At 33.2% G+C, this 71,049-nt stretch overlaps 7 protein-coding genes across 9 annotated transcripts; 5 read left to right on the plus strand and 2 right to left on the minus strand.

Annotated features, from left to right (window-relative positions):
* Window positions 1-643: 643 nt before the first annotated feature.
* On the plus strand, window positions 644-3,250 carry LOC140177217 (uncharacterized). The gene is made up of 7 exons (XM_072210264.1): window positions 644-1,061; window positions 1,526-1,635; window positions 1,774-1,892; window positions 1,977-2,042; window positions 2,118-2,288; window positions 2,385-2,481; window positions 2,582-3,250. The coding sequence occupies exons 1-7, from the start codon at window positions 644-646 to the stop codon at window positions 3,248-3,250; spliced, it is 1,650 nt and encodes a 549-aa protein (XP_072066365.1).
* A 13,041-nt stretch (window positions 3,251-16,291) lies between these two features.
* On the plus strand, window positions 16,292-19,069 carry LOC112750067 (UPF0481 protein At3g47200). The gene is made up of 3 exons (XM_025798593.3): window positions 16,292-16,518; window positions 16,604-16,987; window positions 17,753-19,069. Exons 1-3 carry the CDS (start codon window positions 16,504-16,506, stop codon window positions 18,869-18,871), a joined length of 1,518 nt encoding a protein of 505 aa, XP_025654378.1. The 5' UTR covers window positions 16,292-16,503; the 3' UTR covers window positions 18,872-19,069.
* A 2,075-nt stretch (window positions 19,070-21,144) lies between these two features.
* Window positions 21,145-23,136, minus strand: LOC112750073 (uncharacterized). 2 transcript variants are annotated; one of them, XM_025798614.2, is made up of 3 exons: window positions 22,872-23,136; window positions 22,203-22,514; window positions 21,145-21,374 (listed from the first exon to the last, which is right to left on the minus strand). In XM_025798614.2, the coding sequence occupies exons 1-3, from the start codon at window positions 23,068-23,070 to the stop codon at window positions 21,334-21,336; spliced, it is 552 nt and encodes a 183-aa protein (XP_025654399.1). In that variant the 5' UTR covers window positions 23,071-23,136; the 3' UTR covers window positions 21,145-21,333. The 2 variants fall into 2 exon arrangements, with proteins under 2 accessions (XP_025654399.1, XP_025654391.1); XM_025798606.2 differs by lacking the exon at window positions 21,145-21,374 and having other exon boundaries at window positions 22,059-22,514; window positions 22,872-23,135.
* A 4,573-nt stretch (window positions 23,137-27,709) lies between these two features.
* LOC112750094 (small ribosomal subunit protein bTHXc) lies at window positions 27,710-28,653 on the plus strand. Its single transcript, XM_025798638.2, has 3 exons — window positions 27,710-28,042; window positions 28,157-28,221; window positions 28,387-28,653. Exons 1-3 carry the CDS (start codon window positions 27,847-27,849, stop codon window positions 28,519-28,521), a joined length of 396 nt encoding a protein of 131 aa, XP_025654423.1. The 5' UTR covers window positions 27,710-27,846; the 3' UTR covers window positions 28,522-28,653.
* A 1,169-nt stretch (window positions 28,654-29,822) lies between these two features.
* On the minus strand, window positions 29,823-31,313 carry LOC112750088 (uncharacterized protein At4g19900). The gene is made up of 2 exons (XM_072219762.1): window positions 30,575-31,313; window positions 29,823-30,430 (listed from the first exon to the last, which is right to left on the minus strand). Exons 1-2 carry the CDS (start codon window positions 31,233-31,235, stop codon window positions 29,982-29,984), a joined length of 1,110 nt encoding a protein of 369 aa, XP_072075863.1. The 5' UTR covers window positions 31,236-31,313; the 3' UTR covers window positions 29,823-29,981.
* A 20,231-nt stretch (window positions 31,314-51,544) lies between these two features.
* Window positions 51,545-54,523, plus strand: LOC112750098 (uncharacterized). Of its 2 annotated transcripts, XM_025798647.1 has the most exons (7): window positions 51,569-51,774; window positions 51,880-51,930; window positions 52,078-52,129; window positions 52,375-52,462; window positions 53,112-53,170; window positions 53,369-53,414; window positions 54,065-54,523. In XM_025798647.1, the coding sequence occupies exons 1-7, from the start codon at window positions 51,649-51,651 to the stop codon at window positions 54,162-54,164; spliced, it is 522 nt and encodes a 173-aa protein (XP_025654432.1). In that variant the 5' UTR covers window positions 51,569-51,648; the 3' UTR covers window positions 54,165-54,523. The 2 variants fall into 2 exon arrangements, with proteins under 2 accessions (XP_025654441.1, XP_025654432.1); XM_025798656.2 differs by lacking the exon at window positions 52,375-52,462 and having other exon boundaries at window positions 51,545-51,774.
* A 7,754-nt stretch (window positions 54,524-62,277) lies between these two features.
* On the plus strand, window positions 62,278-64,588 carry LOC112750109 (uncharacterized). Its single transcript, XM_025798668.3, has 4 exons — window positions 62,278-62,759; window positions 63,235-63,304; window positions 63,414-63,574; window positions 63,908-64,588. The coding sequence occupies exons 1-4, from the start codon at window positions 62,535-62,537 to the stop codon at window positions 64,412-64,414; spliced, it is 963 nt and encodes a 320-aa protein (XP_025654453.1). The 5' UTR covers window positions 62,278-62,534; the 3' UTR covers window positions 64,415-64,588.
* Window positions 64,589-71,049: the final 6,461 nt, after the last annotated feature.

Consider the following 71,049-nt stretch of genomic DNA (forward strand, 5'->3'; position numbering starts at 1 on the left):
AGTAATAAGGATAGAGATCCTTGACCACCAAACCTTGCCAAGACCTTTTTATCATTTGAATTTCATTACTATTTACTTTTCTTGTTTCTTAATCTAAAACCCCAAAAACACACTTTTTCATAACCAATTATAAGCACACTTTCCTGTAATTCCTTGAGAGACGATCTGAGATTTAAATACTTCGGTTATCAATTCTATTAGGGGTTTGTTACTTGTGACAACCAAACTTTTACATGAAAGGATTCTTTGTTGTTTTAGAAGTTATACTTTCAACGAGAACTTATTTGTAAAATTCTAGACCACGCAAGGAATCCATTCATCAACTTCACGATGGAAGCAAAAGACGCGAAAGGGTTCCATTATTAGACTCAAAATACCTGTCAAGAAAAATGGAAAGCCTATACTGGCAAAGACTCTCCGATACTTTCCTCTGATACCATGACTGCAACAGTTATTCATGTGTAGCAAAACATCCTCAAACATGTTATGACATAAAGAGGCTGGAAATAATGATGGATTCTTGAGGCATCCCTGGGACGCTGAAGCGTGGAAAGAATTTGATGCAAAGCATCCAGATTTTTCTAACGATCCGTGGAGTGTTCGTTTAGCTTTAGCTAGCGATGGATTTAATCCTTTTGAAAATATGAGTACGAAGTATTTTATCTGGCCTGTGATTCTTATTCCATACAATCTTCCGCCATGGCTTTGCATGAAACAGACTTCTTTCACACTATCTATGATTATTCCCGGTCCTAAAATGCTTGGTAATGATATAGATATTTATTTGGAGCCATTAATGGATGAGTTGAAGCAACTGTGGGATGGCATTGAAACTTATGATGCTAACAAGGGGAACACTTTCAAGATGCGTGCGGCGCTAATGTGGACTATTAGTGATTTTCTGGGGTTGGGAAATTTATCTGGGTGGATTACATACAGTGGGTTAGTGTGTCCTACATGTAACGTGGACGCTAAGGCTCAACGATTGACATTCAGTCGAAAATGGTGTTACATGGGACATCACCACTTCTTGAATCAGGGCCATAAATATAGACTAGACCGTAATAGATTTTGACGGACAAGTTGAAAGTAGAGGTCCACCGAAGAGGTTATCTGCAACAGATGTCCTGAGGTAACAGTCTAACATCCAAGTTTCATTTGGGAAGAACTCAACTGTGACAGCAAAAAAAAAGACGCATTGGTGAAGATGCAGATTAGGATGACTCACATTGAAAAAAGAAGAGTGTGTTCTTTGAACTCCCGTACTGGGAGGATCAAATGTTGCGTCATAACCTTGATGTGATGCACATAGAAAAAAATATTTGTTACAATGTGGTATTCACTATCATAAACGATAGCGCCAAATCAAAAGACAATTTAAAAGCTCACAAATATTTACAAAGCATGAGCATAAGGCTTGAAATGTGGCCGGACGATGGTGGTAGATATCCTCCTGCAATATTCACAATGTCGAATCCATAAAAGAATGTATTCCTGAAGACTATACAGAACGTGGTCTTTCCAGATGGTTACTCTAGCAATATTGCTCGTTGTGTAGACTTGCGACAGTGCAAGTTGTCTGAGTTGAAAAGTCACAATTGTCACATTCTGATGGAACAATTACTTCCGATTTTGGTAAAGAATGCATTGCCTAGTCTAGTGTAGTCTGTGATTGCGAATTTGTCATCATTTTTCTGAGAAATCTGTGGGAAAGCTGTAAATCCTTCACAACTTGGTGACCTTCAAAATCATATTGTGCAAACTCTGTGTCAGATGGAAATGATTTTCCCACCATCCTTTTTCACTGTCATGGTTCACCTTACGGTGCATCTCGTCGATGAACTAAAACTTGAAGACACGGTATATTCTCGGTGGATGTATCCAATAGAAAGGTTAGATTGCTAATGAATACCTGTTATACATTCAATTGATTTCATAACATATATACTGAACATTGTGTCCTATTTCTATAAAAGGTATCTAGGTCGATTGAAGCAATATGTGCGTAATAGAGCACTAGCAGAAGGCTCAATTACGGAGGGGTATTTATCTGAGAAAATTTTGACATTCTGTTCTAGATATTTGGATAATGTTGAGAGTAGAATCAACTGACCCAGGCGCGTTGATGATCAACCTATTGATGTTACACACAATTCAGGGAAAACTATATTCCCAGAAATTGGAAAGGCGTCAGGGGCGGTTTCACGTTTTAGACTCACTCCAACGGAGAAAGATCAGGCACATCGTCACGTGCTAGTGAATTGCGAGGCCGTCGTTCCATTTCTTGAGTAAGTATGCTCATGTATTTTTTAACCACGAGCATAAATCATTCCACACACTCATACGTTGGACTAATTTGCTGTTATATCATAAAGTAAATATAGGGCAGAAACGAAGCGAAGATTACGGACTCAAATAAGGTTGCAATCTAAGATAGACCGTATTGTACGTGTAGAATTTCCTTGTTGGTTCAAGGATGAGGTTCATAGAAATTTAACCTGACTAATGTCTTTTTAGTATAGAATTTAAACTTCATGAAATCCAATGTTTTATATCAACGGTGGATGTTATTTGGTGCCAGATTCAAATGGACAGTACTATACATTCAAAAGAAATGAAGTTGCTGGCATGCGGTCCCATGCTTCAAGCAAGACGTTTCGGGGCGTACAACATCAATGGCTACAAGTTTAGAACTATCACAAATAAAGATGGACTGAAAATACAAAATAGTGGAGTTTATGTCTCATCTAATACTAGAAGTTATGCAAGCATGCGTGACAATGGAGTGGCGGTTGGTAGTATCCCATATTATGAAAAAATTATGGATATAATTGAATTAAACTACAGCTGCCATTTCACAGTGGTGTTGTTCAAATGTATCTGGGCTGACACAACTACGAGCAGAGGCATCAAACAAGACCATATGGGCCTTACCAGCATTAATTTCACTCGTCTGATACACATCGATGATCGAGAAGAGGATGAACCGTACATATTGGCATCAGAAGCTCATCTCGTATACTATGTAGATGATGAAGTAGATAAAGAATGGAGTATAGTGATTCATGTAAAACCACAAGACTTGTATGACATGGGAGGAGAGAATGATGAAGTTGAAGCTGCTTTTTCTCCACAACCAGGGTTATCCATGTCAGCGGCAAGTGACATCGGTGATTTACAGTTGACACGGGATGATGATTTAGAAGACCCAATAGATGATGCTTCCGAGAATTTCGATGATGTGGCTTAGTGGAAATATGGAAAACATGAACATCATTTATAGAGAATGTGTGTGTGTTTAATAAGTTTAATAGTGTTTATGATGTATGTAGTTTGCTTGTTACATTACAATCTGTGTTTTCGTATTTGAAATAAGTTTTCATTTCTTGTTGGTTTTCATGAATACCACCAGTTTCTCATTTCTTCCAACGTTTGTTGATAGCAAGACACACTTTTGAAGTAATTATTGTTGTGATCATCATTGTTGTTGTTCTTAATATCCTTGAATTACCGTATTGTTATCATTGACCAATATAGTCAACATAAAATGGTGGTATAACAGGAGAAATCAATACGGAGGATTTCTCTTCATGCTGTGCGGCCACAACATTCGCTAACAAAATGGCTATGGTCTCTCTATTCTATTCACTTGAACATGCAATTACTGTTGTCAGAGACATATGGTTTTGTAAGTTGAATGTTAGGTCTTGGTTGGAGGCTACATCAGGATGATCTTGTTCTAATGAATACTTGGAAACAGTGAACGAAGCTACTGTGCAGGTTTGTTCATTAGGCATACCATTAAAAACTTAAGTTAAACTATATTTGAATGATAATTTTAAGTTGATATAAGCTTAAAACAAATAATCAACAATAGTTGATACATTCATATTAAAATATGTAGGAACTTCATGCATGGGGATCAATGTACGAAGAGAAATTTGTGTATGTTTTTGTGACATTTGTAGTTGGTAGGACCTCCGAAGACATACTTGTTGAATTAAAGGTTAGAAATAAATTTCTAACATAGGAAGTGAATGACACAGACACGGTATGATTTACAAAAAAGACCATGAACTGGTTAATTTTATTATGATGCAGACGCGCTTTAGAAACACGCATGTTGTTGAGTTGGATATTGCTTCAAAAGAGGAACTAAAGTATATAGAACGTTCTATTACAGAACTTCTTTCCAAGAAATCCGTCCAAACTACCAACAAAGGAGATGGTAAATGTTAATTTTGTTTTGTTTAGGTTTAAAGAGTGCTTACCATTTTAACGTATTTTTTTAATTACTAGCTAATGACCTGGGAATTATCATTTTCTTTTAAGTAGACTTAAGTTGTTGTTTGCATGTTCATATTTTCAGTGTCAGCTGAATATTCAGGCGAAATAGTTGATGACACTCTAGATGGGGCAGACACTGATTCAGAAGATGATTTAGAAGCTATCTCCTCCGGTGGATATGACACCTCTAGGCATGTTGAGCTCAATAAGGTTCCGGAAGAAGGTAATGAGACTTTATACACCCAACATAGAGAAGATGACGTACATGCTACAAAAAGGGGTTTCGATCTGAACAAAAAGCCATGGTTTGGAGATGACTTATCAAATCCTTTATCACGTGACTACAGTAGATTCGTGACAGAATTTTTCTGGCCAGGTGAATACGATGTTAAAGAGAAATTTAGACTCAATACTTGTTTAATTTGTCTATTTCAAGAATTTTGATTGTTAAGTTCTGTTGAACTTTGTTTTCACTTTATGAATTCAGAGTTTGGCTTATTATTTTTTCCAGTTTATGCTTGAATACAAAATCAAAATGCGCTGATAGTACACAAGAGAAGCCCAATCGTAAATTTGTGCACATTATTATGTCGTAAATATTTTTTAACTCATGAATTATTTTTTACGTAATACAAAATATAAATTGTATCTAACACATTTACTTACCGTGTTTGAAACATGCTTTTCAAAAAAAATATTAGCGAGAACTTGAGTAGACTTAACAAGGCAATTTTTAAACAAAAAATTTCAAGTTAAAAATATATTGCAGTGGTTAGGAGAAAACCACTACAAAAAGCTCATCAAACATTTTTGCCCAGTCGATATTTTGCGGCGGTTAAAGCAAAATCGCTGCAAAATGTTACGCTTTTAGTAGCCTCTTTTAAATCTGTCGCGCTAACTGCTGCCAGATTCTATTTAGCAGCAGTTTCTAAAAACCGCTGCTATCTTCCGATTTTCTTGTAGTGTAATTACTGACTACATGATTAAATGCAAAACATGATGTTGAGAAAGTAGATCAGTAAGATTTTGAGCGCCTTAAATTCTAAAGGGGTTTTGGCACAATGAGTTGAACAACAAAAAAATATGTTCTTACTTAACAAAAAAATGAAAAAATTGAGAGAATTATAAAGAAAAAAGAGTGAACTAATAACATTTGAGAAAAAGAAGAATAGATACATACTGCTCTTGACTTTGTATAGTATCTATAAATTGTAAAAGGAGTAATGCTGCTCTAATAGAATCAGTACCTTGCTAAATTTATCACTAACATTGTAACTAGCTCCAAGTTAGACATTGATTATCTTGTTGTATTATTTTTTTTATTAATTTTTTTCTCATTTTTCATAGTCTGATTAAATTTTTAAATTGATCCATATGATTCTCGACTTTTATTATTTTAATCTTAATTTTAAAATTTACTATACAGGTCTTTGAGATTTAGCTTTGGACACTATATTAGTCCTTAAATTCTTTTTAGCGTTGAATAAGCAAATAGAGTGCTGAAATGACACTAATTTAATATACTAGACACAGTACTAAGCAATGTCATTCTGTTTTGGCGCCTAAACAAGGCAAAAACAAGAAGATGAAAAAAATTTATATGATATACAAATTATTTTATCTCTTATTATTCTCCAAAATGGACTTGTTTTTACCTTGTTTAAGTGCCAAAATGAAATGATGTCATTTAACCCTATACAGGGTCTAGAGCTGAATCTCGAAGACCAGTATAATGAATTTTGAAAAAAATAAGGCTAAAATAAAAAAATTAGATCTAGATTTTCTCTATTATAAAAGGAGAGTTCTATGATAGCATTAGTTTTGGTGATTAAAAGTGGCATAAGTTTGACCTACAAATAAAATATTGATATACGATAAAAAAATTAAATTTAAAACCAAAATAATTCTCTTTCTCATAATTTCTTATGGTTACTTTTATCAAAATAATTTCTTATAACTATTTTTATAATTATATAAAAAATTTCATAAAAATAACAAAAATAATTTTTTTAATTATATTTAAAATAATTATTTTATTATTAATTTTATTTTTAAAAAATAATTTTTTATAATTATTTTTACTGAAATAATTTTTTTATAATTATTTTTATTTTTTAATTATTTATTATTTATTATTTTTTTAATAATTTCTAAAAATAACACCAAAATTATTTTTATTTTTACCAAAATAATAACAAAAACAATTAAAAAATAATTTTGGTATTATTTTTAGAAATTATTAAAAATAATAATAATAAAAAATAATTAAAAATATAAAAAATTATAAAAAATTTATTTTAGTAAAAGTAATTATAAAAATAATTATAAGAAATTATTTTTTATAATTATAAAAAATTATTTTGATAAAAGTAATCATAAAAAATTTAAGAGAAAATTATTTCAGTTTTAGATTTAATTTTTTTATTATGCGTCAGTATTTTATTTATAGGTTAAACTTATGTAAAAAATCAATAAAATTAATGCCATTATAAATATTTTACTTGTAGGTCAAATTTATCTCATCTCTATAAAATCCGTGTATAAATCTTGACAAACATAAGGGAGATCATATAAATATACAATATTAAAGAAAAGGAATGATAGACAAACCTATACTATCCTGTAAAGAAATTTCAAATAGAAAAACAAGAGTCTTCAAACTCTAAACAAAGCCTTACCTAAGATACCTCACACATGGAATTTGAAAAGCCACAACAACACAATACAGAAGACAAAGATCATAAATGACACAGGGCAGCTAGAATTGTTCGTAGCTTTCGGTAGCAAAGGATCACGGGCATAACTATCTGATGTTTGGAGTCTAGAATAATCAATCCCTGCATCCAATGGCCAAGAAACAAGTTCACGATGACGACTATCGGATGTTGGGTGGCTAGAATCGTTCCTTGGATTCTCTAGAGGCTCAGAACTGCGAATAAAATTACTATAGGTGGTTGTGTGCCTAGAACCTGTTTCATCAGAATTTGGCAGTTGAGTAGTACTATGGACAAAGCCATTAGATGTTAACAATCTAGAATTCATAGCAGAACTCAATGGTGGAGCATAGCGGCGAACACCACGATTAGATGCAAAACTTGGTTCCGAGGCAACAGATTTATTATAGGATGATGTTGAGTGCCAAGAACCCCTCTCAAAACCGTGGACGGCAAGATTATTAGACGCAAAATCTGATGATGTTGAGTGCCAATAAGAACCCATACTACGGCGAAAAGGATCACGTGTCAAACGGTTAGAATTCCGGATAGGAGTTGATGTGGGGTCATAATTATGGACAGCACGATTAGATGCAAAACTCCATACCGAGTCAGCAGAGCTATCGGATGTTAAGCGGCTATAACCAGAACCCGTCTCAGAAATACTAGAAAGTGGAGGTGTACGGACAACAGGAGTGGATGTGAAGCGGCGGTTAGAATCAACTGCCGGGGAAAAATTCCGGACGGCACGGTTAGATGCAAAGCTTGATCCCGAGGCAGCAGTTGCGTAGGAGGATTTTGAGCTCCTGGAACTTGATGGCTTAGTAGTAGTAGTATTGCGGACATAGCGGCTCGGAGAATAACCGCAGTAGGCACGATTGGATGCGAAACTACTCGCTTCTGATGCAGCAGATGAGCGCCGCGTTGAACTCATCAAAGTAACTAGCCTTGTTAGTATTATTGGATCGATGATCGATTAAGAAAGGGAATGGGAGTTGCATGCCTTTTTTTATGCAGGTGGAACAAGGATTCTGTGGTCAATGGTTATTAGAAATAGTGGGTGGATGGCTGAATGCGGACATCTTAGCTAACCTCTAAATTCTTTATGCCACTTGCAATCCGACTTTTAGAAGAGAAATATTAGGTGAATTAAAATTTATTGTTTTTTTTGTTATTACTTAATCTTTAATTTAATTTTTTTATTCGAATAATTTAATAACATATTTTATCTTATATTTTCAAACATTAATAATTAATTGATAGTCAAAAACATAAATTCTAATAGCTCTTTAATATTATTATGTGCAACCGAAAAAGTATTGAATACCAACATTATATGCCTAAATTTACTGACAATGTTCATAATTTACATTTTGAAAAAAATTTAAAATAGTCTTTGACAATTATCTCAAAAACAATGAAATCTTTGACAAAAAAAATATTAATCCGTTCTCTGAATTTTACTTTTATGGGATTGATTAGTCCCTATGCAAAAAAAAGTCAATGTTATTTTTTTTGTAAGGGACTAATCAATCCCAAAAAAAATATCAAGAGTCGGGTTGGATATTTTTTTTAGAGGACTCTCGTTATCCTTTCAAGATAATTGTTAGGAACTAGGTGGATTATTCACTCTTACATTTTATAAAAAACATTTGAAATAGCTAATTTTAAAACATTTATAACTATACTAAAAAGAACTTCCAAAATTTATTTAGGCATTTTATTTTTAATGTGTTGGTTGAAATTGGTTGTTATATTATTAGTTTTATAGTGTGATTGTAAAAGAAATTATCGTATTTATGAACTGAAATAGTAGTTGTTTATTATTATTAGTACGAGCATACTTTCTCTTCTTTCTAATTACATATATTCTCTTCTGCTGTTACTCCTTAATTAATAATCAAATGAAACAGCCAACTTCATCATGCGAAAACATATAAAATAATGTTGTTTGTAATTCATTTTTACTCTGAAATCTCAGTTTTTTTATATTATTATTGGATTTAATGGTTCTCTTATCATTTTCATTTTCAACTCATGAAATCTTCGGTTAAAATATACTCCAAAGGGTTGCATGGAATTTTCGGCTGCATGTCAAAGTCTTCGATCTCTGATCCTTCAGTATTTCCCGATTTCAAACGCGGACAGCTCATATTATGCTTATTTTAATTTTCTCCAATCGTGATAACCTCTAATTTGCTCTTGTTTTGTGTATTAGAATAACCAATTAGGTTCAAAGGTCAACTTTTGTTTTTTGAGATTAAATTATATTTTATTAGTATTTCTTTCGTAATTACCTTACTAAATATAAATTTTTTTAAATTATATCGATTTTATTTTGATAATATAAATTATGACACAAAAAATTTACAAAATTAAATTACTTTTATAAAAAAATCACAACGAACAAAAATTTTTATCTACTAAAAAAACCAAAATTTATGTATATAAAAACAAAATAATAGGCTTTTTAATTATTATTTTCGTATGAAAGGATTTAATTTTTTATTAATGATTAATTTTAATATTTGGTGTCTAAAATTTGAAAGAATTTAGTTATTTAATTTTTTATATTTGATTAAGTATTAAGTTTATTATACAAATAAAAATAATTAATTTTTATACATGTTATTTAAAAATAATATTTTTTCACTCTATATATAAAAATATAATTAGATATTAGTATAAAAAAATTAGGGTAAAAAACCATAATAAGCCAACTGGCTCAAAAAATTACGTAAATACGCCAAAGCAAAAATCGTTTCAGCAATAAGCCAGATCGTATTTTTATATAATTCGAACCAGGTTGGTTCGAACTCTATTTGTTAGTAAATCGAACTAGGTGAGTTCGAATTAGGGTTTTTTGTTGGTACTAAATTGAACCAGTCTGGTTCAAATTAGGAATGAAGGTAATTCGAACCAAGGTGGTTCGAATTATAGAGAGAGAATGTTTGCATGTAATTCGAACCGGGCTGGTTCGAATTACACCAATCATAGTTCGAACCAGGCCGGTTCGAACTATGTGTGAGACTGACTGAGCTGTGTATATATGGACGAGGCATATCCGAATCGGCCAAAGAGATGCGGCCTATGTCGCCAACCCGGACACAGTTTAATAAGAAAAAATAAACGCTAAACTGTTTCAAGATTCATTGATCATACAAAATGAATGTCCCAGAACACAAATAAAAAAAACATAGGTAAACAGACTATAACATAACAAAAAAAGTACAAACCAGGATCATACATGATTGAAATTCAAAGAAAAAAATACATAATTAAAGAAGCCATATTCATTACTACTGGCAACAATCAAACTAAAAGTCATGTGCACTAATGTAAATAATACTGACACTAACAACATGGGATATAATTTAAATAACTCTAAGACTAGCAAGATGCGCACTAATGTAGATAATGCTAACACTAACAACATGCATACTAATGGTGTCCTGTCTGAGACGAGCCTCCAACCTGTGGGCAACTACGTCGCGTGTGTCCGGGTTGGCGACATAGGCCGCACCTCTTTGGCCGATTCGGATCCGCCTCGTCCATATTCGTCCGTATCCTAGTGGATCTAGGACGACCCTCTCTGGCACGCCTCATGGCAGGGTCTGGAATCACCGTGGGCCCGTCGTAAGGTGGCCAGAAGCCCTCCGGGATGGGAGGTGTGAATCCCATCCGATACACATTGAAGACCGAGCTAATCTGATAGACGCTGTGAACGTAAGAGGTCCAGGTGACCCGTGAGTATGCACAGCACGCAAGTGCGTGCTGACACGGGAAATGAAGAGCCTGGAAGTACCCGCAGTCACATGTCCGAGAGGCAAGTGATACTCTGTAAGTACCCAAGGAGAAAGAACCAGTCGGAGTTGTCTCTGCTACAGTGAACTCGGAGTTATCCCGGTCATACAGCGTCACCGTGAAGCACCTGGCCGTCTTCATGTTGGCCTCAATACACTTCACCAAATGCTGACTGAATTGTTGTCCTGTTCCCATCTGGGCCTCAGCCTCTCTCCCCTTGCGAACAAACAGTTCCGCAAGCCTACAATATGTTGCCTTCACCAGGGATGCTACAGGGAGATTTCTGACCCCCTTTAGGATAGAGTTCACACACTCGGAGATGTTCGTCGTCATGTGACCGAATCTCCGCCCCTCATCACGATGCTGAGTCCACAACGAGTAATCAATCCGGTTCGCCCACTCACACATCGCCGGATCTTCAGATCGCAGGATATCAAACCAGTAATCAAATTCAACCTCGGTCTTCGCATACGCCGCGTTGACTAGTAGCCTCCTAGCGTCTTTGCCCTTGAAGGTTAGGGCAAAATTAGCCGCTACGTGTCGTATGCAGAATGCACGGTACGCAGATGGCGGTAGCCAACCGCCGTCAGGAGCCTCAAGCGCAGCCTTGATGCCGTTGTGCCTGTCCGATATAACCAGCAGACCGGGCTGCGGGGTCACGTGCTGTCGAAGGTGCGAGAGAAAGAATGTCCAGGATTCCGCATTCTCACCCTCTACTAGTGCGAATGCCACAGGTAGAATGTTGGAGTTCCCATCCTGTGCAATCGCGATGAGCAACGTTCCCCCATACTTCCCATACAAATGTGTGCCGTCAATGCTGATTAGCGGCTTGCAATGACGGAATGCCTCGATGCAGGGCGGGAAAGTCCAGAAAAGTCTGTGGAAGTACGCTTGAGATTCGTCCACCTGTCCTCCAACTCGAACCGGGCTCGTCTTCAGGACCGCAACACTCCCAGGCATCGTCAGCTGGACACCCAAGACCCACCTAGGCAGGTCGTTGTAGGACTCATCCCAGTCACCGTATATGAGGGCAATAGATTTCTGCTTCGCCATCCAAACCCTCCTGTAAGTCGGCCTAAAACCAAAGTGCGCTGCCGTGGCGTTCAGGAGCACCTTGATGCTCACGGATGCATCGGCCCTAACCATTGGCATAATGAACGCCGAAATCACATGATAATCCAAACTTCTGTGGTCACTCGAGATGGATGTGGCCAGGCAAGTGTGAGGTCCATTGTACCGTTTGACCTCCCAAATGCCCTTGCGCTTCCGGAGACTCAGTCGAATCAACCATGTGCACCCATTCCCAAACTCGGAACACTTGCCCACATACCGGCGGTAATCGGACTCCACCACCTTGTACTGTACCCCTCGCCGGATGCTGTAAGTCTTCACACTTAAAAGGGCCTCATCTTTATCCTGGAATTGCTGACCCACCTGGAACTCTGTCAGACCAGTAGTCCCTTCCGCATCTCTAGCTCCGAATCCAACAGCGTGCCCTAACACCCCCTCATGTCTCATGGCGTCCAAGTCCAACGAGGAAAAATGTGGTGGATACTGCTGTGTGCCAGAGCTAGAACCACCTACCTCCAACGCAGGCCCAGTCGCTCCAATATCATCAGCGCTATCATCGTCAATCATATCCGGCTCGACGTCATCCTCGTCTTCATCGTCCAAAAAACCGTCTCCTACGCCAACAGGTGCAACTCCCACTAAAGCGTTCGGCAAGTTTTCCCTTTCCACTACCTCGTCGCCTTCGGTGGCATTGAGGTCAACAGCGAAAAATGGGGAGGCGACATGTTGGACCACTGGTTCGTACACAGGGACGGACGAGGAAGCAACGGCAGGCCGGGAACTAGAACCTGCTGCATTCGCTATAGTGTTCGTATTCCTGTTCGAACCGCCGGAGCTGGATACAACATCAACCAGCCGGGCCAACAACTCCGGTGTCCTCACCTCCGGAAACTGCCGCCGACATAGAAACATTACTTGCAAGTCCGCATCATTATTAATCGTGAAGCAATCATACTTCACCGTATTCTGTAGCACCGTGACTAGAATGCGATAGAAAAACTTCTTTACCCGCTTCGCACCCTCCAGACCGAGCTTCATTAGTACAGCGCTAACAAGGTCATCGTAACTCGTCGTAGATGTTATGACAATACATAGAGGATTCTTATCTGTGAACTTTACTCCGGAACGAGTTTTTCTATTAACAGATCCTCTGTGGTGCACCAAAACCACAAAACTCTCCTCACTAGCCATCCTACTCCCTCTAATGATACTAACTCACGTTTGGAACCATATATATACAGCTCAGTCTCACACATAGTTCGAACCGGCCTGGTTCGAACTATGATTGGTGTAATTCGAACCAGCCCGGTTCGAATTACATGCAAACACTATAATTCGAACCACCTTGGTTCGAATTACCTTCATTCCTAATTCGAACCAGGCTGGTTCGATTTAGTACCAACAAAAAACCCTAATTCGAACTCACCTGGTTCGATTTACTAACAAATAGAGTTCGAACCAACCTGGTTCGAATTATATAAAAATACGATCTGGCTTATTGCTGAAACGATTTTTGCTTTGGCGTATTTACGTAATTTTTTGAGCCAGTTGGCTTATTATGGTTTTTTACCCAAAAAATTATATTGATATTATAAAATTAACTCAAAAATAATTTTTTTGAAATAATTGAATGTTGATTCTAATTATTAATCACAAAATTAATATTCTCTCCAAATTATATATAATAAATATCTAAAAAAAATAAAATATTAATTAAAAAGATAAATGGTGAAAATTTGAAACTAAATAAAAAAACAAATAAAATATATATATAATAATAATAATAAATTTTTTATGTAAATAATATTAAGATTATTTTTAATTATAAATTTAATGTATTTTTTATAATTTTATAAATTCATTTAAAATATATTATTTTATTAATTTTAGTTTTTGTAGAATAGAAAAATGGAAAGAAATAGAGAATAAGAGAGAAAAGAGAAAGAGAAAGATAAAAAAGAAGGTGAAAGAGAATTTGTTAATTTTAAAGGAAATATTTTATTTTAATATAATAAAAAATATCTCGTGACATATTTTAATTTGTTAAATTAATAATATAAATATATATTATAAGTTATATATATAGTAGAAAGAATAGAGAGAAATAGAAAAGGAGAGAGAAATAGACAAGAGGATGGAAGAAATGAGTAGTTTATTAATTTTGAAAAAAAAATATTTCATTCCGATTTGAATGAGAAGATGTTATGTGACATATGTTGGTTGTTAAATTAGTAATATAATCATTTAAAAAAATTATTCTAACTTTAATGAAAGAGTGTATATATTTTAGTTATTAAATTATTAATATAATATAATTATATTTTAATTTTAATTTTAATTTAATTTTAATTACAATTAAAAAATATTATATTATATATTTTAATTATTAAATTTATAATTAATCATTAATAATAATATATAAAAAGATAAAATAGATAAAGAAATAAGAGAGATCAGATAAAAAAAAAAAGAAAAAATGATAGAACTCTTTAATTTTAAAAAATATTTAATTTTAATTATAATAAAAAATATATAATATATTTTAATTATAACATTAATAATATATAGTAGATAAATTGCAGAAAAATTAATCAGAAACAAAGCTACCATTGCAATTGCAGAAACCTCAAAGCAAATAAAAGAAGGCTATGTTTAGTTTTTGTTATTGGAGGTGTGCTTGTATTTTTACAAAAAGATAAATAGAGATATTTTTTTTTCCTTCTTTTTTTGAGAGATATATAAATGACCTTTCTTTTCTTTATTTAACAAACATATATTTTTTTTCTCCTTCAAAACTAAAATAAGCTACTATTTAATTATTTCATTTGGCTAAAGCAGTCTTCAATAATAAATTAATAATTATATATGTATATTAGTGATAACTGATTGATTAGTCTAAATTGTAATTGGAATATATATATATATATATATATATATATATATATATATATATATATATATATATGGGTTTTTTTTGCATAAATAAACTAAAATAATACAAAAATATATAAAAGATATTAAAATAAATATTTTGTAATAATTTAAACTATTTTATATTATTATTTTAATTAAATCAACCAAACAATTATCATTAATTTATATATATTTATGTATATAATTATTGAAAGATATTTTGGTCAAATAAGTTAAAAATCAACTTGGATTGGTCTAGTGATTAGCTCATTAATCTACTTAAGCAAGTATCGAGAATTTGAATCTCGTCTTATAAAAAAAACAATTCATTGATCAGCGACAAACTCTTAAATAAAGTTTCGATCTAATTAGTTCTTGACCTGTCGGATTAGAAGATACTGTAAAAAACCAAAGACAATTATTTATTTTAATCTTTGAAAAAAAGAAAGTCGTATTTTCTCTATAAATTAATATTTTGTATATATGTAGTAAATTAAAATATTTACGCGTATTTATACTTTTAGTTTTTTTTGTCACATTTATACTTTTAGTTTTAATGATATGCTAGGTATTGCTGTTGTTATTTTTAAACGTTATTTATCTTTTAAAAGTTACTTTTAATAATCATAAATTATAATAATATTATTTATTAAAATTGTATCTAAAATTTAAAATAATTATAATAGGTTTAAATATAATAAAAAATATTTTTTATTAAGTATAAAGTATAAACTGAATTTAAAAATATCTTTCCTGTTTCCTTATCATAATTACAAGAGTGTCTTTTGAGAGTTTAGGATCTAATATTTTATCCTTAATTGGGTTTTGTTAGAAGTTTAAAATTTTAAATTTTAAAATTTTTTTATTTTCATTTTAGATCTTGTACATTTAAAAACTAAAATGCTCATTAACCAAGTTTATATACTTTACACGAAAATAATAAAGATTTTGGAAACATGTATCTTAATAATATATTTTAAGAATAGTATAAAAAATATTTTATTCAAAAACAATTTTATGATTATATCTTTTTAATTTGTCAAATAACAATTATTAGTATCACAGATCAATTTTTTTTAATAAAAAGTTAATAAAGTAAAAAATAAAAATTTAGTCATCTTTAGATCAAAATTATGAGAGTCATATATAAGTAATTTCTTACTTTATTAATTTAAAAAAATAAATTACCTTTTGTATTTATGAAAGATACAAACGCTGATAAATGTATCTATATAAGAATAAAACGACAATTATACCTATGGAATATAGCTTTTGTGTACCAAAAATACTCTTACTGTCTTACGGACCGATTGTATAACCAACGTCCGGGTATTCTTGGCACACGGAAGTCATTTTTCGTAGTTATAATTGTCGTTTTATTCTTATATAGATACATTTGTCAACATCTATATCTTTTGTGGATATAAATGATAATTTATTCTAATTTAAAATTATATCCTAGTATTTTTCCTAATATAACTGACGTTAACACCTTCATTATTGAACTAGATAGTTGTCACTAATTAATTTAATATGATTCTTGGGCCATGCTTTTATTACAATAATTTAAATTGACTTCAGATTGACTTGCTCGGTTGTTGTGAGTTGTGACTTTTTTAGAAGTTAGAACCATAGCAGATTCTTCGTCCTATGAAAATCATTTCTAAGCTGAGAGACTTGTAGCAATCTACGAGTTTGCTGCTAAGAAACAAACATGACTCCTGACAAGGTATAACTTCTTCCTTTTCCTGTATTTTCTCTTCTCTGTTCAATTCGATACTAATAATGAATCGTTTTCTCTTTCTAAATTGAAGTCGAAGGACGAAACTGAATGGATGATTCCCGTTGAAGTGATGCTGGGTTCTCTTGACCACGGAGAAGTTCAAGCGTGCAGCATTTCAAGAATCCCAGACGAGATTCGAGCCCCAAAACAAGAATGTTACAAGCCAAAATTGGTGTCTGTAGGACCCTTACACAGGGGAGCCACAAGGCAGATTCTCTTAATGGAAGAACCCAAATGGCGCTACGCCAAGTCCTTCCTTGACCGCAAGGTGCAAAACAACCAAGGAGGACACAAAAAACAAGAACCAGGACCCCGAGAGTGGGGTAAGGAAATTCTCAAGCTTGACAAGGTGGTTCGCGCTTCCTACGGCGGTGACCTCGACTTGGATCCCCAGGACCTCGCCAAAATCATGTTGGTAATCGCCCTACTCTACTTACTTTTTTGCCACAACAGAAATGTTAGTTAGAGGCTAATATTAGCATCTTTGTGCCAACGCCTTATTTTTATACTATTAGGATTTAAGATTTAAGATTTTGAAAATAACAATAGCGTTTGTGAGACAAGAAAGAACTTACTACAAACAACCCATAATTACCTTATTTAACATTTATTAATTATCGTTAGAATAGTTGTGTAATATTAGATGTAATAAATATATAATTACAAATGTTATGTATATGAAATAATAAATGTTATGTTATATAAGATAATTTTAGATTTAGTCTCCCTAGTATTTTCCTCTTATTGATTAGTCCCGAAATAACTTCTGTATCTGGATGTTGAAATTTTGTGACTCTTGTTTTGTATAATTCTAATTGGAGCAGGAGATATTGCCATAGGTTACACGAAAAGTGGAAAGTGAACTAAATCTCTCTTCTCTGGTTTCCAAGGTCATATTGTTTGGTAGTTGAAAAGTGACAAAAATATAATTATAGGCACATAAATATATGTGTGAGAAAGGAGATACATTTAACTGAGACAAGATTACAGAGATGGAAAGACTAAGATAGAAGAGATAGAGACAAATATTTTCTGTTTTTCTTTTTAAAGTGCACATAAAATACAAGACAAAATTTGTCTCTGACTCCACAGCTAAACTAGCTTTTTTGTATTTTTATCTCAGTTGAAATTCAAATGCAACCTCTACTCATTGAACAAGGTCCATTTGTACATGTTGCAGGTGGATGGCTGTTTCTTGCTAGAACTTCTCCATAAGCTTGGGGAATACATGGATCCACAGACAAACCAGGGCGAAAATTTTTCCAATGACCCATTCCTAGAGACAGAGGAGAAGGTGCAGTGTGTGCTGAATGATATTTCAATGCTGGAAAATCAGATCCCTTTCATTGTTCTCAAGAAGTTGTACAATAATGTCTTCCCTGAAAACAACAACAATTACAACCGTAATAGGGTTGCAGAAGATCATCGTGTGGCCGATGTCATTCGTAAAGCCTTTGGTTACCAGTCAAAAGACCGGCATGGTTCGGCTCATATGCTTCACTTAATGCACTTGTCCACAGTTGAAGAAGACAACAATCAAGAAGCCAAACGATTGAGACAAGCATGCCGAGAACTAAAGCGATGCGCTACCAGGCTTCGAGCTGCAGGAATAACCATTAAACCAACAAATAGCAACAGCATTGCAAATGGTAATGTCAATGCTAGTACTAGTGTTAACAATCAGCATAAGCTTGTGGACATATTTGATTTTAACATAAGTTTCAATGAGCAAGACAAGATACTTGAAATACCGGCTTTGCATATTAAGGAAACAACGGAAGCGAGATGGAGAAACTTGATTGCTTGGGAGCAGAGCAGAATTTGGATAAGAGGCAAGTATACTTCCTATGCTTTGTTCTTCCAAACTTTGATATGCTGTGAGCATGACCTCAAGTTTCTGGAGAAAAAGGGAGTGATAGTGAATGAGTCCAAGAAGAGCAATGCTGAAATTATGACAATGTTTCGCACCATCTCTGATGGTGTTGATCACATGGATTCAAGTTACAGTGATCACTGTAAGAAACTTAATGCACACCGGACTACATTGGTCACGAAAGCATTTCGCGAATGGCCTATAATCACTTGGCATAGGTGCAGGCATGTTCTTGAGATTCTTGTGTTCTATTGGTGGAACTGGCTAGGAATTTTGATACGCGATCATATCCCAACAGTGTGGAAATTTTTCGGCGTTGTGGCCGCGATTGTGTTGCTTGTTCTCACCATTATGCAGACATATTATTCAGCTAAGCAGACACATTATTCAGCTGAGCAGGCACGTAATGCAACTAGTGGCTCTTAGGCATCATCAGCAAGAAAAGTGCTATTTGTGTCTCTTAATGTTTTTTCAAGTTTAAAATTGAATGCACAATTGTGATGTTGAAGTTTGTGTATGTTAATGGAAGAGATTTAGGTCCATGTTGAACATTGAAGAGGTGTTTTCCTGAAATTATTGTGAATGAAATCTTTTGTCTTGTTCTGTTTGAGATTGTCAAAGAAATCAAGCAACTCTTTTATGATCCTTATATTCTTACAATTAAAGCAAAATTAATGAACTAATTTTGTGAGATCAACATACAATTTTGCCAAAGAAATAAAGTGAGCATGAATTTTCACCACTGTCTCAATTGACCACAATTCTGCTAGAAGGTCAATAATTGTAACAGAGCAAATCAAAGCAACCTTAAATGAATTAACGGCTATCCCAAGTAATAATTAGCACATAACTGCCTTCAGGTTACCACCAGATTTATGATTAGAAGTCAGAACTCAGAAACATACTTATGATCAACGCTTATTCATAACATGATTTTCTAAATATTGAAACTCGTATCTAAAAAAGTTATATCCATTAACTATCCACAAGTTCAAAGAAATTTACTAGAAGTATATTAGAATTAAAAATGATGGGATCAATTAATTTATCTATTTATTTCTTTTTTGAACGAGTTTCATATATGTAAACTTAATTAAATTTGTTCATAAAAACTTGGGTTCTCTTTTCACCTCCAACATAACATACATGATGAATCATGAATAGACTAGTTATTTTATTGCACTGTTTTCTAATTGCACTCCTTTGTGGGAAAGATGGTATGGTGATGGATGATGGGTGTTCAAACTGCATCACCTTTCAACCTTTACCAACCTTAGTGACCCCATCAAGCACCGTAGTGGCATCACTGTGAGTAATAATAGCCATTGAACCACCATGCAATCGCCTATAAGACACTGCCGTCGGAGGATGCATGTCAAAGAGAAGAGGGGAAGGGCATGGTTTTGTGTTGGAGTTTTGTGAACCTGCATTAGTTGGTGCCTACCAAGCACGAACACTTTGCTAAGTTGCCATGTCCGATGCCATCCAACATTTGTCCGACATGCGCTTTTCGTATCCAATCATGTTTTAATAAAAGATTAAAATTATTTTTTTCGACACTCTCGGATACACCTAAATACCATCATGTGTGAGCGTAACCAACCTTATTCTTATTTTTTAATATATATTCTTGAAATGAGTTTAAAAATAGTATATATTATTATTTATTAAAACAAAAAATTAATTTAAATACTTTATATCATTAAAAATATTAAAAATAATTAAAAAAATTAATTTATATTTTAATATCAATAAAATATTAAAATATTATTATAATTTATCTAATAAATACTTTATCTTTTATATATATGTGGTTCCTCTGTATCTCATACAAATTTAAAATTTGTTGTTCGCGTATATCATATCGTGTTGTATGCGATATCAGTGTTCATACATCATAGCATATGTAGCATATGGATCACATGAAAATAACATAAGATTGTTGCTTTACTTGGTTGTTTAGTTCTTTTTACATTATAAGCAAATGTTTCATGTACAATCTTCATTTAAACCGTGAAGTTGTTTGATTATAAATGTGAACGTAATTTGATTATATATAGTTATGGAATTTGATTATAATTGCAAATCTATTTTATTATAATTGTAAAATTGGGTTAATTGTATTGTTTATAGAATTTGATTATAAGAATCTAGTTTGCATATTTTTAACATCATGTAGCCATCTCTTGCACTACGTACTTTACTCAAACTGATTGCCATGGAAGAGATATGAGATATAAAAGATTGCACAATAACGGCACGGTAGTGTCATTTTGTGGCTAATTTTTTTTGTTATGAAAGTAGAAATGGTGATATAATTTAATATTATAATTTTTTGTATTTTTAAAACTGTAAAAAGTACACAAATCGGAGAGTCCGATTTCTTGTACTTCAAATTTTTTAATTTTTTTAACACAAATTGGACGGTCCGATTTGTGTACCTCTAGAAATCGGATGATTTAATTTTTATACCTCTAATAAATCGAGCGGTCCGATTTCTCCTCTCTAGTTAAACGATTCCACATTTGAGTATAACACCCCAACAATCCACATTTTAAAAAAACACCACTACCACTCTAATATTAAAAATAAAAAGTTCTCATTTTGTTTATAATTTTAGAGTTTGTTTAATTGTTTATTTACAATTGTTTTTTCACAATTAAAATCAGCTGCTAGGATAATGCAATCACACATGTATGTATGGTATATGAGAAAAATTATCTTTCTCATAAAAGTTATCTTTAAAACTCCTACGTATCCAATAATTGAGAGACATCTCAAGATAAATTTTTTAATGATACCTCATCATAATAGTGAAAAAGAAAAAAAAAAACTTAGTAGAAATAGTAATACAAGAGCATAAGATCCGTGTGGCATGCCAAACCCTCCTAGCAAGCTTCACTAAAGCAATGTTGATGATAAATCCCTCCTAAGCATAATTCTTTTTTCTTCAATACCACAAAGATCAAGAATAGAGCTAACGAATACAAGAGATTATTGAATATTTGAATCATTTTCTTTTCGAATTCAAGTTAGCGTATGCATGTTTGGTCAAGGATGAAAGAGGAGATAATTTTACCTAAATGAATTTCACGTATAAAAAGGCAAAAACTTATCGCACTTTTTACCCGAACCCGAACCAAACATAAAGGTGTAAAGCAAGATACTTCACCTTTGATAAACTAACATGAATTCTATACTTTTTCTAAATGGTAAAATTCGTTTTTGAAAGATTATTTGTTCTAAATTAGTCTCTAACATTTTGTTTTTAAAATCAAATTTGTCTTTTCAAAGATTTTAATTTAATCAAATTAGTTTTTTTGTTATTTTTGTTACTGACAGTATCAAAATTTGTGAATGTGATAGGTTAAAGTAATACCACACTAACCACAATACGCTTGACAATTCTAATTGGCTACTAACATTAGAAGTTTATAAAATTAGATCAAATTAATCTTAAATCGAGGAGAATTTTGAGACATTAAAATTCTTCAATTTAAAATTGATTTGATCTAATTTCATAAATTTATATATGTGTTGTGGTGTTAGTTAAGTTATATCAGTAAATTCTAATGCCATCAGCAACAAAAGTAACAAAAAGACTCATGCGATCTATTCAAAATCTTTAAAAGACGAATTTAATTAAAAAAATCTTTTCGGAGACAAATTTAACTATTTATTTTCTAATTATTCAAAAATAAACTTTCATGTCAAAGGCATCGTAACTTGAGTTTGCTCTGGTCAAGTAGTTCCTGACCTTTCTTAAGCATGATTTGTGCATGAACCATCAAAAGGACACCCTTTTGAGCCATTTCCCCAGCCATGTCAATCTCACGGTTTGACTTGTCCAAAAGCTTTAACAATGAAGCAGCATCAGCTATCTCAATTCCCTCATCGATGGAACTGGGTTCTCCAAAAGACAAGGACAGATTCTTCAAGCGTGCGTTTATGCTTTCAAAATCTGCTTTTACCGATGCATAGATTTGACCATTTTTGGGTCTCTTGGATAGTTCCTCAGCTGCTTGTAGACCCATTGACTTCAAGTCAACGATCCCATCAATTTTCTCATCTATTTTTATCATGTTTAGATCGACATATCCACAATCAACATTCAGAACTTTAACGGCACATGATTCAACTTTGTGTGTAAATTAAATGATTTAGTATCACTGACTTAGGTAAAATTCTCTTGATCGGATTTCAACTAAGTAAAAAAATGCTAGTAATTTAATTAGAAAGAAATAACTAATAAATCACGAAATTTCTACCAAAAATTGAATAAGTCAATGTCTTCCGAGATCAAGAAGACTTTTGAACGTATGATGATGATAATTATCATGAGATGATAATTTTTGCAAGGAAGAAATATAGTGTATGTGGTCAAATGAAGATTTGAGTAATCATGATTCATAAATAACTAACTCACCGCTATTGTTGGTGTTAAGACTCATCATGGAGTGGTCAGAGTGGGTAGCAGCAACAGCATCAGAAGAACTACTACTGTTGATGCAATCATCCACAGCCTTGCGGAAATAATCATGATAACCGCCGTCGGTGGCCGTATATGGCTTTGATCTTTTAAGGAAAACTCGAGCTCCGCGGTGGCTTTCTTTACCTTTTGGCATTTTCGATTTTCCTTCTCCTTCACCTGACTTTGTTTTTAGGCGAATTCTAAAGAAAAATCCTTCTATACATGTATGTGTGTGCTGTCAAAGTTATAGACCAACAACTGTTAGCATTTTTTTATGAGCAATGCTAGGAGTCAGCAATTTTTGTGATTGTTAGTCATTAATTAGCCATTAATGATGATTTGATGGTGTGAGATTGGTATGAAATTTCATCCCATAGCTCACCTTTCTCTACTGGTTACATACTAGTCAAAATTCAATAAAACTGCTGATTCCTAGACTTTTCTTTTTTTTATATTACTTTTGCTACGCATCACATCACGTGAGGCATTTATAATTTAATTTTTTTCCCTCTAAAATAGTAATTTTATTGCAATAAAAGAAATTCTATTACAATTACCACATTCAGGGATACAAAAACAATAAAACATAACATAGGGCTACTCCAAAAAATTAATAATAGTAAGTTTAAGAGATTAGGTCTTACAAAAGATAAAGAAAAAGTTTTCTTACATCTTCGTCTTCGATAAATGTGAAAACTCACTTGATTTAATGAAGCTTTTGAATCCTTTTTTTTATGTGCTTCGCTGAACTTACCATTTCTAAAGATACAATTCCTGACCGCTGATTATCAAAATTCAAAGATCAATTCGGTGCTGCTGATTCTACTCTTTCTGAATTTAATTTTTTTAATTAAGAATAAATTAATAAAAATTAAAATCAATAAAAATTTAATTCTATCAAAATTATATATTATTTTAAATTATGAATTTAAATTAAAAATAGAATTAAATTTTTTTAATAAAATTAGAATTATTTTTTCTAAATTTTTTTTCAAACACACACTATATATTTTGGTCATTGATACATCATAGATTATAGAGGCCATTAACAATTTGAATAAGAGGAAAAGAGCTGAGGTTGGAGTCCGAGTGGTTTAATTTGAAATTTTGGATACGTACTTGTCCGCTTAACATTTGTCCTAATAGAAATATTAGATGTGTAATTTGTATATGTTCAAATTTACACATACAAAAAACAATCCTAAAAATAGGATATGGTGAATAACATTTATAATAATGCTCCACATTTATATAAAAAATACATGAATATTATCCAAATCTTTTTTGTTATATGTATTTTTTTAATCTCCAAATCATTTATGATTTACCCATCTTTCTATGACTTTTGTTCAACGTAAACATTTTTTTTTATTTGTATTTTTTTTCTTTCTTCTTCTTCTCTGCTTGCATTATAGGCTTCGTCGTTCTCCTATACTCGCGTTTTTTTTCTTGTTCTTCTTATTCTTCTCTATTCGCGTTCTTCGTTATGGATATAGATTGAATTCAACGTAATAAGCTTCGTCGTTTTTCTTTTTTTTTTTCTTTTTCGATCTGAACTTTTAAATTGAAACAATGAATGAATCAACTTCAAATCAGTTGAATGAGAGCGATTTGGATTATTCTTCCGAAATGAATCATACTGGTGAGGTTTGGATTATTCAAATTTGAATCGAATTCAACAGAATGCAATTGCTTATTGCTAATTTTATTTGAATTGAATTGAATAGATGGAGGTGTTCTAAAATTGAATTGAATTGATAATATCTAAATTGTAGACAGAGGTGTTTCGAATTTGATTTTGTATAATGGATTATGTTTCATTCAGTGAATACTACACAATTGTTTCCCTGTGAATATGTGTTTTAGTTCATAATGCAGAAAGTTGTTTGAATTTAATTTTATATAATGGATTATGTTTTTTCACTCGGTACTATAGAATTGTTTCACCATAATGATGTTTTCGGTTTATTATGTAGAAACCTATTTGAATTTGATTTTATATAATGTATTATGTTTCGTTCACTCAATACTATACAATTATTTCACCATGAGTACATGGTTCGATTTATTATGCAGAAGCTGTTGGAATTTGCTTTTATATAATGTATTATGTTTCGTTCACTCAGTACTGTACAATTGTTTCACCATAATGACGTGTTTGGTTTTATTTCTGTTCTACACAATTCAAAATTCTTCCTCCTCACCTTCTACTGCTTCTTCACTAGAGAGAGAAGGAGAAAAAGATAAAAAAATACAGCAGTAACAACAACAAAAGAATGACGATAAGGAGAAAATACGCGAAAAAAGAAGGAAGATAATGAGGAGAAGGAGGAACGCAAAAAAGAAAACGAAGAAGACGTTTCGTGTGTAAACGAGCGTTAAGCGTTGGGCAAGAGCGGTTGTTTCGTGTGTGTTGAACGCGTGTATTTCACGTTTCATTTAATGGTATTAGGTTTTTTTGGTGTTAGGCCAACTTAAATATACTTAAATACAAAATTACATAGATGTGTAGCACCCTAAAATTTATCATTTTTTATTGTTATTTAATTAAATATTTTAAATTTTAAACATTAAATTCTAAATCTTAAATTTTATAAAAATAAAATATTAACTAAAAATTCGTTAATATTAATAAAAAATAGTTACCATAATATTTCACTTTTTGAAAAGTTGGTATATATTACCATAATGGCCGATGAGTGTATGCCATAGTTAAATTAAGGCTTGGGATTTGCTAAATAGGATTTTAAAATTTGAAGGAAAAGTGGAAAACAATAATACCGCACGGAAAAAATTACATAGGTTTAAAAACAATAAAAATGTATTAATTTTGGATTATTTAACTGAAAAAATAAAATCAAGGAAATGCTATAGAGCTAATATTTTTAGTGAAAAAAATTAAAAAATTGGATAATATTAATTTAAATGTAAATTAAATATAAAGAAAAAATATTAATCAACAAATATTTTTTATAAATAATCTTATTACTATATTTGTTTTTTTATTTTTTCTTTTTATTAATAAAATTATTAGTAAATATTTTTTTTTCCTACAAAAAGGTTTATATATAAACAGTTGTTTGAGAAAGAAGGAAGAAAAATTTTAATTAAAACTCATATATTTATTTTATTGTAAAATTAATAATTAAAAATATTAAATAATAATTTAATCAAATATATTAAATTACCTAATAATTTTTTTACTATCAATTTAGAAATAAAAAAATTTCATTTCATTGTTTTACATGTTTCTAAAATGGCAGAAACTCACCTGCAGTCGACTCTGCAGGTGAAGTTGCTTCTGAATGGCTGACACGTGTTATTATATGGTTTAAAAAAATCAGTTTATTTTATATAAATGGTTTATTTTAAAAAACCAGTATAAATTAGACCAAGTAGTTACTTTTATTCCCTTCTTCTTCGTTTCGCACGTAAAATTCGTTCTCTTTCAATCCCTTTTTCAGAACTAATATGAAACTTTCAATTAGGTATGTTCCTTTTATTTATATTTCTTAATCAAATTTATTATTTCAAATGTATTTCTTAATTTATATTTTTATTTATTCATCTGTGAATGATGAAAATTATTTAATAAATACGTACATATTTATGTCATCACACCATTTTGATGTTTAATATCATAAATGCCAAGATAATTCATGACAATTTCATGTGATGGAAGACAAAAATGTAATTGTGGCATAACGTAGACTAGTTGATAGCATGAGCATTGTTGAAATTTTGGCATGATCTCTTTCATATTTGTTATATGTCTCTTTAGTTGGTAATGTTATAGTTTATTGTGATGATATGATGGTAGTTTAATTGTATGAGTTAGGTCCTTTTTATTTGGTTGATTTTTTTCTATGGCTATCCTATTCTTGATGGCGATGTCAAAATAAATATTTTCATTAGTTAATTCTTTTTTTTTCTTTATTTTTGAATCAATTTTATTTTGAAAAAATTTATTAAAAATTTTTGTTGTAGACAAAATTAATAATATTATGTTCAATTATTTAAGGAGACTAAATTAATATTTTGATTAGATACTTTTATTTTATTGAAAATAAATTCTAATTTCATTAAAAAATAAATTAAGTAAAAACACAAAAACGTGCATGACTGTGAAATCATAATTTCTAGACAAGTAAATTATAGTCTTATTATCTTAAAAAAATAATTTATTTATAGAATAATATTAAAAAATCAACAATAATTTGCATGAAAATAGTTTATTAGTAAAATAAAAGTTAATTGATTTATTACCATAAAATTTAATTTAATGATAAATTTGCAATTGAATATATTTTTACAGCTTAATTTAAAATTTGTTTACAGCTTAATTTAAAAGCAACTGAAAATGTAAGTTATGGGAACAAAACAAAACTCATCAAGAAAACGGAAACAGAGACAAAAAAAAGGACAGATGATATCATTTATGCCATTCCTATAAACAAATCGTAAATTTTGTTTCTTTTTCAGAATACTAAATTTTACTTTTTCAAACAATTTGTATACATATATTTAACAAAAATTAAATAAAAAAATTTCAGATAAATTTAAATTCAAATTGGTCAATATGAATGAAGAAAAAGAACATATCAAATTCATCTGTTAGAAATTTAGAAATAACACGCAGAAAGAATTTAAATTATTTTAAAAATAGTTATTTATTTATTCAAATCTGTTTTTTTAAATAAACTATTTGTATAAAATAAATCGATTTTTTTTAAACCATACAATAACACGTATCAACGATCTAGAAACAACTTTTCCTAGAGTGATAGGTGAGTTTCCACCTTCTAAAATTTAGAGAAAAAAATTTCCTTTCTTAAACATAATACAAGAGACTGAAGAGAGGATGGCTCAATAAGCCAAATAAAACTGCGCAGTAAACACATTTTCTTCACTCTCAAAACCTTATCCCCTTATGGTGTTATCCTCGGCCATGGCTTCACTGCTTCTAGCTTCACCTCCACCATTCTCCACTCAACTCCACACTTCTTCCTCTTCTCACCTTTCTTTCTCTCACTCCCAAACCCTCTCCCCTTCACCACTCTCCACTTCTTCTCTTTCAGTTTCACACTCTGCAGCGACTTCCTCTTCTCCTTCTCCAATTCCTTATGGTACATGCTGCATCAAAACCCAAAAAGTTGCAAAATTTGCTGTAATTGTTTTGCGTTATGCGTGAATTCTAGCACCCCATTTGCACATTCACCGTTTTATTGTTTCTTTTTCAGTCTACTGTGGCAGAGGTGACAAGAAAACTGCAAAGGGAAAGCGCTTCAACCATTCATTCGGAAATGTAATGTTCTGCTTGTATTCTGTTTTTCGAAATTTCCCATGTTTATTGCTTTGTTTCTCTACTTCTCTTTTGTCTGAAGTTTTGATCTTTTTTATTAATGGGTTCTTATTTTTGAAACTATGTTTTGCAATTATGCTCAAAATTTCATGTTATGGTTATTTTCAGGCAAGGCCAAGGGACAAGAAAAAGGGTAGAGGACCACCGAGGCTGTTTGCTCCGCCGGCGCCTACGAAGAAGGATCGATTCGAAGATAATGAAGTGGTGAAGATTGAAATTGATGAGTCTCTCTTTACTAGCTGAATTTGTTATTGAATTGTAGTTCTAAAATGTTTCATTGTTTAGTTGTTGATATTTGAATTGCATTGCTCTATGACAATATACAATATGGATTTTGATTATATTATATGATGAGTTTTAACTATCTTTATATTAGTTGAGGCTACTGTTCTTCTTTTATCTGTATTAAACTCTATTGTGAAATTAAGATTGATGGTTCACTCATTAGCATTACAATAGAATAAAATAAAATCAAGACTTGTGTTTGCCTAGGATTTATCTTACATTGGACCTTGTGTATTCTCAGTGGTAAACATGATACGGATTCTTTCGAGAAATTCTTGCATGCTTTTGGAGCCCCATTTAATACATGCTCGAAGAACATTTTCATTTGAAATATATGAAAGTTATGTAGAAAACCAACGATATGTAGTTATAAATAAATAAATATTCTTGAAACATGCATTAAATGTGCTTCAAGAGTATGTAAATATTTCTTGGTTTCTTTTTGCCTATGTGAAAGTTGAGACTTGAGATATTGGTAGAGATAGCCCTTGGGAAAAACAAAGGACTATGAGTGCTTCCATAACACTTGGAACTTAGGCTCAATACTGTGTTTTTTGTATGTCAGCTCTGAATCCAAAAGTGCAGTCACCATCTTAATTCTCAACTGGTTGTATTAGTCTATTTTTGCCCTTTCACTTTTCTCCTTAAATTTTTAAGGACTGTATCTTGCGAATTTTCTTACATCATACTTGGAATAATTTTACATGTTATATTGAAAATTTGAAACTACTTAGGAGAGTGGTAAACAAATTCACTGGTATATAGCTCTGAATATCAAAAGGATTATAGAGAAGCCGAAATTGCTTGTTGACTTTATTTAGCTAGCATTACTTGATGGTTTGATGGATGTAATGAATGCAGCCTTTTATGATAAATGTGATTCTAAGAAACTTTAAGGGAACTATTTTTCTCATAAATTCTTGATCCAAGTCTTTGGATACATCCTTCTTTATTTTTCTTTTTTCTAGAAACACCTCCTAGCTCATGAACATAGAAATTTGGTGTAGCGTATGAAAGGGGGAAGCATATCCCGGTGGAGATTACTTGAAATGGAGCATACTAGTCTAGCACCTGTATTTTATAGTGACTCGTGTATAATTAATATCATATCTGTCGGATTGTGAGAGTTATTACAGACCTTAATCCTAGAATCCCTGGAATTAATCAAACTATATTGGTCAGCCAATTAGCTCGGATTGATAGAGAAGGATTTGGTTTGTAAAGATGTGAAAGGTTTAGATTCAGACTATGGTTTAGACTTGTATTGCTAGAGAATACCTTTTGCTTTGTATAACCATAACTGCATTTCTTTTACAATCGTATCATAGTGTTTCCTATAGATAGGGAAATAATGAAAAACTGGTATTCACAATAGAATTCCTTCTCCACCATTTTTTTCTTTTTTCAAGAACTGTTATCTAAGAACTAAATATATTGTTGCAAATGATACAATGATTTAATGCAAGTTTTCCTATGACACTTCCATCTTCTATTGTCAATCTTCTGCTTTGCTTGTTCCATAGATGAATCCCATAAGTCTCCGCACGGAGCTGAAGCACTTTGGCTTCTACCCATTTCGATTCAGTTTGAGTTTTCGGCTTCCTGAGAAACCCCCTTATCTTATTCCAATCAGCTGGATAGAAAGCCGTAGGTGGCAAGATCTTAAATATGAAACCGGGTCTTTTCAGCAGCCTCTTGATCACTCTAGAAACCAGGTATGGACCATTATGCCCCCATTTGTTTCCATCAAAAGTCAATGCAAATTCACTAATGAATTCGTGAAGAAGTGGATGTTTCATATCGAAAATCAGAACAGCATTATTTAATCTAGTCCAATGCTTAGATCTTAAATCCATGCTTTGTGCTCCTATAGAATTCCGCAACCCAGTTAATGGTTTTAGAACAATAAAGTCTGTATCTATGTAGATTCCACCATATTTATAGAGCACTACAAGTCTTATCAGATTAGATAGATTTTGTGACAAAGGAATCTCACCTGGATCCTTCTTACCTTTTATTAACTCACGAAACCAAGCTTCGGCCAGTGTCCCTTTGAACAGAAAAGGCAAGTCTGGGGTCACGACCTGAACCTTGAACCTACTGTCAAGCAACGGTTTCAGCACTGTGTAGCCGTGCGTGGTCTCCAAAGTTCTTGACAGAATTACAAGGCATGTGCCGGGATGAACCTTAAAAACACTTTCCACGGACATCAATTCTCTTACACCAAACGAGCCTGCCGGCGAAATCCAAGTCATGAAAAACTGAGCCTCGCATTCACGGCTGAAGAATTCTAGAACTCTGCTGTGAAATCTTCGGGTCGAGTTGTTTGACTTGAGAATATCAAACTTGTGCAGGTTTTTCCGAAACCAAGCTATTCTCTCTAATTCTGTCACACCGAGAGGAGCAACCAAGTCATTCTGATTTCCAGCTTGAATTCTATCATTCTCTTCTTGAATGGAGTGTAAAGGCAGATTAGAAAGTGTTGGTCTTATTTGCTCTTTGAATCTGTGACTCTGAGCTTGCAAATTCTCTGAAGGTTCTTTATATGTAGCAGAGTGTAGGAAATCATGGTAGATGATACTATATGCATGGATAACAAAAATTATGGCAGAGAATATGAACAGAGAGGATAAAAGTAACTTGGCACTTTTAAGGTGTCTAGGGTCAAACATTCTGAGAAGTTTGTGTTTGTTGAGACTTTCAGATTTGCCTTGATATTATGCATTTATATATAAAAGTATTCATTTAGAGTTAACAGTTATTTAGTTTTTTTTAGCATTTATCAATTTCATGTTATGAGACAAACAACTATTTTTTCAGCTATTATAGTAACCACTGTTGTTTATACTGATTCTCTGATTTTCACACACATTTATTTACTTATTTGGTTTATTACTGATATTCGGACTTATTATCAATTTAAGAGAACTGTATGCAAAAATGGTACATATAACCTTCATTTTTCTTTTTAGCATTTATCAATTTCTTATTATGAGACATATAACCTTCATTTTTCTTATTGTATTTTCTGAAACTTGAATTTCAGACCATAAACAAAAAAGAAAAAAAAAAGAAAAGGAAAAAAAAGGTCTTGCATGTTTGATAATATATGACACTTCTATAGTTCTATGCCAGTAAGCAACGTAGCTTCATCATTTTGAAATAATTCACTCAATTTTAGACTATTGGACTATAATTGATAATTTTTCCTACCTAAAACAATGACTTGAGGATTTAAAATGCTAAATTATTAGTTTCTGGTGTACTATACTATATACACTTCCACACGTCGCTACCAATATCTGTTTCGGAAATTGCATAGTCAAATTAGTGACAAAATATAAGGAAAAATAAGAAAACCAATTCGTTACTTCTTTTTTTTTTTCGTTCTTATGAAGGAAAAAGAGTGAAAATGGAATTGTTCAATACATATTGTCATATTGGCTTAAAATCTGTTAGTTACCTAATTTTTTTCTTAAATTTTTAAGTTTATATCTTACAAAATTAATATTATATATTTGTGTATATATATTTATATTGTTTTATATAATTTTAATATATATGTTATATTTTAACAAGTATTTTATACAAATAATTAATTTAATAATTATTTTTATTATACACATATTACGGTTATTTCTGAATTAATATATACTCAAAACTAATGGCTTACTCAACCCTTGTTAATTTTAGCAACAATGCTTAGTTGACACGAACTAACATTTGTTTGAGTCAAACTAAGTTCGATCTTAATGTTTCCATTCCTCTAATAAAAAACTTAAAATGTTCAAGATGAAATTGGTAATGTTTTAAGTTCAAAAGGAATTTTTATATAAGAAAACATAATAAATATAAAATTATTTCAGATTAACAAAATATAAAATTAGTCATCTATCTGTGGGAGTAGATCCTCTTTAATGAAAAAAAAATTGGATAGTGTCAATTGTGATCTTTCACCCTTCAATGCTCTTTCTCTCATATTTAATTTTGACCCTACTTATAAAGTTAGTAGTGAGAGATCACACTACATTTTCTTAAATGTTAAAAAAACTGAAGAGGATCATTTCGTCTACCTGTCATCTACTTAGAAATCGTTGACAACAACAATAAAACTAAAATTCATGCGTATAATTATAAATAGATTAATAACCTTTTTTTGGGAAGGTATTATCAACATTATATGGAAATTTAGATATTGGTAGGTGAGATGTCTCTGCCAATAGGATTGTTTGTTCTACATATTTAGGAAGCAGCAAGAAATGAACTCCCAATAAGTTTCCATTATTTGTGATTCAGAGCATATTGTATGTTCTTCATCAATTACAATTTTCCTTTTTTGTAAGTTAAAACTTTAATGCATTTAAAAAAGAAAAAATAATCAGAATTTTATGCTTCTAGTATTTATAAGTGTTACAAGTGCATTCATTAGCCAACTTCTTTATTTCTGAATTTTTCCCCTGAATTTAATTTTAATGAATTGACCACATATATATAAAGATTATATACAATCAAATATATTCACAACTACATTTTTAAATATCATATACAATCAAATTATAATTATATAGAGAAAATGTATTGTAATTAATAAAGGATAATAATTTTATCTTTTTTTTAAAAAAAAATTTGTAATGTTCAATAAAATTTAATAATGATCTTATTATCTTAATAAATATGCACAACTAAAAAAAGTAATTAAGAAAGAAAAAGTAACATTTTAGTTATTAATAAAAAATATAACAATTATTGTGTGTTTGAGCTATCTTTCTATTGGAAAAAATTTTTCAAATGTTAGTATTCAAACTTATGATTGCACTTTATATAGTGAAGTGGTAGAGGTTGAGTTAGAGTTATAAGAGAGAGGTAGCTTATAAGATTAGAGAGAGAAGAGAAGAGAGAAAACATTTTTGCAAACACACAAAGCTATAAATTGGTTGCCGCAAATTCGTTAACTGTTGGATCGAGGTCAAATTTGGACAATGTGTTTTAGACATTTGGTTTTTCGTTTTCACTGTTCGGATCTTCAATAAGAGGTTTGTAGTTGGAGATATTAGCCACGCAATAACAATTCTATTTTGTGATATTTTCATCTTTTTGGTTATTGTTTCGTAAGTTTTGATGTTTGGGTTGTTTGGCTTATTATATGCACATTTTGTGCAATAAATTTTTACTCTTTTCTATCCTATTTTTATCATAATAAAGTTATTTTCTTGGTCTTGGTAACTCGTGATTTTTTACTTCTCATATTAAGGAGAATTTTCACGTTAAAAAATTTTGGTACGTTCTTATCTGTATTTCTTTTTTTGTGTTTTTTTTTGCTGCTATTGGTGTGTGTTGAGTTAAGAAATTAACTAAATTAATTATTGATGACAAACATTATTTTTGGCAAAATAAATAATTAGAGTTGTTTAATTAATAAATATACATTGCTAATTATTTATGTTATGTTGCAGGCCATAATTCAAGTTAAGCAGCCCAAATGATATGAAAATAATATAGCAAGGCTGATGGGTAAATAAACTAGCACAGCCCAAAAGAAACAAAGCCAAAGGATCCAATAGGCCAAACGGGTTGCTTAATAAAAATCGGATCTAAGCCTGTATCCATCCCACAAAGCTTCTCTTGTAAGATTGAATTCTTCACTCCTCCAAAGTAAGCAATGTTCCTCTCCTCTCAAATCAAGTCAAATCATGACATCAGAAAAGTAAGAAAGAGAAAGAGAGAAAAAGGTTCCTCCCTAAGCTAGTAACCAAAGAAGCAAGAGAGAGAAAGTTAAAGCTTGAAGCACAGAAGCTAAAACAGAAACTCCAAGCTAAATCAAGCGTAAGAAAGGTAATCCATCTCATCTTGCATGCATCAGATCTTTATCCTTTCTTCCCAACTCTCTGCTCTATCCGAAAATGGCATTCAAAGGAAAAGTTGATCTCTGTTCTTCATTGCTACAAATCCACGGTCACAAGAAATTCTTGGGGACCAAGTTGCATCTCTATGGTTCAGATTTGGTTGACCATTGGAAAACAATTTCGGTTATTCCTTCATGGCTTTCGCTCAAGTTGGAAAAGTCAAAAGGAAAGGTTCCACTTTGATGATTGAAAAGAAAAAGTGAGCTTGTGGGTTGGTGAAGCTCAAGGCTCAAGATGTTGACCTTGGAAGAAGAACCAAGGAACATGCAAGGAGATAAAAAGAAGCTTGTTGTTCATTCTGAAGCAAGGAGAGATAACCAGTGAACTTGAGGTGTTTGTTCTGAGAGAGCTCTTTGAAGAAGTTCAACTAACTAGACAGTGTAACCTATTCAAAGGTGCATTCCGCCAGTATGAAGAACTAAATCAGAGGCTTGCTAATCTGGTTTTTCGCATAGCACAGAGGCTGTTGATGAAGTCAATCTCCTTCATATTTTACTGATTGTGATGTACTTTTCTAAGCTTATCTTTCTGTAATTTCTTGAGAGAAAAGGCATTGTGAGAAAGCTTGAGAAAAAGCCAAGAGTTGAAAAAGGCTGAGTGAAACACTTGAGAGAAAAGCCTAGAGTTGTTTTATTGATTTTTTTAGGTTGGTTAAGTGTCTTGTATCTTGTACCTGAAAGGTATCCCTTTCTTAGTTGGGTTAGCACTAAGAGGTATAGTTAGGTATTAGCATAGCCAATGTCAAGTTAGGTTAGAACTTGAGTGTGATAGGATTGGGTCAATCCTGTGTTATTGGTGTATGTAATACTGTTAACTATAGTGAAATTCTTCCATAGTTGTGGAGGAGATTGGATGTAGGTTGCATAGCACAAGGCAACCGAACCAGGATACTTGCTGGTGTTAGCTTTTCTCTTCTCTGCTGTGTTCTGTTTTCTGATATTCATGAGACAAAAATAAATTGTCTCATAAATTTCTGCTGCTGAGTTCAAACAGAATCAAAACTGCAAAGTTATTTAAAAAGGGTAATAACAGCAACTAACAAGAAAGGCATAGATTCAACCCCCCTTCTCTAAGCCTACCACAACATTCAATTGGTATCAGGAGCTAAGGTCTCTAGAATCAAGCTTAACCGCTTGGAGCAAAGATCCAATGGCGAATAACTTGGGCACAATCACAGTTGCTTACACCCTCACTGAAGGCCAGTCAAACAACCGACCACCTTTCTTCAACGGGAAGAACTATTCCTACTGGAAAGAAAGGATAAGGATCTTCATCCAATCCATTGACTACAACTTATGGAAGATCGTTGTGAGCGGTCCAAAGATCCCAACAAAAACAAGTGCTGATGGAGTGGTGACTCCAAAAGAAGAAGCTGAATGGAATGAAGATGACAAGAAAAAGATAGAGCTGAACGCTAAAGCAATCAACCTTCTTCACTGTGCTATCAGCTTTGAAGAGTACCGGAAGGTGTCTAGATGCAAGACAGCCAAAGAAATCTGGGAAAAACTCCAGGTTACACATGAAGGCACCAAACAAGTCAAAGAAACGAGGATTGATATGCTGCGAAAAGAGTACGAGATGTTTAGCATGAAGGATGGAGAAAGCATTGATGAAGCCTTTGAGAGATTCTCAATCATAATCAACAACCTTGATGCTATGGGTACAAACTATGCAGAACAAACCTTGGTGAGAAAACTCCTTAGAAGCCTCACAAAAGAGTGGAAAAACACTGCCACTGTCCTAACCGAGAGTAACAACATAAGTCCCATAACCTATGATGAGCTGAGAGGAAAACTCCTTGCCTATGAAGCCACACACACAAACATAGACTCAAAGAAAAAGGGAATAGCCCTCAAGTCACAAATAGAACCAAAAGAGAGTGAGTCTAGTGATGGTATTTCAGATGACGAGCTTTTGTTTTTTGCTAGGAGATTTAGAAGAATGATGAAGAGCAAGGGCAAATACAAAGGTTCAAGTTCAAAGGAGCACAAAATAGACTTGAGCAAGGTGACGTGTCATCATTGCAAGGAGGCTGGACACTTCAAATCAAACTGTCCAAAGCTCAAAAAGGAAGACAAAGGAAAGAAGGAAAGGAAGAAAGTACTCATGGCAGCTTGGGAAGATCTTGAGAATGACTCAAATGAAGAAGAAGAATTTGAAGGAGACGACAAAGACTATTTCATGGCTGGAAACAACAATCTTGATGAGGTAAATTATTATGATTTGACCATTGAGGACTTGCATGCTATTATTGATGATCTTACTTTAAACACATCAAAACTGCTTGATAAATACAATGAATGTAAATTTGAAAGAGATGTGTTAAGAGCTGAAAATGATTTTTTAAAAGAAAAAAGTAAAGGAAACTGAATGTGCTTTGGACATCATTGAAGAAAACAGATTTCTAAAATCTGAACTTGAAAAATTAAAAGGAAAGCACATTGTGGATCCCTCTCATGAGTTAATTGCTGAAAATGAAAGATTAAATGATATGATTAAAAGGCTGAATGGTGACTTGGCAAAATTTGCTCAAGGTTCTAGTAACTTGGACAAATTACTTGCAAATCAAAGACCATTGTTTGAAAAATCTGGTTTAGGCTACATAGCCAAGGAAGATGCTGTTTCCAACACTTCCTCTATGAAATTTGTGGCCTCTTCATCAAATACTAAATCCATACCAAATAAATCAGGTATCGGATATGTTTCAACTTGTGAAGAAAAATCTGATGAAGAATACACAAATGAAGCTGAAATTTCATCAAGAACTGGTCCGAGTTCAAACCGGCCAGGTTTAGGTTATATTTCGAAAAATGAGGCTGCTTTTAAGAAACCAATTTTCTATAACAAAACCTCATTTTCGAAAAATCCAAAGAGCTCTAAAAATTCTGGTGAAAAAAGTTTTGCAAAGAGGAACAATTATAACAAAAATCAATTTGTTAAAGGAAATGTGTCTCCCCCAAAAACCAAAAAATTTCAACCATTTAATCGCTTCAAGTAATTTAACTCACCCAAGTTTCAGCGACACACACCAGAAAATCATTGTGTTAATTGCAAAAAATTTGGTCACTCATATGCACAATGCTTCATTGAAAAGAGAGTTGTAGGAAACAAGGTCTACAATGTTGTTTGTGATTTCAATGTACTTGGGCAACCAAGATGGATTAACTTCAAAGGATCCAAATTAATTTGGATACCTAAGACTACTTGAAACCCTTCATGCAGATTTGCCTAGCATCCAAGAACAAAAAGGACATGTGGTACATGGATAGTGGATGTTCAAGGCACATGACTGGAAGGTCAACCTACTTCATCAAACTAAATAAGTATGACGGAGGTTTTGTGACCTTTGGAGATGATGGCAAAGATAAAATCATTGCAGTTGGAAAAGTAGGTAATGAGCAATCTACTTTCATTGATGATGTGCTTTTAGTTTGTGGTTTAAAGCACAATCTTTTGAGTATTAGCCAGCTGTGTGATTTAGGATATTTAGTTGTTTTCAAGAGACTTGAATGCTGTGTTGTAAATGAAAAAACAAATGAAGTGATGTTTGTTGCCAAGCGTTTCAATAATATGTATGGACTTACTCTTGATGAACTAAAGGATCAAAATGTAGCTTGTCTTCACTCTAAAGAATCTGAAAAGTGGTTGTGGCACAAGAGATTGGGCCATGCAAGTATGTTTCAAATAAACAAACTTGTAAAGAAAGAGTTAGTAAGAGGTCTTCCTTTGATAAAGTTTGACAAAGACATCACTTGTGATGCTTGCCAAATGGGAAAACAAATAAAAAGTTCTTTTAAACCAAAGGAAGACATCTCTACTAAAAGACCACTTGAGTTGCTACACATTGATTTATTTGGTCCAACAAGAACTCAAAGCCTAGGTGGTAAACATTATGGTTTAGTAATTGTGGATGACTACACTAGGTTTGGCTGGGTTTTATTTCTTGCACACAAAAATGAAGCCTTTTCGGCCTTTGAACCTTTTTGCAAGAAAATTCAAAATGAAAAGGATTTGAAAATCTCTTCTATAAGAAGTGATCATGGAACTGAATTTGAAAATAATTTGTTTGAATCATTTTGTGAGGAATTTGGAATATCTCACAACTTCTCTTGTCCAAGAACACCACAACAAAATGGTGTTGTGGAAAGAAGAAATAGAAGCATACAAGAGATGACAAGAGCCATGCTTTGTGAGAGTAATGTTCCAAAATTCCTTTGGGCTGAAGCGGTTAACACAGCTTGCCACATTTTAAATAGAACAATCATAAGGAAATTTTTGAAGAAAACCCCTTATGAACTTTGGAAAGGCTACCCACCAAACTTAGATTACTTGCACATCTTTGGATGCAAATATTTTGTTTTAAATAACAAAGAAAATTTGGGAAAATTTGATCCAAAGGCTTATGAGTGCTTGTTTGTAGGATATTCCACAACTAGTAAAGCATATAGGGTTTATCATCAAGATGCTAGAATTATTGAAGAGTCCATACATGTTACATTCTGTGATACTAACTTGGTGCAAAGCATTTTGGAAGATGGTGATGCAGGAAATCAAGCTCAAAAGGAGGATGAAACAGCTCAGAATCATGGGAAAGAAAATTCTGGACAAGCTGAACCAGAAACAGCAAATGCTGAAAATTCAAGAGACAATTCCATTTTGTCTCATGAATCTGAAGGAAATTCTGCAGATAGCAGCACATAGAATCCTTTGGTGACTGAATCTGCATCCAAGCCCACCAAACCTCGTGAATGGAGATTCTTGAAGAATTATCCTGAGAAATTTGTCATTGGGGACGTCTCTCATGGAGTGCAAACTAGGTCCTCCACTAGAAAGGCAAATGAAGGTTCAAACATTGCCCTTCTTTCACAAATAGAGCCTCAAAACGTCAAGGAAGCCCTTAGTGACCCCTCTTGGATTAAAGCTATGGAGGATGAGCTTATTGAGTTTGAAAAGAACCAAGTGTGGACGTTGGTTCCAAGGCCAAGTGGAAATAAAGTAACCGGCACCAAGTGGATATTCCGGAACAAGTTGGGAGAAGATGGTAGCATTGCAAGAAACAAGGCAAGGCTAGTGGCACAAGGATATGACCAAGAAGAAGGAATAGACTTTGATGAATCCTTTACCCCTGTTGCCCGAATGGAAGCCATAAGACTTCTCTTAGCCTATACTGCATTTTGTGGTTTTAAATTATACCAAATGGATGTGAAATGTGAATTTTTAAATGGTGTGATAGATAGAGAGGTATATGTGGAGCAGCCCCCTGGTTTTGAAAATAAAGAACATTCTAATCATGTTTTTAAATTGTCTAAAGCTCTCTATGGTTTAAGACAAGCTCCTAGAGCTTGGTATGAGAGACTTAGCTCTTTTCTTTTGAAAAATGGTTTTCAAAGAGGCACCACTGATACAACTCTATTTATCAAGAACTCTAATGATTCTTTTATTTTAGTCCAAATATATGTTGATGACATTATTTTTGGATCAGCAAATGAATCCCTTTGTACTGAATTTGGAAAGCTCATGACAAGCGAATTTGACATGAGTATGGTGGGTGAACTTAATGTTTTCCTTGGGCTGCAAATTAAACAAACTGAAAACGGTATTTTCATTCATCAAGAAAAGTATGCCAAGGAATTAGTTAAGAAATTTGGTATGAAAAATGCCAAACCCATGGGAACTCCCATGCATCCTAATTCTAAATTAGATAAGGGAGAAACTGAGAAAGATGTTGATGAGATTAGGTATAGAGGGATGATCGGTTCTCTTATGTATCTAACTTCCTCTAGACCCGATATTGTGCAAAGTGTTGGATTGTGTTCTAGGTTCCAATCCAAACCTAAAGAGTCACATCTTTCTGCAGTTAAAAGGATCATTAGATATGTTCACGGCACATCCAATTTTGGTCTCTGGTATCCTAAGATTGATGATTTTTCTGCAGTTGGTTATTGTGATACAGATTTTGCTGGTGATAGAGTTGACAGAAAGAGCACTTCTGGTTTATGCTGCTTCCTTGGAAAGTCCTTAAATGCTTGGTCAAGTAAGAAGCAACCAACAGTGGCCTTATCCACTGCAGAGGTTGAGTATATAGCTGCTTCTTCTTATTGTTCTCAGCTTTTATGGTTAAAAACACAACTTGCTGATTACAAGTTAAATGCTGAAAATATTCCCTTAATGTGTGATAATATGAGTGCCATCAATATTTCTAAAAATCCAGTTTTGCACTCTAGGACAAAGCATATTGAAATGAAATTTCACTCAATAAGAGTACATGTTCAAAAGGGGGATATTAGCATTCAATTTGTTAAATCTGAGGAGCAATTAGCAGATATTTTTACAAAATCATTAGCTGAAGATAGATTCTGCATGCTTAGGACTTGTCTAGGCATTTTGAGCTATGATTTTCTGTTTGAATAGTGCTGATATATTTGCTGGAGCCTTTTTTGTCTCATAAACAGGTATGATACAATTCTGGGCAGATGATGAATGTTTCCTTCAAGAGAGCGTGTTCTGGACTTGCTTAAAGTGAAACTTAATCTGGGCCAACTTCAAGATTCAGATCAAGAGTGGTCCAAATGTGTTTCATTAAATCCAAATCACTTCAAGGCCCAAACATGAATGTCACAAATTTTTTTAATTTTAGTGGCCTGTGTGTTTATTTTTATTTTTGTCCAAAAGGGATTTTCAGTGTGTTTTATTTTTTAAAGATTTTGAAAATTTAAAATTATTTTTTAAATCAAATCAAATCTTTCTTTTATGATGTAATGTCTTTTCAAGTCTTTTCAATTGGTGATGCAGTTGCATGGTTTTGAAAACTTGCTTTTGGGTTCGGTTACCAACACTCCCTCTCTTCCCTCCATAACTTCTCCTCAACCCTTCGGTTTCTTCCCTCTCACACCACTATCTCTCTTCCATCAAAAGCATCAATTTAACCAAAATGGGGAAGAAAGTCATTGCCAAAAGAGCACCTCGTGAGAAAATCCATAAACTTCCAGGTTTTCCTAGACCATCAACCCGTTCTCAAGACACCACCTTCACTCCCTCACCTTCTCCTCCTACCTCTCCTCCTCGCTGTGACCCCATGGCTCGGACCAAGAACACTCCAAGGTATCCTGCTCCTGCCAAACCAACGCCACCATCGAAGGCAACGCCATCCAAACCAAGCTCCACAAAACCTAGTTCATCCAAGGGTAAGCGTCCTGCTGTTGAAGAACCTGTTCCTGAGCCTGCAAAACCTAAGTCAAGGTCTGTTCCTGTGCGTTCACAAAGAGGTAACCCTCATCACCCTCTCAAATCTGTTAGCGAACCAGACATTGATCCCTTTGCTCACAAATCACACTTCATGACATCTCACTCAGACTACAACCCTCACCGTTTCAAATCTGGCATGAACCATGACTTTTATGAGGGAGTTATTCAGTACCGTCATCTATGTCCCTCTTTTCTTGCTGATTTACCTGATTTGAAAAAGAAAGGATTTCCTTTTGTTGAAAATCTGGAATTTTTAGACTGGAATCACCTTTTCAAAATCAAAAAATCAGTATATCCTAAGTTAGTCGAAGAATTTTATGCAAACATGACTTACCATGAAGGAAGTGTGCATTCTTATGTTAAGGGCAGAGACATTATCTTGAATAATGAGACAATCAGTGACTCCTTGAAGTACACTGATGTAGGGCCGTGTGCTTATACATCTGTGAAGTGGGATGAAGGTGTTGGTATCTCTTACCATGATGCTCTTGCTCACATTTGTGAACATGTTTCTTTAATTGATGGCATCACACCCACTCACAAAGCCCTAGGATATGAACGTGCTCAGTTGCATCGTATTATCAACCACATTTTAATTCCTCAAAGTGGTTCATATCAAAGGGTTTCTTACACGGACACACTTGTTTTGTATGCCCTAATCACTAAAACAGAAATCTCTTTTGCCTATTTGATGGCTAGATACATGTTTGATTCTGTTAGAAGTGTGAAAGATAAAGCACTACCTTATGGCATGTTTTTGACTTGCATATTTGAGACTTTTGGTGTTGACTTGTCAAATGAGGCTTATGAAAATAAACATTCATACCTAAAAGGGGGTGGTTCAGTGAAATAGCAAAAAGGGCCAACTAGATCTGAGAGAGTGGTCTTAGATGATGATGATGAAGAGTATATACCAGATGACTCTCCTCCTCCTTCCACTGAGGGTACTTCCATTTCCACCGGGAAGAAATCAGCTCTGCTGAATGTGGTCAAAGATGTTGCTCAAGAGTTTGTCTCCCAATCAAATCATTTGATTGCCATAAGTAAGGAACAAAGAAAGCTAGCTAGTAAGCATGAGAACTTCCTGAAGAAATCAAGAGATAGGGTGGCTGTGCTTATGAAATTCATTGATAACATAAATGAGGATGAAGATCAGGCCACTGAGGATGAAGAGGAAACTGGATCAGAAGGGGATAATTCTGATGCCTAGAATTTATCTCATGAAAACTGCTGCTGCTGCTCTCTTTTTGTCTCATGATTTCTATTTCTTTCATTACTTTTGCATTGTTTTATTTTGGATGACTGTAATAACTTTTGATTATACTGCACTTTTGATAGTTTATTTAGTGCTTTGTTATGTACTCTAACTCTTTTCTGCAGGGTACAAGACTTTCTTTTTGTTGGTCTTTTTATCATCCGCCCTTGATGACAAAAGGGGGAGTAATAGGAGCAATAGCAATAGCTGTTTGATTATTTTTTGAACTTTGTTTGATATTGTGAACTGTTGTGAATGAGGCTGGAAACTTGCTTTATGATATGTTGCTATCTGACTCTGACCCTGATGTATTAAAACTTTTTTGGCAATTTAAATTGTCACTGTTTGCTATACCTTTGGTTGATACATAGCATCTGTTTAGTTCCATAGAAGCATATGTAAACAGGAAAGAAGAGAAGAGCACAAATTCAGGGGGAGCTAATCTTGAAAAGGAAAGGAAGAGCAACATAAGAGCAAATGACAAAAATCAAAGGAAATTTCTATACCTTACTCAATTTACTTCCTTTTTGATAATTGCTTAAATTATGTTTGTCATCAAAGGGGAGATTGTTGAGTTAAGAAACTAACTAAATTAATTATTGATGACAAACATTATTTTTGGCAAAATAAATAATTAGAGTTGTTTAATTAATAAATATACATTGCTAATTATTTATGTTATGTTGCAGGCCATAATTCAAGTTAAGCAGCCCAAATGGTATGAAAATAATATAGCAAGGCTGATGGGTAAATAAACTAGCACAGCCCAAAAGAAACAAAGCCAAAGGATCCAATAGGCCAAACGGGTTGCTTAATAAAAATCGGATCTAAGCCCGTATCCATCCCACAAAGCTTCTCTTGTAAGATTGAATTCTTCACTCCTCCAAAGTAAGCAATGTTCCTCTCCTCTCAAATCAAGTCAAATCATGGCATCAGAAAAGTAAGAAAGAGAAAGAGAGAAAAAGGTTCCTCCCTAAGCTAGTAACCAAAGAAGCAAGAGAGAGAAAGTTGAAGCTTGAAGCACAGAAGTTAAAACAGAAACTCCAAGCTAAATCAAGTGTAAGAAAGGTAATCCATCTCATCTTGCATGCATCAGATCTTCATCCTTTCTTCCCAACTCTCTGCTCTATCCAAAAATGGCATTCAAAGGAAAAGTTGATCTCTGTTCTTCACTGCTACAAATCCACGGTCACAAGAAATTCTTGGGGACCAAGTTGCATCTCTATGGTTCAGATTTGGTTGACCATTGGAAAACAATTTCGGTTACTCCTTCATGGCTTTCGGTCAAGTTGGAAAAGTCAGAAGGAAAGGTTCCACTTTGATGATTGAAAAGAAAAAGTGAGCTTGTAGGTTGGTGAAGCTCAAGGCTTAAGATGTTGACCTTGGAAGAAGAACCAAGGAACATGCAAGGAGATAAAAAGAAGCTTGTTGTTCATTCTGAAGCAAGGAGAGATAACCAGTGGACTTGAGGTGTTTGTTCTGAGAGAGCTCTTTGAAGAAGTTCAACTAACTGGACAGTGTAACCTATTCAAAGGTGCATTCCACCAGTATGAAGAACTAAATCAGAGGCTTGCTAATCTGGTTTTTCGCATAGCACAGAGGCTATTGATGAAGTCAATCTCCTTCATGTTTTACTGATTGTGATGTACTTTTCTAAGCTTATCTTTCTGTAATTTTTTGAGAGAAAAGGCATTGTGAGAAAGCTTGAGAAAAAGCCAAGAGTTGAAAAAGGCTGAGTGAAACACTTGAGAGAAAAGCCTAGAGTTGTTTTCTGATTTCTTTAGGTTGGTTAAGTGTCTTGTATCTTGTACCTGAAAGGTATCCCTTTCTTAGTTGGGTTAGCACTAAGAGGTATAGTTAGGTATTAGCATAGCCAATGTCAAGTTAGGTTAGAACTTGAGTGTGATAGGATTGGGTCAATCCTGTGTTATTGGTGTATGTAATACTGTTAACTATAGTGAAATTCTTCCATAGTTGTGGAGGAGACTGGATGTAGGTTGCATAGCACAAGGCAACCGAACCAGGATACTTGCTGGTGTTAGCTTTTTTCTTCTCTGCTGTGTTCTGTTTTCTGATATTCATGAGACAAAAATAAATTGTCTCATAAATTTCCGCTGCTGAGTTCAAACAGAATCAAAACTACAAAGTTATTTAAAAAGGGTAATAACAGCAACTAACAAGGAAGGCATAGATTCAACCCCCCTTCTCTAAGCCTACCACAACCTTCAGTGTGTTATTACTGTTGTTATTTATTTGAGAGTAAGTGTTGTTGTTCCTCTAATTCTTGCAAGTAGAAAATTATGTGTTTTATTCCTATCATTTAGCATCAGAACTCAGTTTTGGACATTTGGTTATAACTTGTTTGAAAGATGGTGGCAAATAATTCTATTGGGATAATAAGTTTGAATGACACTAATTACCATTTATAGAAGGACAAAATGAAAAATTTATTGTTTGTCAAAAATCTATATTTAACCATATTTGCTACACAGAAATCAAAGTCTAAAACAGATGAAGAATGGGAGTTTGAACATCAACAACTGTGTGGTTTTATTAGGTAATAGGTGGATGATAATGTTTCTAATTATATTGCTAATGAGACATATGTAGGACTTTATGGAATCAAATTGAATCCTTGTATGCTTTCAAGTCTGTCAATAATAAATTATATTTGTTGAAATGTTGATGAATTTGAGATACAAGAAAGGGTCACTAGTATTAGATCACTTAAATAAATTTTAAAGAGTTTTTGATCCATTATCAAGCATAGAAATCAAATTTGAAGATAAAGTTCAAAGATTATGGTTGCTAAATACTCTACCAGATTCTCAAGAGACATTTCGTATATCTCTTACTGGTTCTGCTTTGAATGGTAAAGTGACCATGCAACTTTCTAAATAAATGTGGCATTTTAAATGAAGAAATATAAAGAAAGACGCAGAATTTTTTGTCATAGTATGAAATGTTAGTTACTGAAAACAGGAAGATAAATCAAAACAAAGGTCAAAAGGGTAGAGATAAAGCAGGAGTAAATCCAAGTCAAGATACAAAAATCTTGAATGTCATTACCGTCATAGAATGGATCACGTCCAAATATATTTTTTTTTGAAAAAAATGAACAAAAGTAAGCAAGAAAAAAAAGGAAGATGATGATAATGATCGTGTATCTTCTATTTCAGATGATCTTTTATTGTTGATATTGTTAATTATGGGTACAAGGTCAATCTTATTTTTTATGGTCAGTTTAGCTGGGTAATTGAAAGTGGCGTCTCAATACATATTAGTATGTTACATCGAAAAATAAGTTCTTTACTTCTTACACTTCAAGTAATTTAAGAGTACTTAAGATGGGTAATGATGGCTTGACCAAGATGATTAGTATAAAAAATATTTATTGTGAGACTAATATGGGAATGAAGTTGCTACTTAAAGATGTTAGACACACTCCAAATGTTTTCTTAAACTTGGTTTTAGTTAAAAGGTTTGATAATGAAGGCTTTGTAAATACTCTTCGCTTTGTACAACGGAAGCTCACTAAAGACAATTTGGTGGTGGTTCGAGAAAAATATATTTTAAGTTTGTATGTGACACATGCCATGATTGCAAAATATAATGTAAATGAGATTGGAAGTAAAGAGATTTTGTAGCTTGTGGCACAGAAGATTTAATCATATTAGTGAAAAAAAGACTTAGTTGTTTGGCTTGAAAGAATGTTTTTTCTAATTTAAAGAATACAAAGTTAGGAAAATATTCTCATTACATGGGTGACAAAAAAAAAACATCCTTCAAGACACATCAATCTTCAAAAAAATCATACTTCTTGAAATTGGTGCACTCTAATATTTCTGATCTTTTAAATGTACAATCTTTTAGTAGAGCTATTTACTTTATTATTTTTATTCACCACTTAACAAAATTTTGAAGATAAAAAAGCAAATTTTGAAAAAATTCAAACAATTTCAAATTTTGGTTGAAAGGGAGACAAGTAAAAAATTCAAATGTATTCACATAGACAATAGTGGTGAAATTGTAAACTATTTAATAAGTATTACAAGCAACAAGATACTAGACATAAAAGGACACCTCCTAATAAAACACCTCAATTGAATGATTTGGCAAAAAAGATGAATAGAATACTGGTTAAAAGAATTAGGTCTATACTTACTAAAGCTAAGCTACATCAAGTCTTTTGGAGTGAAGTATTACTTACAGTGACTCATATGATTAATCTGAGTCCTACAATTGTTTTAGACAATTAGGGGTGGCAAACGGGTCTAAACCCGTCGGGCCGACCCACGTAACCCGCAAAAAAAGGCAGAGTGGGTTGGAAAATTGGGACCGCTAAATAGTAAAAGCCCGCATAACCCGCACCGCTTAAACCGCGGGCTTTGGCGGGGCGGGGCGGGACGGGCTTCCCCGCCGGACTTAGAATTTTTTTAGCAAGGGGTATTTTTACAATTTTTTTACCAAAACCCAACTTTCCCCAACTCAACTTACAAGAGAATGAAGATGAAAATTGAATATTTTGAATTATATTTATTTTGTTTTAGAGACAATATTTATAATTATATTTTGAATTATGTTTATTTTACTTTGGGAACAATATTTATAATTATATTTTGGATGAAAACTTGGTTTATAATTATATTTATTAGATATTTATAATTACAAAGATTTTAATGTTTGTGAATATAAAAATTATAATTTGTTTATACTTTTAGAAATTATAATAGTTAAAAGTAAAAAATATGAGAGATTTTTTTATGTTTTTATATATATTATTTAATAGTTAAAAGTAAAAAAAGAGGTTATTTGGCGGGTTTAGCCCGTCGGCCCGCTAGCCCGCCGTTAGGCAGGACGTGTTAGGATTTTGGGACCGCCTCACTAGGCGGGGTGGGACGAGCCAGCCCGCCAAAGGGCGGGTTTCGGCGGGGTGGGGCGGGCTTCCCCGCTTGCCACCCCCTACGGACAATGATGTTCTAAATTATCTTTAATTTGGTCAGGCAAAAATGTCTCATATAATTACTTGAGAGTCTTGGATGTAAAGAATTTATTTATGTTCCAAATGATGAGAGATCTAAGTTAGATGTGAAGACAAGACAATGTATTTTTATTGGGTTAGGATAAGTTTGGTTACAGGTTTTAATAAGCATGTAATAAGTCGTGATGTAGAGTTTATTAAAAATCATATCATTGAAAACATTGATAAAGTAAAGAATAGTCAATTACAAAAGAGCAATGATATGACTGATGTAGATCTAGTTCAGTCACTTCCTTCACCAGAACTAGTAGAGAAGCAAGATTGGAATCATATGCCACAAAATGAGCATTTGGCTTCTTATATAATCATCAAATGAGAGATGTAATTGATGCTCTAGTTGATGATAATATTGATAATCAACTTAAACTACTTGAAGATCCACCAGGTTTTCATCTTAAAAAATCTACTAGAGAACAACGGCTTTCAACGAGGTATCCTCTTAATGAGTATGCGATATTTACCGATGGCTATGTGACTTTGACTGATGGGGAGAACTTAAATATTATGAAGAGGCTATGGAATGTGATGACAATAAAAAATAATTTGATGCAATGCTAAATGAAATGCAATCCTTGCATGATAATCAAAGATTTGAATTTGTAAAGTTGTCAAAAAAAAAAAAAAGAAGAAAGCTTAGTAGAATAGGTAGGTTTATAGGTTGAAGCATGAAAAAAAATTTTTAGTCTCTAAGATACAAAGCTAGATTTTAGTAGTTAAGGACTATAGGTAGAAAAAGGAAGTTGATTATAATAAAATCTTTTCGCTAGTTGTGAGAAGGTCTTTTATTAGAACTATTTTGAGTTTGGCTGCAAGTCTTGATTTAGAGATAGAGTAGATAAATGTAAAAACTTTTTTTTTCATAGTGATCTTAAAGATGAAATTTACATGGAATAACACGAAAGTTTCATAGTAAAAGATAAAGAGGATTATGTTTACAAACTGAATAAGAGTTTATATGGCTTAAAGCAAGTTTTGAGATAACAGTACAAGAAGTTTGAGTCTGTTATGACAAAACAAGGCTATAAGAAGACTATATCTAATCATTGTGTATTTATTCAATAGTTTGTTAGTAATGATTTTATTATCCTTTTGATATATGTTGATGATATGTTTATTGTTGGTTAAAATGCTTCTAAAATTGACATGTTAAAGAAGTAACTTGCAATATTATTTGCAATGAAGGATCTTGGGCCAACAAAAGAGATTCTTGATATAAGAATCATGCGTGATAGGAATGAGAAGAAACTTTGGCTGTCACTGGAGAAATACATAGAGATAGTGTTGCATAGGTTCCAAATGGAGAAAGTAAAGGCCATTAATACTCCTCTTACTATACACTTTAAATTGAGTTGCAAACAAAGTCCATCAAATGAAGAAGAGAAGAAAGACATGGAAAAACTACCATATGCATCAGCCGTGGATAGTTTAATGTATGTTTTGGTATGTACAAAACCGAATATAACTCATTTTGCTGTTGTGTTAGCTGTTTTGTTTCAAACCCAGTAAGAAAGTATTTTAATGCTGTAAAATAGATAGTAAAATACCTTTGTGGTACAATGATACTTCTAATATGAAGTTGTGTTATGAAAGTGAAAAGTGTATTTTAATTGGTTATACTAACTCATACATAGCAGGAGATATTAATTTTAGAAGGTTCATTTTAGGTTTCTTAATTAACTTTGCAAGTGCAGCTATGTCTTTACAATCTAGATTGCAAAAATGTGTTACTTTGTCTATTATAAAGGTCGAGTTTATTGCTATTACCAAAGCACGTAAGAAGATGCTTTGGATGAATTTTTTTTAAGAAACTTGGATTTTCTCAAGAGAGATATATATTGTTTAGTCAAAGTGCTATACATTTTAGTAAAAACTTAACTTTTCATTCTCGATTCAAACATATTGATGTGAGGTATCATTGAATACATGATGTTTTGGATATTGAGTTGTTGAAACTTGAAAAGGTTTACACTGATAAGAATGGTTCTGATATGATGACCAAAACATTACCATAGTGAAAGTTTGAAACTTGTTGCTTAATCGCCAGATTGACAGTGAGGGAGAGATTTGTTGGGTTTTTGAGCTTTTTTCCTATGTGGAGAAAAAGTCTAAATGTTAGTATCCAATCTCATGGTTGCTCTTTACTGAGAAGAAAGTGACTGAGGTTAAGTTAGGGTTCTAAAAGAGAGGTATCATTTGAAAGAGAATATCAACCAATAGAGAGAAGAGAAAGAATTGTCGCACATATGTGAAGCTATCTTTGTAAATGGATCATTATAGATATGTTAACCATTGGATCAAGCTCAAATTTAGATATTGTGTTTTAGACACCTGGTCATTCGTTTTTGCCATTCGGATATTCAATACGAAATTTGTAGTTAGAGATATTGGCCATATAACAGTAATTCTGTTTTCTGGTATTTTCATCTTCTTATTTTATAAGTTGTGATGTTTGTGTTGTTTGACTTGTATGTACATTTTATATAGTGATTTGTGATTCTGTTGTACTTTATTTTGATCATAGTAAAGCTATTTTTTTAATATTAGTAACTCATGATTTTTATTTTTTATATTGAAAATAAATTTACGTTAAAAATTCTGATATTTTTGTCTCTATTTTTAATTTTTCTATGAATTTTTTCACTACTATTGTTATTGTTATTGCTAATTTGCTATTTATTTAAGAATGAATGTTATTTTCCTTCTTATTTTTATAAGTAGAAAATAATATATTTTATTCCTATTAATAATAATATTTTAGTCTTTAAAAGATTTGGTTTTTATAAACATTTTAGTATTTAAAAGATCAAATCATAGCACTTTAATAATGATCAATTAATTTAGTGTAATTCGAATCTTTAAAATACTAAATGTGTTATGATTAATCTTCCAAGGACTAAATATTATTTAACAAAGACCTAAAGTACTTTTATTTTACAAAAGATAGGAATACAAGAAGCTCAAGTTCAAATGAGTTATACATAATATTTAACAACTAAGCTGTGAGTTTAATTAAAAAGAAAAAAAGAAAAAAAATTAAACTGTTGGAAATTAGAATTTACATTTCAGGTATTAAAGTATAGTGTTAACTTCTTTATTTTCTTCCCTGATCTTTTTTTTTTTTTTTACAATGTATACAAATTAAATACTCAAAATAAATGAATTAAAATATAGGTGAATGCTAATGTGCTCTAAAAAAATATAAATAATGCATTTTTTTAACTTTAAAATTTAAATGTTAAATCTTAAATTTTTAACTCTAAATTCTAAATATTAAATTTTAAATTCTAAAATTTTGAACTCAAAATCCTAAAATATAAATGATAAATTTTAAATTTTAATAATTAAAAATAATAAATGAAAAGTTATTTTTTTAATTGATAATGAATAAAATAATTTTCTTTATTTAGTAACGAATGTTTAAGGATAAATTAGAAAAGTATAGTCCTTTAGGTTTTTCAAAAAATCCCATTAAATACACATAGGCCCAAGTGTTCTCCAAAAAGGCCGAAACGTTTCAGTCTCTTTCTCTCTCCCTCCCAAAATTCTATAAAATATAAATCCTTCAAAAAGTCTGACCGAAGAAAACACTTCAGAGTTCAGAAGAATCCAAACCCCAGAAAGAGGAAGAAGGAAGAAGAAGGATGGGGACAAGAGAGGTTTATGAAGAGAAGCTTAGAACAGGGAATCTCCATCACGATCCTACCCTAAATCCTGGCCTCGGTACCCCACGTTGCCCTCGCTGTCTGTCTCTTCTCGACCCCAATGTCGTTAGTATTCTCTCTTCTTCCTCTTCCTCTTCCTATTCTTCTTGCTCATTATGTGTTCGATCATTTGCCCCAATTACACACTCTGTTTTTTTTTTTTTTTTTCAGGAGAAAGGCGAATGGACCATCACCCCCGTCTTGCACGATGCCACTGCAGTCGTGAGTATATAACTAACTCAGTATAAATTTTAGTTTTGAAATTCTGAAGTTAAATCTGATATTGTATGTTAAATATTGGATTTTTTTTTTGGGTGTTATTGTTCTGAGGGAAGTGATGCTGATGTGTTTTTTTTTTCGGTTGTATAGGCTGGCTCAGGGCTTGGTGGTATGCTTAGTGTAGTTCATGGATTGAACACAGGTAATTTTAGAGGATGTTCGATAATATCTCAAAAATCAAATATGTTATTGGTAATGTTATTGATATTAGGAAAATACTCTAGTTAGAGCTGTAGTATGAATTAATGTCAGAGCAAAGGGGTTGGACTTGCATATTTTTAGGTCCACATGACATTATAGTATATCTTTTAGCTCGCTATACATTGTAACAAATTATCCTTTCTTGAAAGGTGAATTAATATAGTGGATCTTTTATTGCCATGGAAGGAAAACTTGACTCTTTGTGGAGTTGGAGTGGGGGGAATCGGTGCTTATTATGGAATCCATATATAAAATTGCCGAAGCTCATGGAATGGTACTCATATTTTGTGGTTGCATAATCAAAAGCAGCTCTAGTTTCAGTTGAATGAACTGCCTAAAACTCGTATGAGAGTTGGTTTAACCACCAATTATGGCATAATATTTCCAAGATGTGTTAACATCTTATAAACCAGTTTTTATCTAAACCAATTTAAACTAAAACTTTCACAAAAAATAAGCTGGTTTCATCTAATCAGTAATCACTTTTTTTCCTCTGCTATTTACTAGGTTAATCTTTCTCAATGATTAAAAAACTATTCAAGTTAGTCCAGAATCAGATACTGTTTAATGATAAACTAGTTTGTTTTTATGCAGATTATCATAATTTGTTCCATTTATACAATATTAAATTGGTTTTTCAAGTTGTCGAACAGCATCTAAGTTTCCTTTACTTTCTATGTTATTGCTACTGGATCTGATGTCATTACAGTATTTTATTTGTACTTTGAATGAACAATAAGTGCCATGTTGTTTTGATAATAATTCAGGGCCTTCTAGTTGTTACTTGTTATACAAGCTTTTAACAATATCTTAAAGTGATCTGATTTATTCTTTGATAGTGTCCAACACTTTACACTCTTACCAGGGTTAATTAAAATTAAATAATATGGTTGAAAATATTGCTTATTGATCTTTGTTTGCAGGGCTACCATACCTACAAAACCGTCTCAAGGGATCCAAGTGGCTGCCTTTTGTTGTTGGGGTATGTATACCTTCATTGGTTTTATCTTTTATACAAATTGCAGTTGCCAAGCTTTATACTTTATTGATGCCTAGAAAGGGCAGATCATAGAATATATTGTCTGTATTCATTCATATATATGTAATTATCTTAGCAGATGTACCATAGAGCTTGTTCATATTCCATAGCAAACTTATTTCTTTTCTTCACTATTTTCAGCTCCCTCCATTGCTAATGTATTCAGTTGCAAGTGCCGCATTTGGAGGTAACTTTGCGCATGCCTAAAGTTTCTATTCCTTTTAAATTAATACATCTATATGTACTGTTTCAACTTGTTCTTTTGCTTCTAGTTATTTTATTTAGCTCTGTGAGTGTGTTAATTTTGGTTCAGTAATTGCTGGCGCAGCTTTGTGTATAGGAATGAATTTCATATATGAATTTGAATCTGTCATACGTTGGTTCCTTGGGTTTTATTGATTGCATTAGATCTTGGTATTGTTTCATCATTATTTTAGGGGTTGGTTGTAAGTTTGATTTTGGAGGAGAAAAAAGCGAGGGAAAGGGCTTGAACTGTAAAGTGACATCCCTTTACCGATTCAGACTGTTCCATCCCTTCCCCTTCAACACTTAAACTTTCAAACAGTCTTAGGCTACGAACTGCTACATGGATCGGTTTCTACAGCTAATAGCGTTTTTGTCTACTTGCCATTTTTTACTAGGTTTGATGAAATTTCCAATTAACTTGTAATATTTGTCATTAATTATGATTGGGTTTAGGGCATCATAGTATGTTACTCGGCTAGTTAGCTTGTGGTTTGCCTTCGAATTTTGACGTCTTATGCTGAAATAATGACAATTTGCTACTATTTAGCTTTTAATACCCTAAACTAATGTGGATATCTATGAAATCTTTAGGTTATGTGCTTCCGAAGTTCACTCAACTCACTGTAACATCATACTATGCTGCCTCAAGTGCTTCACATTATGGAATCTCACTTCTCACCAGGCATATTGAAGAGAAGCACCATTCCCAATCTCAGCAAATCAAGAGGCTCTGATAAATACAAGATACATATACACTTCAGCAATTTTGGTTACATTAGTTGTTACTTGTTACCTATCCATCTAGATGTATCACACGGTGGGTGTTTAGGTTTTCATAGTGCGTTTATTATTCCATGTGAAATGTCAATAATGTGAATGACGTTTCTATGCACTTTAGTTTGATGCTGCAATTGGCCATTTCGTCAAGTTTTGGGTACATAAAATGTACTTTGTTGTGTTAATTGACTTTAGGCAACAGCAATTTTGTGAAGGACAATAATATTCATGTTGTTTTATTATAAATTTAATTTTGATGCATTGACAATATTACATAGTCGTCCAATCACATGTTCTTTTGAATTACTATTTACGCTATTGATATGAAAGGTTATTTTTTCTAATGTAATACTACGTAATTAGATGTATGTATAAAATTGTTTTATATTGTTAGTATATTTAAATTAAATTTATATTTTATACGATTATAAATTTGATTTTGATATACTGACGGTATAAAATATTATATTGTTCAATCATATATATATATATTTTTTAGATGATTATTAATAAAATTAATATAAAAAATAATTAATTTTATTGATGTGGTATTATATGATTGAATCTACACATATAAAATTGTTTTATACAAAAATTATATCAAAATTAAATTTAAGTTTAGGTGAATTTTATGGTATAGAAGGGAAAAAAATTTCTACATATGTAGATTGTACATAGTTTACAGGTGAAATGCAGTTTTAAAAGTGAGATACAAGCAGCCGAGGCCTTGGACCAATGGCAGGACCAATGGCAGCATTATCTGCCTCGCTGGGACTGCACCCGGGTTCGAATCCTCAATGAAGAATATAGAACCCATGTTAGTAGTGTATCCATGTAGTGTGTGTGAGTGTGTTGTGTGAGTGTATAATGTATGGATGTAAATGTATAATATTTAGGATTGGGAGTTATCCAATCCACTTGACAAAAAAAAAAAAAAAGAAAGTGAGATACAAAGGCCTTTTCTTTCTTTCACGTGAAAGTTTTAATGCTTAGCTTAAATAATTATATTTATCATGATTAATTATAATGTGTTAGAATTTTTTTGTTTTTGCACAAAAGAAAGCATTTTGGGTTGAAGTCAGGTTTTTTTATTATTACTCAATAAATCTTAAAGTACATTTTTTCATTTTATGATTTTTATCACACAATTTTAATTTATTGAAACATATATCCATTAATAAATATTTATACGAGTTAATTTTAATTTTATTCTTAATTAAAAAATATATAAGAACAAAACAATATCTTAAAATTTAAAAATTAATTTTTTATTTATCAGTTAAATTTTAGTATAACATTCTCATTCTTATATATATACACGTATTTTATAAAAAAATAATTTTATTTTTTTAATAATAAATATAAATTTTATGTTTTTGAATAATAATAGTAATACAATAATTTTTTTCTCTATAATTTATTTCAAATAAAGGGAAATTGATTCATTAACTTTATTTTATAATAAGAGTAAACTATCATTTATGTCCCCAACGTTTGGGATAAGTCTCAAATCTGTTCCTAACGTTTTTAACATCCTATTTGTATCCCAAACGTTTCTAAATCGAATCAATATTGTCCTACTGTCAAAATGATAAACATTTAGTTAACAGCGTTGCATACGTGGACGCTGAGTGAGTAAGCCCAAAGGTCAACACAGACACCTCTGCCTCTTCATGCCCATTATACCATTCACTGAAGCAAATATGAAACGTTGAAGAAACAGAGCACCTTTACGCAAGGGTGTCCAGTCCAGTTCTCCTCACCACCCACGTTTGATACTTCTTTGAGGGTGATCGCAGGGAGGGGCTGCAAGGTAGTTGGCAGGTTGTTGTTGCTTGTGTTGCATGAAAGATCACACCTTTGGTCTGGCGACAAAGTGGTTTCGTTTGACAAGGTATGCACGAGGAAGAAATTTTGTTTCTTGGAGTTTTATTGAGTAGTTCGATGAAGAACGAAGGGCATATAGGAGATTGTTTACATTTTAGGGTTTATTTGATTTTTTGTATTCCCAGAAAAATGTTCGTTGCGAATGTTAGTTAGGGCATGAATTTACTTGTTTTTGGTGACTCAATCTGTGGTTGCGAATTTACTTGTTCCACTATGTTGACCTGATGTAATAGGGTCTACTGTATAGGATGAGTTATTTTAGTGTGAAAGTTTATCACCAAAGTAGCTTTGGACTTCAAGGAGGGCCTTTGAAGTATTTGGGTGGGGAGACAACTGTGATAGATTACTGCAATGAAGATGAGTGGAGCCTGATTGAATTTTATGACATAGTGAGCAGACAAGGGTATTTGAAAAAAGATATTGCAGCAATATGGTACAAATCACTGGATCAGAGTACAGAAGAAGGCTTAAGGATGCTGCGAATCGACAAAGATGCAATGGATATGGCTAACATTGGGGTTAGGGAGGATATGATGGAGCTGTATGTAGTTCATAAAACTAGTGATATCCATAAAGAGGTTGAGGATGTACACATGTTAGGGAGTACTGAAACTACCATGCAAGAGTAGGCTGGTGGATCTAATGGGCCAGGCCCAACAGTAACATTTAAGGCCCATTCAGTTGAACAAGTGGAGATAAATTCTGGCCCAAATGTGGAGGAAGAAAATATGGGTGAGAAAGATGAAAAAGATGAATCAGATGAGGAAGAAGAGGGTAGTGATGGCAGTGAGGATGAGGACTATACTCCCAAGGGTGGTGAATATGATAGTAGTGATTTATGGAGTTCTGATTCCAGAAATGGTTATTGCTCAGAAGATAATGCTGCTGAGGTTGTGTTTGGTGACAGTGATGATGACAAGAAAGGGGTTGAGGGGTTAGTAGATGTCAACATCAGGATAGGGGATAGATTTGAGGTTGGCACAACTAAAACCCAAACAGATGCAGCAAAACAGAGTAGGAGTGACAATGATAGAGGTAAGGAGAAGATTGCTGCAGGTTTAGGGGATGAAAAAGAAGGATATGAATCTAAAGATTTTCTGGATATGCCTATTATTGATGATGATGAGGATGATAATAATGTTGCCAAGAAGTATCTGTTGCACAAGCAGCTAAAGGACATGAGTGAGTACAAGTGGGAGGTTGGAACTCTTTATGTATCAAAAGAGGAGTTTAAGGATTGTGCTACTGTCTATGCTGTACGTACTGGCAGGGGTTTGAGGTTTGATAAGGTTGACCTTCGGAGAGTGAAGGTTACTTGCATGGAGGGTTGCAACTGGTTTGCATACTGTAGGAAGATGAAGAATGAGCAAACATGGCAATTAACCAGTTGCCACAACAAGCATAGCTGTTCTAGGGAGTTAAAAATTGGGATTATGCATGCAAAATGGTTGAACAAGGTGTTTCTAAAAAAAATTGTTGAGAATCCAAAGATAAAGCTCTCCACACTAATGAAGAAAGCATACAACAAGTGGAATGTAGAGCTGACTAAGTCTAAAGTTGCCCGCGTTAAACAGTTTGCACTTGATGAGTTACAAGGAACGTACATAGAGCAGTATCGGAGACTCTATGACTACTGTCATGAATTGCTGAGGTCTAACACGGGTTCTACAGTGAAGTTCCAAGTGGAGAGACCACCTGAGTTTGCTTTTGAGAGACCACAAGTTGGTGTGGATTTAAGGCCAAAGTTTCAAAGACTCTATGTGTGCCTTGATGCATGCAAGAAGAGCTTTATGGTTTGCCGTCCAATAATTTGCCTTGACGGGTGCTTCATCAAGACACCATATGGAGGTCAACTTCTCATGGCTATTGGCTGGGACCCGAATGATCAGATATTGCCAATAGCCTATGTAGTGGTTGAAGCAGAGACGAAGGACACATGGACCTGGTTTCTTACCAATCTGTGTGATGACTTTGGCTATGACAAGATAAGGAGCTGCACCTTCATGTCCGACCAACAGAAGGTACTTATTTCTAAACTTATTTCTAAGGAGCTACTTTATTGAACCTAGTGTTAGTGTTCGTCTTGTTGCCCTAGTTATGCTGGTGTTTCAATTGTAGGAGCTAGTGTTTGTAGTGTATGAGTTAATGTTTGAATTGTAATGATTTAATTACTGCATTAACTGTGCCTGGTGGGTTTAGTGTTTAGTTCCAACCTTCGATGAGCTCATTTCCGGAGTGGATCATAGATTCTGTGATAGACATTTTTACAGCAATTTCAGGAAGAGATTCCCAGGGCTACAACTAAAACTGATGATGTGAAATGCTGCAAAGGCTACTTATTTACAAGAGTGGGAGAGGAGGATGGCTGAAATCCAAAATGTTGACAATGGAGCTTAAAACCACCTGATGGAGATACCAACCAAATATTGGTGCCGGCACAAGTTTGGGACTTGGTCTAAGTGTGATACCTTGGTAAACAATATGTGTGAAGTATTTAACTCTGTGATTGTGGACGCTAGAGAAAAACCAATAGTCAACATGCTTGAAGACATCAGAGTATACATAATGAGGCATTGGGCTGATAATAGGGATCGGATAATTGAATACCTAAGAGAGGTGTTGCCCCGTATCAGGATTAAGGTTGAAAAACAAGCTAATGCAAGTGGTAAGTGAGTGAGCACGTATGCTGGTCGTGACAAATATGAGGTAACTAGTATCCATGGAGATAAAGAGAAGTTCGTTGTTGATTTGAAGAATCACGAGTGTTCGTGCAGGAAGTTTCAGCTATCTGGAATCCCCTGTGCTTATGCAATGACCTGCATTAGGAAGATGTGCCTCAATGTGGCCAACTTTGTTGCAAACTGTTACAAGAAAGCAACTTACTCTGAGTGCTACCAACATGTGGTATATCTCTTGAATGGGCCCAACCTGTGGGAGAAGACACAATTTGATGACGTTTTGCCACCAATCTACAGAAAATCCATTGGAAGGCCTAAACTGAAATGTAATAAAGTTGCATATGAGAACCCAACTAAGGGAGGATCAGAGTGTCTCGCGAAGGGCAGAATCAGAAGTACTCCTACTGTTTTGCTAGAGGTCACAACAAACGGACCTGTCCAAAGAAGCACAAAGTAGCTGCAACTGCATCGGTAAGCACTGTGCTGGTTCATGCTTCATTTTTTTATTGCATTTAAAGATTATGATGTGGGATTGTGGTATTGTGGCTATTTACTAGGCAAACAAAGTTGCTGAATTCACAAGAAGAGCTTCAAGAATCCTCTCTAGCACTATCTCTAGCACTATTTTCAGCCAGGCTTCTAAGCAATCCCAAGCTGCTTCAAAGAAGACTACAATCTCAAGGACAAAGAGAAAATCATCTGCCAATGATGTGAGTTCCCAACACTCTCAAGCTACTTTAAAAAAGGCTAAGTTGACCCCATCCAACAAAAATCTTAGGGTGCTGCCAAGCCCATCGAAGAACATCAACAAATCCCAACTGAAGTTCATGGCTAGGACACCTCCCAAAGCATGAAAAAAGATGTGACGACTATGATGTGTGCTATTTTATGTTTTCTGAAAACTTTATTTATGAGTTAATAATTTCTGTTTAGTATCTTTATAATGTCTGGCAATTACTTTTAAGACAATAGTTTGTTATCTCAGACCGTTATTGTGGAGCAAAATGTGTTGCTCTTGTTTTGTTATTTTGCTGTGAATCTTTTGTGCTTGTAGCCAATGACAATGTTATGGTTAATGATTAAGTAATATGTTACAGAAATGATTGTTCTCATGCTAATGACTTGCTTGATTTAAATAGATTGCAAAATGTAACACTTCATTTCATTCAACTCATTTTCACAATTCGGATGAGTTCACTAAAACAACATTGCATCTACACAATCTATCATTGTATTTAATTACACATACACAAACCAGCCTTTCATCAACCTTAACTCAAAAAAAATCATTGCATTACAATATTATTGAGTTCAACAAAACAGCAACTAGTTCAACATCACTGCTATTTCTAAGCTAAGATACAGAGCACAATTTAGGTATCTAACAATTTTCTCCTAAAACTCATCATCACCAGCAACATCATTCTAGTGAAAGTCTCCCAAATTTGGTTGTGGTTGTTTTTTCAAATACCAATATCAGTGCAAGTGTCCATCCAACTAAAGCAACTCCCACTGCAACCATGAACCTGGACTCAACTATATCCAATTTGCCCTTCAAATTTCTGACCTTCATTCTTAACTTTGAAACTTGTGAGGGATCTTCTTCTGATTCTGCCCATACAAAATAGCCGCATTCTTCTCCAACCTAGACGAAACATGAGACAGCAGAGTTACACCCATAGATGGTCAAAACATATTACTCAAAGTTAACACAACCCCAGAACCTCTGTCCAGAATTTTCTACCGTCGACGACGTGGCAAGCATAGGCCGTTCCCCACAGTAGCAAGTTGTCCTCCTTCAACGTGCTTAGTTTCTACTTCGTATGGCTTGCTTGCTGCCTTGTGTCGCTTCAGATTGGTATGCTTCATGCTCCATCTTTTCTCACGCAGAGGGAATCGTCCTTCAGAGACAGTGCAGCAGTAACGAGAAGCAAAAATTTGGGGATTATGGTTTCAAAGAGGACCTCTCTTCACATATATCTATTTTTTTAAATTCAATAATGGTAATAACAAATGCCCTACTACCGTGTATCATAACGTCCACATATGCAACGCCGTTAACGAAATGTTTATCATTTTGACGGTAGGACAACATTGATTCGATTTAGAAACGTTTGGAATACAATTAGGACGTTTAAAACGTTAGAGACATGTTTGAGACTTACCCAAACGTTAGGGATATAAATGATACTTTACTCTTATAATAAAGTTAAACGAATGGTAGCTAATCAAAATTAGTTTTCATCTTTTTTTTTTTAATTTATAAAATCCAAGATAATAAAAATTATTCTTTTTTAAGAGAATAATTAATAAAATCAATCCATCCTAAATAAATTTTATAAAAATTAAAAATATATGGGAGTTAATGATCATAAAAGGATCACTAGTAAGAATAGTAATTGTACTTGGGGAATAAATTTTTCATTTTTTTAAATAAATATAATAAAGTATAATTTTTTATTATGCAATTTTAAATAAAACTGAAAAAATATAAAAAAATATATTATGAAATAAAAAATACAATTAACAATTAATAATATCAATAGAAAAAAAAGATTTATTTTTATTTTTCATTGCAATAATAGTAAATGTTACGTATTAAATAGGTGAATAGTATACATAGTATTATAAGTTCATAAATTTATAAACTCAAATTTTCATTTTATATTTCTCTTTGTAAAATAATCCAAATAAAAAAAAATTAATACACAAACAACACTATCATGTTAAAATAATTAATCATTTTAAATATAATTAATCAGTCTAACTAATTTTCACGTGCAATCGAAAAAAAATCCTGTAAAACTGCATCTCACTTTTAAAATAATAGACCTTGTCTTTTTGTTTAAAAAATACTTGTCAATTATTTATTAAGACAACACAAATTTATAAACATAAATTTTTTTTTTACACTATAAAATTCACCAAAATATTCACATACGGTTCATATAAAGTTGATAGTCAATAGGAACTGACAACTAATAACTTCACATCATGATTTTTCACCATAAAAGACTTTTTCAATCCCGATATAGTATCAGGGTTAAATTCATGGCTGTCTTTCATTTAACCGCAATCCAAGCATGTTCTCCCTTTTTATATTGAGATTAGTAGATTACGGTATTACCCTTTTCCACTAGACGGATCAGGATGATTGTTCCCATTTCCCAAGATCAGAATTTGTATTGTATATTTGTATGTATTCTAACTTCCAACTCTTACCAACGATCTCAACCGTTCATAATGTAATACAAATACAAATTATATCCTTTTTGAATATTCACAGCAGCTGCATTTTCAATTTTAATCTTGTTAATTAAATTTTGTCACACTAATTCTATAGTTAGATGGTTGACTTTTACATAAAAAACCGAGTCAAACTGTTGGTATGTAGTAACGGAATCATAAGTAACTCGTGCTGTCATATTATATTATTATTCTAATTCTACAACTTTCTTATACAGTATAGTATTTATTTATATTTATTAGTATCATCATAGTATAAACTCCTAGAAAGGCTCTGCTCTACCACTCTATAAAAGGAGCCCACATCACCTCATAATAGAGCAATCCCTCTCCACAAGGATCAGATAGATTCTTCATTTTCATCTCACTAACCAACAAAACCTAATTATTGAATCATAAGAAACCAGTGTCTCAACCCATCAAACTTGGTTCTGTTGTGTGTGGTTCACAGACACCACAAACACTTTCAACTCATGAAAGCCCTCATAAGCAGTTCTTGTTCCAAGGCCATAGTTGGGAGCCTTGGATCAAATATTTATCATAGGAGAGGTGGTGGTGGTGGTGTTGCTGCTCATGTTCCTGGGAGAGTTGAGTTCTGCTTCTCACTGAGATCAAGAAATGACAAAAGGGGCTGCAGCTTTTGGTTCCTTAAGAAAAAGGGTGTAACCCCAATTCTTTCAGTGCCACCAAAAACTGAGGTATAATAATATATATGTTACTTGGTTTTCTTTGTTTGAGTTCTTGTGGGGTGTTTATCTGTTTGGAATATCCATGCACTTTCCTTTCTTTTTGGTTGGGAAAGTGACAGAAAATGATAGAAAAAAAAAGGGATTTTGTTACTTTCTTCTAGATTGCCATCTAGTTGGGGAGATTCTTACTGTTCCTATTTTACTCTCTTGCCATCAGTTTACTTTTTCTGTTAGTGGAACTTCGGAAGATATGAATCAAACTAACAAATTTTTCTTATTTCTTTTGTTTATGCAACAAACTTGTAACCTCTACTACTATAAGGAGAAATTTGTTATTCAAAGTCTTATGTAATTGCTCTATACAAGCTACAAAAGAATTGGATGTATATAAGATTTTGGCATATTTGTTGGTTTGCAAAATTTTGTTTTGTATATATAAGCTACTTTGATTTCTTTTTCTTGGTTTGCAAAAAATTTGTTGTAGGTGGAATTGGAACCATCAGAGCCAGATTTGGAAACTGTAGAGCCTCAAGCTCAAAAAAGTGAACAAACAAGTCAGTTCTTAGTTTTGATGGATCTCTTTTACTTCTGTTTGCCTCTTAAGTTTTCCACTGGATATTCCCTGACATTCAGATTCCAATCATTGAAATATGTTGTTTGCAGATGAATCAAAGTTTGTACACGTAACATTTCAGTTGCAAAAGAATTGCTTCTTTGGCGAACAGTTTCTAATAGTTGGAGAAGATCCTATGCTTGGTTCTTGGGACCCTTTAGAGGGATTACCAATGGCCTGGTCTGATGGGCATGTATGGACTGCTAATCTGGTGAGTATCCTCTTCAACACATAAAATTACTCTATTTGTTTCAAAATAACTGTCAGTTGGAACAAAGTGATGCCATATTGCCATATAAAATGAGATTAATTTTTATGCACTGACCATATAAGTGAGTTTTGCACTATAATCCACTTAGATGCTTGTATTTGTATAACACTTTTTGCTAATGTAATATAACATGATTGGACATATATATACATCGCATTGAATTAGATAATCTTTTTAATATATCACTTTTTTCATAACGACAGTCAATTTGAAACGAAAGGAATATTGTCTAAAGAAAGGTTATCTAAGATGTGAATCTCTTCATGTAATCAGGATATTCCTGCTGGAAAGTCAATTCAGTACAAGTTTATACTGAAACGAAAAGCAGGGAAGATTGTGTGGCAACCGGGCATGAATCGAATCCTCAACATTTCAGAAAATATGAATAGAATAATTGTTAGTGAGGATTGGGAGAAGGCTGAACTTCAGGAAATAATAGAGGAAGATCAAATTGCTCAATCAAATGAGGAACTTCAAGTTGTCTCAGAGACATCTACTTTAGCTGAAAATTCAGATATTCCTAAAGAGGAACTTGTTTCCGGCTTGTCTGAAGCATCAGACCTTGAAGCTAACCAAAGCCAAACTCATGATGCAGAGAATCCAATTACTGAAGAACCTGAGGTGCAGAGACCCAGCAGTGATAGTATTTCTTACTCAACGGAGATGCCATTGGCTATTGTTGCGGAAAACATTGGTTCTTTTGAGGATTCCAGCAACAATACAAGCTATGAGAATAATTTAAGCAATATTCAACTGAACGAGAGTTTGAGTTGTCCTTGATGTGCTCAATTTCAAAATAAAAAATGCTTAAGATAGCTTGTTATCTGGCAAAAATTTGTTTTGATGCAAGATTTTTAACATCTTTTTGTAAGACTTCTTTGGCCGATTTGCAATCAACTCGGGCTAAAAATTTTTGATTGAGTAAATCAGATTGAAATTTTGTGATGCACAAAACTATGGCTAAAATTTCTTTTTTGATTGTGGAATAGTTTTGTTGAGTAGTATTCTAATGTTTTGATGTAAATGCAATGATACACTCTTTACCATATAGTTTCTGTTTTAAGATATCACCATATCCCAAATCAGATGCATCTGTTTCAACAATTTTGAATGCATGAGGAACAAGTAAGTAAAGGCAAGGAAGATTGCGAACTTTGGTTTTGAGAAATCTGATAATTTTACAATGTTTGTCAGTCCATGGCGGAGGGCTTAATAAGATTACTAAGATTTGGGATGAAATCCGAGACATAATTAAGACATCCTAGGAACCTTTGGAGCTTGAGGTTTGTCAATGATATAATCTGAAAATTTTCTACAAATAAAATTGATCGTTCAATTGGGGTTATTGTTCCCTGGAAAATCATATGACCAAGAAAACAGATTTTTGTTTGAAAAAGGACAATTTTCGATTTGGAAATAGCAAGTCCGTTTTTTTGGATGATGTACATAGAAGTTTTAACATGTTTGAAGTGTTCTTCTAAAGTTTGAGAAAAGATTAAGACATCATCTATATAAACGATTGCAAAGTTTGAATCTGGGTTGAAAATATCGTTCATGATTTTTTGAAATTCAGAAGGAGCTTTTTTCAGACCAAATGGCATTACATTCCATTCATATTGACCGAATGGAAATGTAAATTCAGTTTTATATCTGTCAGATTCTTTGATTTGGATTTGCCAAAAATCAGATTTCATATCGAATTTTGAAAAGATATTTGTTGAGTTTAGCTTATTGAGCAAATCCTTTTTGTTTGGGATAGGATAAAGAATCCATTGCAAAGCTTGATTTAAAGGTTTGTAATTGATGACAAGCCTGGGAGTTCCTCGTTCTATCTCAGCTTGGTTGTTGGCATAAAAAGCTGAGCAAGACCAAGGACTTTTACTTGGACTAATTAATCCTTTACCCAAAAGATCTTTGATCTCCTTTTGACAATGCTGCAAAAACTGTTCATTCATTTGAATGGGGCGAGCTTTTGTAGGAATTTGTGATTCTTTGAAATCTTTTTCACAGGGAAGATCAACAATGTGCTCTTTTCTTTTCCAGAAGGCATGAGGCAAATTTGAACAGATAGACTTTTCAAATTGATTTAAAAGACTTTTGATTTTATCTTGAACCTTTGGTTGGGAAAGTTAGGATTCAAGGATTTTGAAAGAGATTTCTTCCTTCAAAAAACAAATCTGTTTGGTTTTGGATTCAATTTGGTTTAAAGCTTTTTGGGTTGGTGAGTCTAGAAATTCAAAGAAAGTTTCCTGTCCACCCACATAAGAGGTAATTCCAGAAAAATTTGCTAGGTATGGAAACAAAAGGATTATAAAAGTTGTCCCCAAGACTACATCATTTTTTATGTCTTTTGCTATGATGAAATTAGTTGGAATCCGAAAATTACCCTTTTCAACAAAAGCATTGGCTAACGTAAAAATGATTTTTAGTCTTTCACCCGTTATTGAGATAAGACGTTCAGTACTTTTTTCAAAATACTTTGTGGGGACCAGACCTTCTTTAATACATGTTGAATCTGCACCCGTGTCAAAGAGTGCGATGGTTTTAAGAGGAAAATCTTTAACGATAATTCAGATATTAACACGACATTTCATAAAAGAGAATATATTTATTAATCTCAAGATTTCTTTTCCGTTATTGTCCTTAGAACTTTCATTTTCCTATTTTTCAGAAAACTGTTTCTCAAGAGAAACAAGTTCTCGATCATCAGAATCTTCACCTTGCATTAATTGCGAGAGAATGAGTTGATGATTATCTTTATCTTGATTTCTTGGATTTCCTTCTTAAGGTTGTTAACCTCAGTCTGGAGGTCTTGAATGGTTATAGGACGAATAACTTGTTTTTCTAATTTTTTGAAAATAGATTTGACGTCATATTTATTGCTAAGGACAAGATTTTTGGGCTTCTTTTCTTTTTGTAAAGATTTTTTTAATTTAAAAAGAAAGTCTTTCTTCTGTTCTGGATCACCAATAGCCTCTATGGTTTCAAATAAGAGATCTTGATCTTTGGATAAAACATTAATTTCTTTGACATCAGAATTTGAGAATGATCCAATATCATCAACTTGGATATTATTGATATCATCCGAAGATTCGGGTCCAGAGTCATCTTCTGTACTTTCAATTAAAAGATTGTTAATCTGTTCCTCAATCTGAGGATCAAGGTTCAGATTATTAATCTTTCCTTTTAACCTACAGTATTTGCTAACATGTCTAGGTTTTTTGCATGTATAGCAAATAATAAAATTTTTTTGGGGATATTTTTGGAAATTCTTTTGGAAACTTTTCTCATACTTTGGGGTTTTGAAAACTTTTTCTAAATCTTCTGAAATTTCTTTCAGGATTGGGTTTAAAAACTTTTCGATTGGGTGGTTTTTTTTATTTCCTTGGATGACAAGCAGGAAGACCAAATTGTTCACAGAAAGTTTCCAAATCGATACGATTTTGTTTTTTCTCACGAGCAAGTTGCCGTTGGGTTTTATTATGTTGACAGATTTTTAGAGTAACTTTTTGGATGAAAGAGATAATTTGACTATAAATTAACGCATCATAGGAAATTATCCCATCTGGGGTTAAGCTACAAATTTTGTCCCTTACTTTATCTCCCAGGAATTTGGGAAGTCTGGCTAGGATTTTTCCTTTCAGAAAGGTTGTTGACTGTCTTCTCTAGTATAGACCCTAGTAAGAAAGGTGTCATTGTACCATCTAAAGTCATACAAAGTTTTACATATGAGATTAGAAAGTAATTTAGCAGAATGATCTTTCCAAAGAGATGGGTCACCTATGAAATGGCTTGCTATAGTAAAGATTAAGGTGTTGACAGCATCAGGGATAGGTTCGCTCTCGTCTCCAATGATGGGTTCGTTTTGGTCATTAACCTTTATATCAGAAGAGATTGATTGTTTTCGGTCATCAGAAAGGTAGTTATCCCACCAACCTTTGAGTTGACCAGAGAACCCAGAAACAATAATATTGGCTATTGCTTTCTCAAAGGTTTCATGAGCAGCTTGATAGGCTGTGCCTACCATGGTCATATGCTGAAACATACTCATGATGTTGTATTCAGCTTTTCCATCTATATTTCATTCATAGACATTATTAGCATTGAAGCTGACAAAACCTAGTTCTCTTTCTTCGAGAGCTAGATCAGGGACAGATACGCGATTATAACTATAGGCAGAGGGTTTGGTTAAACCCTTCCACTTAGTCATAGAATTGGTCATGATTGGGCTAACTTTGAGAGATGATTTGTCAGAATCATCACTTTGGTCCAAAGAAGACTCATTAAAGTCTTTGTTAAGGGCATTAATGGCCTTGGAGGAGCGAGTTTGTATATGAGATGTGGATTCACCAGAGTTTGTATGAGTTTCAGGGACAGTACTAAGACGATCTAAAAGTTGGTCGATCTTTTGTATGACTTCAGAATCACTAGATTCTTGTTTTAGAATAGAATTTTTAAGACTGCGTTTAGCCTTGCTACTCATTTTGAAATGTTTAAAAAGGGGGATTTTTCAATAGTTTTAGAAGTAGAGGCATCAGGTACATTTTTCAAAGACAAAAGAGATCCTGAAGATGAAAGGTAGTCACCCAAACATTGTAAAAACCTATTAGTGTAATTTGATTGCTCAATTTTTTGTTTTAAATGGAAAGGCCATAACTAGGTTATGTCTTTCCGTATTTGAAATAACAAAAGATCCTTTTGGAGGAAACTCAGATCTGATTAAATTTTCGTCTTTAACTTTCCAGGTTGAAATAACATTTGCTTATGGCGAAAGTTTTTTATTTTTAAAAGGATAATCGATATTATTTTTTATGGAACAAGCATGAAACCATTCAAAGAAAGGAATATGCATTCTGACATCATTGAGAAAATTGTAGTATTTTTATTTAAATGATGAGATTTGGGAAGCTGTATATGTACGTAAATACCATTCTCTATGGAGATCATACTCCTTAGAGTAAAGATTTTTACGTAAGGTTTCTTTATTTATAACAAATTCTGTGCTACCCATGTGCATCGTCATTCATAGAAGAATATATTGGAGATTGAATAGATTGTAAATCGACATCATCATCAGTTTGATAAAATGGTTGAGAAATGTTTGAATTATTTTGTACGCCTGAAATATTAATTCCAGAATTTGCAGATCTAGAAATTTTAGTTGAAAACTGAGCTTGTGAAGTCACAGAAAAAGATTTTCTTACTGAAGCAAAATCATTAGATGTTCCTGCTTCAGATTTGGAAGAAAAGGAGTTTCGTCTGCCAAAGAAAATCTCTACTCTTCCTTATTCATCCTGTTTTATATCTCGTAAGAGAGGTGCTTGTCTAGGTTGTGATGGAATGTCTCGATCAATTAACCATGAGTGGGGAAGGTCAATTTCATCCCACTTTATGAGCTTTGGGACCGTGACGTTGGCATTTGTCATGTTTGTGACAAACAAAGTAGTTTCACGATAACTGGATTTAAGAAGGACTCTAGAATTACAAGTGTTCATGACCTTGTTTTGAATCTTATAGATTAAAGCGGCTGGGATAAATCCTTCTTTCATGTTAAGACCGTGAATTCGGATGTTTAGGAAAAGGGAGTCAAGGATGTTAACATCTAACAAATTGACCATTTTGTTTGGGAAACAGTTGAAATAGATCGGACCGTGTCCTAGACTTATTTCTACTATTCCGATTAAGGAATCTTGGAAATAATTGTGCCTAATATCTCTAAGACACATAAGGATGGAAGCATTAAGACCTTCTCTGATGAGAGGTTTGACAGCTACCTGGACAGACCCTATATGAAGATATTTGTAGTGACAGGCATGTTCCCTAACAGATTGCTTGGTTAAAAGATGGAATTCCTCGCCGGAGTCTGGTCCTAAAGGAATGTTGTTTTCAGCGGTTTTGGTAATATAGTCTGATTTTCTTTTGTTGTCGTCAGAGACATATAACTCATCTTGAGGAATTTTGGGTATTTCCCAATTGTCTATGTCTTGATTGATATCTTCGAATCAAACTTCTTCTTCGAAGATATTGTGTTTAGGAGAAAGTTCCTCAGGCTGAGTTACCTTCTCAGTAAGATGATTGGAAGAAGAATGTGTAACAACCTCGATTTTTGAGTACGTAAGATCTTTTCTAAAAGAACTGATTTCTCCGGAAGATCAGTAGGGGGAGAACCTCTGCTATATCATCAAGCATTTCAATCCTTATTGTCATTATGTCATCTTTAAGCTAGAACCCTTTTTGAGGCAAGCTCAATAACGCTGTCACGTAGAACCTAGTTTTTGAACTATATCGGTTAGGAGTTTTTTTTCTAGTTTTCGTAAATAGTCTCTGTTTGATGAACCGGACTCGATTCATGAGAGAAGATAGATAATAGTATAATATTATCATTACATTAGTATTAGAAGATGCTTGAATGATATTATAAGGTTACCTGGTCTGCTTTAGTTAAAGACAGGAAATCGGTTTAACCGGGTTCACAGTTTACTAGTGCAGCTTAGCACCAGCACTCTCTGATGACTTTAGCAATGCTAAGGCCTCATTGTACATGTTATATTCTCATATTAAATATGTTACTAGTGTCATTTATGCTAGTGGCTATGAAAGGAATTTTTAGAGATGTTTTTACAAGTGTTCTGATACATCTAGTTTTAGTAGTTATACACGAGATATTTTAATATTATTTTAACCCACCTCTAAGCCAAACAATCAAAAATCACACTACACCCCCAAGACACTCCAAGGCTGGTCATTTACTCCCTTTGGCCGAAAATGACAAGAGAGAAAAGAGAGAAACTTTCATGACACTTAAATCTTCAAAGCTTGATTTCTTCTGAACTAAAACTCAAATCAAACTCCAATTTCACCAAAATGATCCTCTCTTCTTCCTCTACATAACCATGTAACTTATCAAGGCTGAAAATAAGGTGAGATGGCTGTTCATTTCCCCTTTGAATTTGGATTTCAAGGAAACATGCATGAACATGTGTTTTCTTGATGTTCTTCCTTAGATCTCTTGCTTAGCTCGACTTGTGAGCCAAGAATCTCCGATTCCCAGCACGTTTAAGGTGAGGAATCCCTTCCTAACATGTTGATCAAGGTTTGGTCAGTTGAGGTTTTATGGATTCAAAGTTGTTCTTGATGTGTTTTAGGAGGAAAAAGTGCAAAAAGAACACCTAAAAGCATAACCGGATTTGGAGCAGCAAATCAAGGAAGAGTTTGATGAATTAATCTTGATTAATTGTGTTTGAGATGTGTGATTATGATATGGTTTGGTTATGCTTGAAATTGATTGCTTATATGAGTTATTCTTGGTGGAAGTTTGTTGAAATTTTGATGAAATTTGATGAAATTCAAGCTATGAAACATGTTCTTGTGTGCAGCTAGAAAAACGAACCCTAACCCCTAAATTGAGGTTCAAT

The sequence above is a fragment of the Arachis hypogaea genome, chromosome 2 (assembly GCF_003086295.3).
Source record: "Arachis hypogaea cultivar Tifrunner chromosome 2, arahy.Tifrunner.gnm2.J5K5, whole genome shotgun sequence".
NCBI lineage: Eukaryota > Viridiplantae > Streptophyta > Magnoliopsida > Fabales > Fabaceae > Arachis > Arachis hypogaea.

Bases quoted from the DNA above. Each gene is read 5' to 3' on its own strand.
- LOC140177217 (XM_072210264.1), top strand. From the start codon at position 644: ATGAGTACGAAGTATTTTATCTGGCCTGTGATTCTTATTCCATACAAT. The intron at 1,893-1,976 runs GTTAGATTGCTA...TTTCTATAAAAG, and splicing joins TGGATGTATCCAATAGAAAG to GTATCTAGGTCGATTGAAGC. The intron at 2,289-2,384 runs GTAAGTATGCTC...AAGTAAATATAG, and splicing joins GCCGTCGTTCCATTTCTTGA to GGCAGAAACGAAGCGAAGAT.
- LOC112750067 (XM_025798593.3), top strand. The intron at 16,988-17,752 runs GTAATCGCCCTA...TACATGTTGCAG, and splicing joins ACCTCGCCAAAATCATGTTG to GTGGATGGCTGTTTCTTGCT.
- LOC112750073 (XM_025798606.2), bottom strand. From the start codon at position 23,070: ATGCCAAAAGGTAAAGAAAGCCACCGCGGAGCTCGAGTTTTCCTTAAA. The intron at 22,515-22,871 runs GTGAGTTAGTTA...TGATAAAAATAG, and splicing joins TCTTAACACCAACAATAGCG to ATGAGAAAATTGATGGGATC.
- LOC112750094 (XM_025798638.2), top strand. From the start codon at position 27,847: ATGGTGTTATCCTCGGCCATGGCTTCACTGCTTCTAGCTTCACCTCCA. The intron at 28,043-28,156 runs GTACATGCTGCA...TTTCTTTTTCAG, and splicing joins TCCTTCTCCAATTCCTTATG to TCTACTGTGGCAGAGGTGAC. The intron at 28,222-28,386 runs GTAATGTTCTGC...GGTTATTTTCAG, and splicing joins TCAACCATTCATTCGGAAAT to GCAAGGCCAAGGGACAAGAA.
- LOC112750088 (XM_072219762.1), bottom strand. From the start codon at position 31,235: ATGTTTGACCCTAGACACCTTAAAAGTGCCAAGTTACTTTTATCCTCT. The intron at 30,431-30,574 runs GTAAGAAGGATC...GGAATTCTATAG, and splicing joins GTTTCGTGAGTTAATAAAAG to GAGCACAAAGCATGGATTTA.
- LOC112750098 (XM_025798647.1), top strand. From the start codon at position 51,649: ATGGGGACAAGAGAGGTTTATGAAGAGAAGCTTAGAACAGGGAATCTC. The intron at 51,931-52,077 runs GTGAGTATATAA...TCGGTTGTATAG, and splicing joins TGCACGATGCCACTGCAGTC to GCTGGCTCAGGGCTTGGTGG. The intron at 53,171-53,368 runs GTATGTATACCT...CACTATTTTCAG, and splicing joins GGCTGCCTTTTGTTGTTGGG to CTCCCTCCATTGCTAATGTA.
- LOC112750109 (XM_025798668.3), top strand. From the start codon at position 62,535: ATGAAAGCCCTCATAAGCAGTTCTTGTTCCAAGGCCATAGTTGGGAGC. The intron at 62,760-63,234 runs GTATAATAATAT...AATTTGTTGTAG, and splicing joins CAGTGCCACCAAAAACTGAG to GTGGAATTGGAACCATCAGA. The intron at 63,305-63,413 runs GTCAGTTCTTAG...TGTTGTTTGCAG, and splicing joins TCAAAAAAGTGAACAAACAA to ATGAATCAAAGTTTGTACAC.